At 67.1% G+C, this 60,322-nt stretch overlaps 3 protein-coding genes across 6 annotated transcripts; 2 read left to right on the top strand and 1 right to left on the bottom strand.

The window, feature by feature from the left end:
* Positions 1 to 30,228: 30,228 nt before the first annotated feature.
* SEMA4B (semaphorin 4B) lies at positions 30,229 to 51,394 on the top strand (the record flags this gene model as incomplete). Of its 4 annotated transcripts, none has more annotated exons than XM_084253663.1 (14): positions 30,229 to 30,352; positions 43,439 to 43,602; positions 43,752 to 43,814; positions 44,886 to 44,984; positions 45,441 to 45,552; positions 45,772 to 45,885; positions 45,990 to 46,141; positions 47,336 to 47,517; positions 47,611 to 47,761; positions 48,695 to 48,905; positions 48,987 to 49,102; positions 49,254 to 49,420; positions 50,337 to 50,385; positions 50,606 to 51,394. In XM_084253663.1, 14 exons carry the CDS (start codon positions 30,229 to 30,231, stop codon positions 51,392 to 51,394), a joined length of 2,493 nt encoding a protein of 830 aa, XP_084109789.1. The 4 variants fall into 4 exon arrangements, with proteins under 4 accessions (XP_084109789.1, XP_084109790.1, XP_084109788.1 ...); XM_084253664.1 differs by having other exon boundaries at positions 50,337 to 50,416; positions 50,655 to 51,394; XM_084253662.1 differs by having other exon boundaries at positions 50,337 to 50,445; positions 50,660 to 51,394.
* A 1,289-nt stretch (positions 51,395 to 52,683) lies between these two features.
* CIB1 (calcium and integrin binding 1) lies at positions 52,684 to 54,870 on the bottom strand. Its single transcript, XM_084254185.1, has 7 exons — positions 54,792 to 54,870; positions 54,683 to 54,717; positions 54,119 to 54,227; positions 53,457 to 53,607; positions 53,211 to 53,329; positions 53,058 to 53,146; positions 52,684 to 52,904 (listed from the first exon to the last, which is right to left on the bottom strand). Exons 1-7 carry the CDS (start codon positions 54,840 to 54,842, stop codon positions 52,883 to 52,885), a joined length of 576 nt encoding a protein of 191 aa, XP_084110311.1. The 5' UTR covers positions 54,843 to 54,870; the 3' UTR covers positions 52,684 to 52,882.
* Positions 54,871 to 58,451: 3,581 nt separating this feature from the next.
* GDPGP1 (GDP-D-glucose phosphorylase 1) lies at positions 58,452 to 59,839 on the top strand (the record flags this gene model as incomplete). Its single annotated transcript, XM_084254118.1, has 1 exon — positions 58,452 to 59,839. The coding sequence occupies exon 1, from the start codon at positions 58,700 to 58,702 to the stop codon at positions 59,837 to 59,839; it is 1,140 nt and encodes a 379-aa protein (XP_084110244.1). The 5' UTR covers positions 58,452 to 58,699.
* Positions 59,840 to 60,322: the final 483 nt, after the last annotated feature.

The raw sequence follows: 60,322 nt of genomic DNA, 5'->3' as shown, positions 1-60,322 counted from the left end.
AGGCTGCTGCGCCCCTGTTTGACAGGAGGGGCCAGAGCCAAGGGAGGGCACAGGGGCCTGCCTTGGTGCCCGCTGGACCTGACCCCCACCGACTAGATACCCGGTCAGCTTCTGTGAGAGCCGGGGCAGGGGCGCGGGGCTCGGCCACCCGCTTCCCACACCGAGGTCCCAAGTGCCAAGGGGAGAGGGCTGAGCGGCGAGGGGCCGCTCCCCACAGGTCACGTCAGCGGCCGCTGCTCGCCCTGTCGTCCGTTTTGTCCCTACGTGGGGAAGGTTGTTCACCAACACAGACAGCCCCACGGTGAACGTTCTGGAAGCCTTTTCCCGCAGAGGCCCGAGGTGCAGGGAGGGCCGGCCCTGTGCCCTGCTGTGCTCGGAGGACGGCCAGGGCCCAGCCTGCCTTGTTGCCCCGACCCAGCCCCGACGACGCCAACGACACCAGCGCCTCCTTGGGGCGCGTCATTCCTCTTGCCGGTCGCCTGGGCCCGCGTCACCTCCCCCTGACGGTGACGCCCCCGCCCGTCTGCTCTGCGTGGGTCCTCGGGCTCAGGCCCCGCAGGTTCCTGGGCCCCTCGCAGCCCAGCCACGCTGCCCTTCGACCTTCCCAGCCTCTTCTCTCTCGCTCCGTGGGCGCGGGCAGGGGCCCCGCTGACCTGACGCTTCCAAAATTGCCTCTTTGTGTTTGTAACCGGAGCAGGGGCTTTATTCGTGTGTGTGTGTGTGTGTGTGTGTGTGTGTGTAGAACTGGGGTGTAGTCCAGGCTGTGGGAGTGAGAGGGTTCCCCAGAGACAGCGTGGGGAACAGATCAGGCGGATCTCACGCTGCTGAGGGGAGCAGCGGGAAGACGGGGGTCAGCCCCTGGCTGGGGATGGACTCGGGCCCTGAGGGTGATAGCCTGAGACTGAACCCCTAGGCCACCAGGGGGCCCCCAGCAGGATTTTTTGATTCAAGTGCCTGCATGTGGGCAGGCGCTCAGCTGCTCATGGCTCTGAGTCCAGCAGGAGAGCAGGTGCATGTGGGGCCCGGAGCAGAAGCTGGGGCCCCAGGGGCGACTGGCCCCAGCCAGGGAGAGGGGTGTTCCCAGGGGTGGGGGCGCCGCGGACCTTAGTCCTCCCTGCGGTCGGCTCTCCCCAGCGAGTGTGGCAGCCTCACAGCCGCGTTGCGTGTGGACCCCCGGGGCCCGGGGTCCGGCTCTGCCACCGTCACTGAAAACGCTCCTGTCGGTCTCACTGCACCACAGGGGGGTAAAGCAGCTCTGCACAGCTCGCTGCTCCCTCGAAGCTGCGCCTGGACCGGGCTGAGAAACACGGGTCTGGCGCCGTGACGTGACCGCCGCTGGTGGTCGGGCTCTGGCGAGGCGCGGCCGGAGCCGCCGCCCCCAGGAGCTCACCCATGCGCACCTCTGGGGGGCCTGGTCGCCCTGACTCCCGAAGGGGCTCATCCGGAGACTCAGAGCTGGCTTGGCGGGCCAGACACGCCAGGCCGAACACGCCTCTCCCTCCGAGAGCTTTCTGACCAAGAACCAGCCCTCCCGTCCCCGCCCCCCCGGGCAGGCCGTCGCAGTGGCCGGGAGACCTGGCCTGGGCCTCCCAGCCTCAGCAAGTGCTGGTGGCGGCCGTGGGCACACGTCCGGCTTCTGCCCCGCGGGGCCCTCTGGCCCTGCCCACAGGCAGAGGCACCAACTTCAGCTGGAAAGAAAGTTCCGAGGGGCTGCCTGAACCCCGGTGCGACAGCCTGTCCTGCGGAGCCTGCCGTCCGCTCGCCCTCACCTTCTCTCTGTCCTGACCCCCTGGGTGAAGAGGGTTGGAGCGCCCCGCACAGCCACCAGCCACACTCCCGAAGGCCGTGCGTTCGCGGGCACCCCCCGCTCCCTAGTCCCCCATGGTCTCCTGCGAGCGCCCGTGCCCCAACCTCTTCTCATAAGGACCCCACTTCTCATGAGGCCCATTAGATGCGGGCCACGCCAGAGACCCCGCTATCTCGTAGTCACTTTCCAGACGCTCTCCAAATACGGCACCTTCTGGGCTCTGGGGTCGGGACCTCGACGTGCGGCTTCTGAGGGCCACAGTGCAGCCCATGGCCACGAGGTATGTCTTCGTGGTCACAGAAGCGTCTGTCTGTCCTCACTAGGAAACTGCGAATGTCAGGATTAAAGACCCTGAGGTGAGAATCTCTGCAAGGGTTACACTTTGGGGGTTCTTTTTAAGTGCATGAAGTGAAAGCGAGAGAGCACCCCTTCGCTACTTCCGTACCCTGCCCCCCAAGGCACGCCCCAGGGCTGAAACCTGGGGCACATCCACAGCTGCTGCAGCGGCCTCGGTCAGCCCACGAGATGCAGCACCCAGAGCTCTGACGGCAAAGGACACGCAGGAGAAGGCGTGAGGCCCGTGAGAAGAGCGCCCCGAGGCGCCGATGCCTGAGCTCAGGAAGGAGCCGGGTGAGTTTCCTTCACTTCATCTTCCTACTTAGCTGGATTGTCTACATGTCCTTTCACGAGCTTGCGTGACTTTTCCTAGTCGGGGGATAAGCAGCTGTCGTTGACTACCCCAGGGAGGACACTTCAAAGGAGTTTAGTTTTGCTCCGGGTGAGAAGATGGAATAAGAGAGCTGCTGGCTGCAGGGGGGGTGGGGGGTGCCAGGGGCGGCCCCCCGGAGGGGCCTCCGGGCAAGCGGGAGCCTCCAGGGGGCAGGCGGCTCTTGGAGAGGCCGGTGGGTGACGGGCGAGTGGGTGAGCGCCTGGCGGCTTGAAATGAGGCCCCTTGGCCGGGGCTAATTACCTCCCAGCCTCCGGGAGTGGGTGCTGGGTCACGGCCGTGGGCTCTGAACAGTTACAAGGGAAGATGCCTTGGCCGGGGTCAGAAGGCCATTAAGGAAGAAAGTGGGAACTTCCAACATCAAGCCAGAGGGCAGTGCAAGATGAAAGGGGTGATTGGGGAGCCCTATCAAGGGAGGAGATGAGTCCCGGCAGCCAGAGTGGGCTGGTCCGTGCCAGGCCGACCTTGGCTCGTGGCACAGGCACAGACGTCCCGGGCCGGCCAGGCCTCCACGGCCCGCACCCGTCTTGCAGCGGCCGCCGCGCTCTGCCGCCAGCCGGGGGCAGGTGTTGATGGAGACCCAGGCGAGCGCAGGTCTCCCGGGCCCGGCGGGCCGGCGCTGACCCAGGCGGCTCACAGTCGCTTGCCAGGTATTCAGGGATCGGAGGCGCCCGCCCGAGGCAGGCGCCCCGCGGAGTTCAGAAACTAGCGCGACCTGGTCACCCAGCCGGGGTCGTCTGTCCTGTTTGAGGGAAGGAAGTCCCCGAGCCACGACATCAGTCTTTACGCTGATGAGGGGAAATCCCAGCGGCACTGGAGACGACATGGTCACTCCCGGTTTTCCTGGTTCTGTTGCGGCGTCTCCCCGTCCCCGGGAGCCCACGATGGGCTCCGTCTCACTGTCCCGCTGGGAGCTGAAACAGGCGCCCCGCCTCCCAGGGGGTTGAGGCGCAAACCCCCGCAGGGCAGAGGCGGGTCCCTCATCCCCGCAGGTGAGGCGCACACCCCCCACCGTTTCCCCTCCGCCTGCATCCATGTGCCTCGCCACACCCCGGAAGCCACCCCTCGGCCTGCAGAGGAATAGGAGCCTCCGTGACCGGCCGGGAAGAAACGCGTGACCCCATCTGCCCCAAATCCTTAACGTCGGAGAAGGGCGAAGCGACGTCCCGGACGGGTCTCCCTCCTGAGACAAAGTCGTGGGTGGAATGTTTGGGTCCAAGCGGCAGGAGCTGCACAGACACGGCAGGGAGCCAGGCCAGCTGATCTCTGCACAAAAGCCGGAGGGGCCCTGGCAGCGGCTTGGGGGCTCGGGCAACATGAGGCTCCGCGTCTGGCCAGCACCCCTGCCTGCCCCTTCTCTAGCCAAAGTGCTCCCAGAAAGCCCCTGCCCTCTGCGGGCACCGCGGCGGGCAGGACTGCGTCCACACTGCAGCCGCTGCAGGGCAGGCTGCGAAGGCCGGCCGGGGTCTCTGCAGGAGGCGGGAGAGGGAAGGGGCTGGGAAGGGCAGCGGGTGACTTATAAAGAAGGAGAGACGCTCCCGCCTGGAACTGCCCGGTTGCCTTCTGGGCCGGAAGCAAGGCCTGAAAGGGGGGTCAGAGAGGAGGAAAGAAGCTGCACCCCAAACCAACCGCAGCCCGGCAGGTGAGCAGAGCGCGCAGGCAAGGCTCTCGGGAGAGGCAAACCAGCAGCCCCTCAGCCACAGGAGCACCCAGCTTTCCTCCTGAAAGACCCATCGAGAATTGAGGAGCCCTTGTCTGACAACACGCTTTGGTGAGGGCCCCGCCCCCCCCACAGTCCCCCACACCTGTGCCCCGCCCCCGCTGTCCTCGTGGGGTGCCCCATCAACCGACCTCCCAAGGACCCCAGCTACGCGTGCAGCGAAGGTCCCGCTTGATGAGGGCTTTGAGTAGGTCTTTCCTCGAAGAGCGAGACCCCAGGCGATGCCCCCCCCCCCCGCCCTGCGCCCAGGAGCTGAGCGGTGGCCGGCAGGAGCGGGTCACGGAGTCCCTCTGGGTCCTGATGGTTCAATCCAAGCACGGTGAGCCCCGGCCGCTCCCAGCGTGAGGTCAGTGCCGGGGCCCCGTGGCCATGAGAGGGGCTGCAGACCCTGCGCTTAAAAGTGTGCTGGGCTCCCAGACAGAGAGTCCCAAGGAGGCCAGGCTCGGGTGGCTAGCGCGGGGGTTCTCCACCCGCCGTCCCAGCGCTTTGGTTCACTGAGCAACTTTCTGGTTCCCGCCTCGTTCCAGCCCGTGGCTCCCGGGTGCTGCGCCGTCTGTGCGTGAGTCGGCCTGTCTGGCTTTTGAAAGATCACGAGTGGACAGTGGCCGGGCGCGTGGAGACCCCGGCCCTGCACCCAGCTGCTTCTCCGATGGCCTCGGTCTTGGCAGCTACGGCATCATAACGGCATCCCCTCCCGTGCAGCGTCTCCTCAGCGCAACCTGCGTGGAGGGCAGCCTCAAGCATGCTGTGCCCCGGCACAGAGGCCCCGTCCCGCCCACGGGGCTGCGCCAGCAGAGGGAGGGTGCCTGGCACCTGCCAGTAGAAGCCCCTGGCTCAGGGACCAGGACCTAGTTTGCTGCCTTCTAGATCGAGGCAGGGCTGGCAAAGGCCTAACCCACCGAAACTGGTAGGGGGTACAGCGCCCCAGGCACAGCTTCCGGTGGGGCAGCGAGCCGTCCACCCACGTCCCCGTGGCCGAAGCGGGAAGGTGGGAGCAGAGCCTGGTGTTTGGCAGGTTTGGAGCAGCGAGGAGGGGCTCCGGGGCCTGTGCCTGGGCATGGTGGGTGCGTCTGCAAAGATGTGGGGGTGCTATGGCCTCCCTGCCGCCCGCTGCCCAGGCCCCGGCCTTGGGCAGCTCCTCCCACTGCACCGCCCGCAGGCGTCCGGCCTTGTCACGCGTGCGTTGTACGCGAGGCATGTCCACGCACCTCGTGTCCGTGCCGTCTCGTGTGTGGTGTGTCTTGATGTGCCTTGCGTGTGGCCTATCTGGTGCATCACACAGGTTGTGGTGTGTGTGAAGTGTCCGTGACATGCCGTGTGTGACATGTCACATGTGCTGTATGTTGTGTCCATGCTATGGCACACATGCTTTGGTGCGTGTGGCGTATAACACACGTGTTGTCCCCCATGTGTGGCGTGTGTGCCGTGTCTAGGTGGATGCAGGCCCCGGAGGTCAGGGTCTGTCCTGAAGTTTCGAGGCCCCCCCAAGCACCAGCAGCAGCAGCCGCCGCCTGGACGAGCGCTGGGCGTCTCGTAGCGGACAGAAGTGCCTGCGTGAGTCACGGCTGGGCACCGAGGCTCAGCCGCGGTAAACAGGTGCCGTCCAGGTGAAGCGCCCAGACTGTGAGCACAGGCGCCCGGCGGACCGCTGTCCGCTGACCACCGCGGGAGGAGACCCCGGCAGCCGCCTGCGACCCGCCCAGCCGGGTCAGACCTGCCTCTGCAGGAAAACGTGAGCTGGGGCAGAAGAAGCTGCTCTTGGCAGCAAAGCACCGAAAGCAGCTTCTTCCGGAGGTGTTGCCTGCAGGTTCCCGGCACCCCCACCTCGCTTAAATGACCTGTGCTCGACTTCCCAGAAATGTATTTAAAAAACAAAACCACAAAACGAAAGTGAAGGTGGATGTTCTGGGCAGCCGGGAAGGCCCAGGTGCCGCGCGGCTCCCCGCCTCGAGAGGGCGTGGCTTCCCGCGGGGCTGGGTGCCAGCGGTGGGCCCCCCCCCCCGTCCAGCGGTGTCCAGTGTCCAGCTGGAGCCTCCACAGCAGGACTCGGGGCTCAGGCCCGCTGTCCCGGGGGACGCCGTGGCCGGCTGCGTGAGGGGCGTGGGCGGGAGGTGTGCATAACCACGGGGCGGGCCTGCTGAGCTGGCAGCTGCCGGAGCGGGCGCCGTGTCTGGGGCATGACCTTGGTGGCTGCCCTGCTGGTGAGGGCTCGGGGCGGGGCCTGCCTGGAGAGGCCTGGAGAGCCTGGGTGTGGCAGCCACAACAGAGCGGGGGCCGCCCAGCCTGGGGGGCTGCTCCGCATGGGCGGCTGCCCGGCCCCACCAGACCTGGCTGGTGCCGTGGGGCCCCCACCGGGGCCCACTTTCCAGAGGACCCTCTGCGGTGGGCTCCCATCCCCCTTCCCCCAGGACCCTCCCTGAAAGCAGCTCTTCTCTCGCTGCTCAGTGACCTGCCGGCCCCATTCACCCCGCCCCCGCGGGGTGAGCTCTTGCTGAGTGCCCACGGGTGGGCGGGGGCCCTCAGGGCACAGCCCCGGGCCCTCGCCTCTGTCTGTAGTCACGCTTTCTCCCGCGCCTCTGCCGAGCCGGCTCCCCTCCCGCAGCCAGCCTGGGACGGCCCTCTGTTTCCTCCAGGCGAGGAAGGGCGCCGGCCCTCTCGCCCACGGCGCTGTCCGCAGCGCCCACTGCCGAGCCTGGCACGGCGCTCAGCGAGTCCTGTTGACGTGAGGGACGGAGGTGAGGCCCGTCTCCAGCGTCACTGCCCGGATTGCCTCCCGCTGTCACTTGCCGCACGGTCGGGGCCGGCCGGTGCCATCCTCCCGTGGACGGCTGCGTGTCACCCCGGGCGCCGGGCCGGGCAGGCCGATGGGGCAGGAGGCGGGGGGGGGGTGGCTCCCAGGCTGCACCCCCAGGCCAGGCGGGAAGCCCCAGCCGCGAGCGGACGGCGCTGATAACCCGCATTCTGCCCTGCACCCCACTGCTCTCTGACCGCCTCATCCCCTGCCCCCACAAACAGGCTTTTGCCACCCCAAAAGTGGCTATCGGCCGGCCCAAGGCCCAGCACTGCCCACTGCAGCCCCGGTGTGACACCCTGGTGGAAGCCCCGACCGGCTCGGTTTCCGGGGGGTCTTCCTCCCCTGGGCCCGGGGCCGGGGCCGGGCCGTGGGGTGGGCTGGCTGGCATCCCCTTCCGCAAGGGTAGATTTGGAGGCGCGACCGAGTGGTCGATCCCAAAAGATGGGTGAGAGGAGCAGCCACAGGCGTGGGGACAAGCTGGGCTGCCTGGACCCCCTCAGCGGGCAGGCCGCCCCCGCTGGCGCCCCGAGGCCGGAACAGGGACCGACATGCCGCACTTCCCGATAACAAGACCTGGATCGATCCTGGCTGCTTTACAGGGAAAGCAGGGGGGTGGGGGGTGGGGGGTGGGGGGTGGGGGGTGTAGGTGGGGTGTGTGGCGTGTGTGGTGCGGGTGGGGGAATGTGTGTGGTGTGAGGGGTGTGGGGGATGGGGGTGTGTGTGGGGGATGTGTGTGTGGGGTGTGCGTGTGGGACATGTGTGCGGTGTGTGTGGTGCACGCTGTGTGCTGTGCGTATGGTGGGGCGTGTCTTGGCTGAAGTCCCAGAGGCTCTTCCCCACACCTGGCGGGAGCCCACGGCTGCCATCTCGTCCCTGCCACTGTGGTGGCGTCACCCCCCCGGCCCCGCGTGGGGTGAGGGCCCCTAAGTCAGGCCCTGGCCCGAGCTGCGCTCTGAGCTCCCGTCTGAGAAACTCGCCAGCCCCTGTCTCGAGCGCCACGGCCCTCAGGCTGCTTCTCCTATTTGTGTTTCTCTGCTGTCTTGTGGAAGGTGACAGGACAGCCTCTTGTGATGTGGCCTCTTCCTGGGGGTGTGGGGCGTGTCCGTGTCCCTGGGGAGACGCTCCTCCCAGGAGAGCGCTGGGCTTCGGCTCGGAGGTCGGATTCTCGGCAGGAGGCTCGGCGATGGCCGCCGCCCAAGGCCACGGAGCTGTGGGGGGAGGCGCTGGGGCCGGGGTACCAGAGGCTGTGCCTTCCCGTGCCGGACGCAGGTTCCTCCGAGGTCGGGGCCAGCTGACAGGCTTGGGAGAATGTCCAGCCTCGCCCCAGGTCGTGGAGTCCGGCGGGCCGGGATTCCAGAGCCCACGCTGCTTGCACTTCCTTTCACCGTGCCCTGCGTGGGCCACTCTGCCTCTGGGCCTCACGTCCTGGTCTATAAAATGGGCATGATAACCTCGTGCCCGCCTGGAGGCTCGCGGTGAGGCCTGGGCCGGCGCCTGGCACGCAGCAGGACTCCTGAGTGGCTGCTGCTGCTGCTGTTACGGGCCGGCGAGGCCGCCCCCAGGTCACGAGCCGGCCACTCCCTGTGGCGGGAGAACCGGATCCCGTGGGAGCCCCTTGCCGGGAGCCTCTTCCTGGCCCAGGTGCTCCTGGGGCTGCTGCAGGTGCCTGGGAAAGTTTGCCGCGGGAATAAAGGGAACAAAGGCTCCAGGTGCTCAGGGCCCAGGCTTGGTCTGGCTGGAGGCCCGTTTCCTGCTGGATCAGGTTGCTCTGGGCCTGGGGGGGGTTTCGGAGCTGACCCTCCTCCCCCTCCCTGCCAGCGAGGGCTGCGGGAAGGCCCTGGTGATGCAAGCAGGCCGGCTAGGGCGGCTCTTCCACTGGACGCCAGCTGGGTCCCCTCCAGCTCTGCGGCCCCTCCCCCCTCCCCTGGTGGGGTCGCCGTGGGGGGCAGAGGCTGGCACTGGGGGGGGGCGGGGTCAGAGGCTGGGGCTTGAATGCCAGGCTGGGCTGAAGCCGCAGCGGGAGCCCGGGGTGGCCCTGGCCCCTGCCTGCCTTGCCTGGCTCCCAGAGAGAGGCCCCCCCAGCCCTGCGGGTTCCCTGGGGCCCCCAACACAGCCTGCAGGGGCGGGAGCGTCCCCCCCCCCAGAGGCTCCTCTCTAGTAGACCAACAGATCGTTTGCCTGCCCTGCACCGCAGGAGCCAGCCCCGCCCTGCCCGCTGCCCCCTGCGGCTGGAGCCACCGCTCGGGTCAGTTCCTGGAACAGACGCTGCCGCCGCCTCGCGAGGTGTGTGTGGAGCTCGCTGTGCTGCAGGGCCCCTGGCTGCCGTCCCGGCTGCTCCCCCACCCCGTCCCTCTCACCAGCCTCGTCCTGAAAGGATCTGTGACAAGGCGGCTTCGCAGGTGTGAAAACACTCAAACACTCGGGACTCCCAAACGCTTTCACGCGCGGGGCTCCCGGACCCATCGGACAGGTAGGGCAAGCTCCAGCCACGCGGCCGAGAGGAGGCGCCCAGGGCCGAGGAGCCTGCCCGGGTCACGTGCCCGAGGCGGGACAGCAACCTGACCTGCTGCTGTCCCTGACGCCGGCCCCTCCCGGGAAAGGCCTGCAAAGGGAAACTCCCCCTGGCAACCCCTTCCCCGGGGGGCGGGCGCCGCTCTTGGCCTCGGGCTGGCACCCTCTCCTCTGACTCCGGCCTCTTCTCCCTTTTCCTTTTGGAACAAGAGTCGTTTCTGGCATCGGAGCCCTCCTCGGTGGTGTCCGGTGCCGGCCGCGGCCCCACGCAGCTGCAAGCCCCGGCGCGCCGGCTTCTCGGCCTCCCCCAGCCCCCGTTTCTCCTCGTCCACCTTGAGTGGCTAGTTCGAGGCTCCGGGCAAAGGGCTCCCGCTTGACAAACACCGCGGCTGGACGCAGCGCAAAGGCAGGCCCGGCCTTGTCTGGGGCTGGAGCCCGGGCCATGTCCGTGCGAGGCCGTCTCCTCGCCCCTTGTAAGGCAGCCTCTGCCCACGGGGCAGCCCAGCGGCAAAGCCCTCCTGGGCCCGGCCATGGGTCAGTCCCTGGGGAGTCAAATCTGTGTCCCCTGAGCCTCTGCCCCCGAGCGGGGAAGGGCTCCTTGGCCTCTTGGTGCTCGTGCTGCCTGTAAGTCCCCCCGGGAGACGAAGTCTTTGCCCCCTCCCAGGGCTGAGAAATGGCAGCGTCTCCCCCGCTCGCCTGCCACGGGCCACAGCGGTGCCCACACGACAGGCAGCGCTCGGGAGCAGCCAGCACCCAGGCCCACTGCTCAGAGCTCGGCCGAGGCGAAGGTTACCCCCACTTTCACCCGCAGGTCTTCAGCTGCAGGTGCGGAGAAGGGCGGGGAAGTGGCCAGGGCAGGGCTCGAGTCAGCTGCGGGCCAGCCAGCCCGGCCCAGCGGGCGTGCCCCCTCCACGCTCGTCTGCACGTGGACGCGCTCCAGCCGCGTGGAAGGTGAGCTGCTTCGTGGCGCAAATTGCTAGGAGCACCAGGCCGTCGCCAGATGCCTCTAATAAGCTCATTCAGGCCTTATTAAGTCTCGCCCGGCCTTCTGCGGGATCTCACCGCCAGGGGGGAGGTTCCCAGCTGCGCCCGGTTGGTGGGAAGGTGGTGGGGCAGCCGCTCCCTAAAGGCGGGCGGGTCTGTGCTCACCGGGACCCTCCGAACACGTCGTGGGCAGGGGGTGTGGACGTGCACAGAGAAAGTGGGGGAGCTCCCGTGCCATGGGCAGCGTCTCGCGGGGCGGCCTTGTGGGTGATTTTCACGCTCACGCTTCTTGGTGGTGGTTGAATTCTGTTTCACAAAGAGCCGCAGCACGGAGCCCACCACGCGCAGCGCAAGAGCCCGCCGTCCGGCACGGCCCGCAGTCCGGGGCCCCGCGGCCGTGGGGGCCCTGCGCCTGCTGCTCACGTTTGCGCCGCACTCCCCCGCTCAGCGTGCAGCGCCACCGCAGGTAGCGGGCCACGCGCACCTTCCCCGGCGGGACGCAGACCGGGCGTAGGTGCTGCTGGGACACGGCCTCGCTTGCCCCAGCCCGGTGTCCGCGTCGGGTGCCTGTGAGGGGAGAGGGGCCCCTGCTGTGTGGCCCATGCGCCCGGGGAGACGGCGCCAGGAACGCCAGGCGGCGAGAAGCCAGCCCGGCCACTCGCGGACACTCGGCTTGAGGCGTTCAGAGGTCAGTGTCGCCGGGGCTGGGGCATCTGTCATCGGGCGTCTGTCTGTGACCCAGGCGGCGTGTACGGTCCTCCTGGCACCGTTTCAGCAGCTCTCAGCGTCACCGGAGCCCAGTGATTAATGTCGCGGCCCTCCCCGCGAGGCCGGGCCCTGAGAGGCGACCCACAGCAAGCTGACACGTCCCAGTGATGATCTGTGAGTCAGAGCTCACTCGGAGCCCCGGGCTTTCCAGGCCGTTAGCTCCCAGCCCCGCCGTGAGTCAGGGCCAGCGCGGCCTGCGTCCATGTCCGCGCGTCTGCGCCCCCTCCTCCAGGCAGTCCCCGCTGCACGCCGGCACAGGCATGCTCTGGGGCCTCCTCATCCGTACATCCTGGGAAAGGCCTGGGCGTGCTCGGCCGGTTCACCCAGCCGCAGGGGGGGCAAATGGCCCGCCAGAGCACCAGGCCCAGGCTGTGAACTCCCAGGTAAGAAACCAAAAAGGAAAATAAGCATTATGTTCCTATCCTGTGAATGTTGCAACAGCACAGCCATGTGTGGCTGAGAACATGTCTTTTGTGAATAGCTGGAAATAACCTTCATGTCTGCCAAGGAGGCCCATTAGAACACAATCATGCATGACTTACAGACACGGGGTGGGGGCAGAGTCTAAGAAATCCGGCATTAGGCAATTTCCTCTGACATGAGAACGTCAGGGTGGCACTGGACACACCTGGAAGGCACCTATGCTGCACAGCTGTGCTGGTGGTATAACCTTGAGGGGCCACCGTCACATAGATGGCCCATCATTCGGAGAAAACTGGTTTGGTGGGGCATGACAGACATGATGGTTTAGCCAGGGGATGGAATATTATGCAGCTGTGAACAAGAATGAGGTCGATCTATGAAAGGTGACTTCAAAAATGGTCAGTCTTAAGAGTAAGACAGGGGCCTCCCCGGTGGCACAGGGGGTTGAGCGCAGCACTGTGGGGCTGTCCGCAGCCTCTGCAGCACCAGTTTGATTCCTGGCTGGCTAGGGAGAGTCCCACATGGCGCGCAGACCTCTCCTGCCTCATCCGCTGCTCTGCTCAGCAGTGTCTTCAGTCCTTCTGCCTGCTCTGCTCCCCGCTCTGTCTCTGGTGAATCCTCTCACCCTCCTGCACCTCTGGCCTGTGCCCCAGTGCTTGTATAAATAAATAAAATCTTAAAAAAAAAAAAAAAGTAAGAGGGAAGTTGCATGCTGTATGGATAGTATGCTCCACTTTGAGTGAGTGTTAGGGCTCTTATTTTTAATGTTTTCTCTATTGTGGCCCCTCTCCTCACATTTCTCTGCCGAAGCAAGTCTCATGGCTGCTCCTCACTTCAGGAGGGTGTGGAGGCAGAGTCCTCCCAGGTCTCCAGGGAGAGACAGGAGCAGGAAGGATGGCTGAGCCCTGCAGGGTGACGTCTGCCGCCCATCCCAAGCCAGCTGTGCCTTTCCAGGCCTTCTTGCGTCCATTAATATGCATGGCAGCTCGACAGCAACTACAAAGCGGAGTGCAGGAGGTGGGCAAACGAGGACAAAGGAGACAAGGGCTTGGGGAGGACAGAACTGACCCTTGGTGTTGGGCTTACCGCAGTGCACACACGTGGGGATTCTCAATGACACACCCCTGACACTTACATAACGCTGTAATGCGATGTCGCCCCGATTTTTACAAAAAGCTGTCTTGGCCTAATCCAGCTCACACCACCTTTGGCAGCGTAATCGAATTAGGTGAAATAGAAGAATAATAATAAAAAAAAAAGTAAAACTGAAAAATTCGCATACAAACATAACAGGCTCTGTGACAGGAAGACCTAGTTTGAATCCCAGATGGCTGTGCCCCGTCGATGAGACCTTACCCTGTCCGAGACTCAGTGCCCAGCTCTGCCTGCTTCCCGAGGACCGTGGCCATCAAAGGCACTCACGGCAGGGAAACCCGTAGAAGGGGTAGCGCTCAAAGCTAGTGACGTCTGGCTAGGAAGAGGGTTTTTTGTTTTTTTTTGTTTTTTTTTTTTTACCAGGAGGAAAAAAATCTAATTTTTTAATATGGTTATACTTGGGACTTTGCAAATGTTCCTTTACAACAATCTTAAAATATTTTAAATTAACTATCTTATTTTAGGGTTTTATAGATTGTCGGTGGAAAGCCCTTGTGGAGAAAATGGGGAGGACAACTTCCTCTGATTTTAAGTTGTAAGATTAATTCACATTAATTCATACTGATGCTTCATCCCATTAACATTTTTTTTTTTTTTTAGGAAGAGGGTTTGAGGCTGGTTGTTCAGAGAGCTGGAGGGGGCGTGTACAAAAAAATACAGAGCAAGCCCTTGGCATCTACTAGCGTTTTCTAGAGCGATACCTGGGCCGTTCCTCCTGTGTCCCCTGGGCCCAGCTGTGCGGTGGCTTCAGCCTGGCAGTGGCTCCTGCTGAGCAGCAGTGGCCACCCAGCTGCCTGCTCCGCTGTGCCCCCCCCAAAGCCCGGTGCCCTGCTTTCTAGTTAAAGAAGGACTGGTCCTCTGGCAAAAACACACTCGTTAGAAATAACAACGGCGCCAGTCTTTGCCGAGGGAAGCCTGGCCGCAGGTATCGGAAACCTTAATAATATACGGTCCCTTGGATGGAGCAGGCCACGGAGGGGAGCTTGTCCTACGAAAATAATAGAGCTGGCGAATAAAGATGGATTTGGACCGATCAGGAGAAGGAAACGTTGAAAGCAGCCTTAACGTCTGGCCGTGGGGATTAGCCAAGCTGTCGGCGCTTTCATGTCTGACTTTATCTGGACATGAAAGCGCGTCGCTGCCTGTCAAAATGTTACATAGAAGAGCGCGGCATGTGTATAAAGTAGAGAGAGAATGTGTGCACACACCCCCTGTGGCCTCATTGTTGAAAAAAGTGTATAAATACAGCCTTATAGGGACTTGAAAATATGAAGGGATAAGTGTGAGAATTTTGGCAGGTCCTTCCTCCAGGACAGGAAAATAGGAATTTTTTCCCTCTGTGTTTATGAGAATTTTCTCATTTTTCTCCAGAGACCATGATTAAGTGCTAAGGCACGGTTCATTTAGGTGTGTCTTGGGCACCTATTGTCACACTCAAGGTGACCTGCTCTGAGCCAGCCAGGGCTCCAGCTGGAAGTCAGGAAACGGGCCAGGCTGCGCGGGGACCTGGACCGGCCCTGGGTGAGGTGTTCGGACCCACTCTTCGCAGGTGGACACAGGCAGTCGGGACCCAGCTGTGCCCAGGATCCCTCAGCTCAGGGCACCAGGGGTGGATTTTTGAAGCCAGGTTGCCTGAATCTGGGTCCAGGATCTCTACACCACCTCACAGACACCCCTCTCACACCTCCCCTCCAGGGTGGGCATCAGTCCCTGCCAGCTGAAAACGCCCCGTGGCCACAGGGCGCCTCCTCTCCCCGCTGCATCGCAGCTGGTGCTCAGAGGCTTCAGGGGCTGGTGCCTGCACCGGTTGTAGATGCCAGCCTTCTCCGGCCGGTGGGGCTGCAGGCTGGGCCTGGAGACCCGGGCCTGCCCCTCGGGGTGCTCTTGGGCGAGGCACTGGCTATGCGCCTGCAGAACCAGGCAAGGACTGCCCCCAGGGCTGGCAGGGGGCCGGGAATGGGCTGGCTTTCCCTTTAGACAGACACAGGCTGTGTGTTGAGATGCTGGAAACATCTGACCTTTTGCAGAACATGTCAAGTGCTTGTCAAGGAGGCCGGGGAGGCTCCTCGCTCTATAAACGCTTCTCACATCTAGTCTGCGGGAACTGGGTTTGCTGGGCCTGTTTTCCTGAGGGTTGTCGGGGAAGCGGGTCACGCCTGGGGGAAAGGGACTTTTAGCCCAGAGGCCTCCCCATGGAGGGCGGGAGGAGGGGCGGCCCGGGTGGGCACCCCCACAGCCCCGAGCACAGGCGCTGGCGGCAGGCCAGAGCAGGAGTGGCTTCTCAGTCCGACCGGCCACCTGCTCCCCGCCCCTCCACCACGTTCACAGAGCGCCTACTGTGCGCAGGCACTGCCAACTCCATGGCAGGCCACCGGAGGGGCGCGCGTCCTCGGGGAAGGCCCACTTGGGGAAGTGGACCGCGGGCCTCACTGCAGGAGCACGTCCGGGAGCTCCGGCGACAGCAGGGACGGGGCCGCCGCGGGGCTGAGCGCGTGATGCGGTGCGGCTCAGCTCGGAGGCCCCCGACAGACACCTGGAGACGGAGCCGGACTTCGGGGTCAGGAGCGGCCGCCCCAGCGGGCTCTCCCCGACCTGACCCCCGTGGCCAAAGCTTGGGGAGCTGGGCTAAGGGTCCAGCCGGGGGTGCCAGCCTGGGTGCAGCTGCCCCTGAGGGGCCCGTCCACGCAGAGCCGGGGGGTGGGGAAGGAGCGCCCAGGTGTGAGTGTGGAGGCGCTGCGCAGTGCGTAGCATTTTAAGTGGGGAGATGCGCGTGTTTAAAAGCTTTCAGTGGGGCCTCCCCGGTGGCGCCGCGGTTGAGCGCTGGGTTGCGAAGATGCCCACGGCCTCTGCGGCGCCGGTTCGATCCCCGGCTGCTCCCCAGCCACCGGAGGAGGGTCCCACATGGCGCGCAGACCTCTCCTGCCGCCCGCTGCTCCCCTCAGCAGTGTCCTTCGGTCCTTCTGCCTGCTCTGCTCCCCGCTCTGGCTCCGGTGAATCCTCTCACCCTCCCGCGCCTCTGACTGTACCCAGTGCTTGTATAAACAAAACAAGCAAGCAAACAAATAAATAAAACATACCTCTATTAAATAAATAAATAAATAAATTACTTATTTTTTTAAAAAAATAAATAAATAAAAGCTTTCAGTGGCGAGGGAGGGAGTGGGGGGCGGGCCCGGGGGCGGGGGAGACGGAAGGGTCAGGCCGGCTGATCGGGCAGGCTGCCCAGCTGCTGGGGGCTGGGAGCTCCTGAGAGCAAAAAGAAAAATGGATGTTGGGGACCCCCCCGAGTCTGTGGGTGCTGCCTGCTCCCCTGAGTGGTTTCAGTGTGCAGCCAGGGCGGAGACCCACTGCCCATGGGAAGAGCTGGGCTGGGGTGGGGAGGTAGTGGGTTGGGGTATCACTGGCTGCGGGGTCTCACCTCCAGGGGCCTCAGGTTTAACCTCCGGGAGCTGTTGCCTGCGTCTGTACCTATGGCCACTGCATGTCCCGTGGAAGGGTGCAGAGGCCGGACAGGGCGGCCGGTGAGGGGCCGGCTGGGGCTGGACGTGCCGCGGAGCCGTGGCTCCCTCCCGGCTCAGGACGAGACCCGGAGGCCGACAGAGCTCGAGTTCGGCTCTCCTGACACTGAACACGCCTCAGCAGGCGTGGAGGGAAGGCGCAGGAGGGCAAAGCGGGCCTGGGGTCGGGTGAGGAAGGCAGGCGTGGAGACCCTGACCGGCGAGGAGGCCGGGGAAGGTGGCAGTGCTGGGAGGGCCACGTGGATGGGGGAGGCGGGGTGGGGGGTGCGCCGCATCGGACTGGAGGGAACAGCAGCGAGCCAGGACTTGGGGTCGTGCTGACGCGGCGTGACTGCTGGTGAGGGGCGGTGGCGGCCCGGCCGGAGAGCACTGAAGGCCTCAGACGCCGGGGCAGGGCGTGGGAGCAGCAGGCCGGGAGGTAGAGCCTGTCTAGCACACGCCAGTTGGTAGAGGGCAAAGGCTCTGGCATGATCTGATCAAGTGTACCTTGCCCCGCAGGGCGCCCCGTGTTCCAGGAGCGGCCTGCCTGTGCACCCCTGCAGGCCTGTGGGCGGGGCCGGCAGCGGCCAGAACAAGCCAGCGCTGTCCACACGCGCGCTTGCGACCCGCAGGAATGCGGTTCTGGGGAAAGTGGCTCAGTTTGTGGGAAAAACAAAGCTGAATTCCTACCTCGTCATCACACGGACGCGTGGATGGGAGGCCCCGCTGAGCCGAGGATGTGGTGAAGTCAATAAAGTAAACCGTCGAAGAAAATCTCTCTGAGCTTGGGGCAGGGACGGACTTTCTGGAGAGTTCAGCAGCACAAACCGTACGGCAAAATCCAATCGGTTTGATCAGAATTAAAACTGCCCGAGGAGGGAGACAGCAAGGAGGTTAACAGAGGACGAGGCTGGGAGGATGTGCGGGGAACATCTGGAGCTGCCAAGAGACCGATTTCTGGATTCTGAGTGTACTGGGAGCCTCCCTGCAAGTGACTGAGAAAAAGTGGGGCTCAAGTAGGGGGAGTGGAGAAGGAGGCTTCCAGGGCCTCCCCGGTGGCGCCGCGGTTGAGCGCTGGGCTGCGAAGCTGCCCGCAGCCTCTGTGGCGCCGGTTCGATCCCCGGCCACAGGTGAGGGTCCCACATGGCGCGCAGACCTCTCCTGCCGCCCGCTGCTCCCCTCAGCAGTGTCCTTCGGTCCTTCTGCCTGCTCTGCTCCCCGCTCTGGCTCTGGTGAATCCTCTCACCCTCGCACGCTTCTGACTGTACCCAGTGCTCGTATAAATAAATAAATAAACAAACAAACAAATAAATAAATATCTTAAAAAAAAAAAAAAGAAAGGAGGCTTCCAGAAAGAAAAAACGAAAAGCAAATGGACAGGGGGGAGATGTTAAGGGGATCAGAGATCAGTGAAACAACCGCTGTGGGCCGTTCTCAGCACTGCGGCCCCAAACCTCGCGCTGGAGGCAACCCAGATGCCCGTCAAGGGGACAAGTAGCGCTGCCCTCCTCCACGCGGAGGGAACTGTGGCCGCAGCTCCATGGAGCGAGCAGACTCGCGGGGCACAGGCGCGCCAGCCGCTGCCCCACAGCCCGGCTCCACCTCCCTGGGGTTCCAGAAGAGGCAGGAGCAGTGATGGCCTAGAAATCAGATCAGAGACCACGGGGGCAGGGAGGGGAGACTGACCGCAGCGGACACAGGGAACACGCTGGGGCGATGGAAACGTTTGCTCTCCGGACTGGGATTGTGTTTACAGGTGTGGACACGGCCGAGCTCACTGAATGCGCGCGTGGAATGCGTTAGTATTATTTTATGTTAATTCCACCTTCGTAAGGGTGACTATAGATAGCGTTATAGTGTCTGTCCTTTAGACTGGAAAAATTAGACAGCTGGATAAAGCGGGAGTGGGCAGAGCGCAGGGCGTGCAGGGGAGGGTGTGTGGACAGGGTGCCCCGCCAGTCCCCTCAAGGAAATTGTCAGGGGCCTACAGGGGCAAGAAGACATTCGCTGCAGTTATTTATAGGGGTGGGGGGCTGGCACCCATTCCTGGGGGGCGGCGGGTGAAATGTTGTAGGTACGGGCCCTGGGCGGCTCTGCACGGCACGAGCAGTGGACAGCTGGCCCAGGACAGCAGGGCTGGGTCCGTGGAAGGTAAGAATAGGCAGGATGCGGTGTGTGATGGAAGCCACGTGTGTGCACTAAAAACAAAACAATCTGACCAGAAAATGGGCCAAAGACACCAACAGACATTTCAGCAAGGAGGGGCTAGGGGTGGGCAAATAAGCACGTGGAAGGGTCCCAACTTGGGGCATCACGGGGGAGCCGGAGCCGGAATCACCAGGTGCCGGGCTGGACGCCCGTTAGAGCAGCTGGGATAGAAACGGGAGACACAAGGGCCCGCGAGGACGGAGAGACCCGCGCGTGGCTCTGCCGGGACCTGGGCGCGGGCGGCTGCCCGGGACGCTGTGGCTGCTCCGGACAAAGCTAAGCGCACGCTCCCCGCAGCGCACGCTGGGCCTGGAGCCCGGGGAAGTGGAAACAGGTTCACACAAAACCTGCCGTGAATGTTCGGATCAGCTTTGCTGCAAAGTCCCGACCTGGGCGCCACCCAGGTACCTTTCGGCGGTGACTGCCCAAGCCGGGTCCCTCCAGACCAAGGACAGCCGCCCGGCGATAGGAAGAAGGGGCTGGGGCGCAGGCGGGGCTGGGCAGGACGCGGGGCGCACCGGGCCTGGGAGCCGCCGTCAGGAGAGGCTGCGCTCGGCTGACCTTGCTGGGACGATGCGGGAGGCAGGGACGAGAGGGCCCGGCTCCGGCCCCGGGAGGTGCACGGGGTGGGGCAGCTGCTCTGTGTCTCAGTGTGCGGGTGGCCGTCCCCCAAGTCTGTCGTGGGCGTGGGGGGACAGTGACCTCTGCGCGCAACCAGGTAAGTGTCAGCCGGCGAGCGCGGCGCTGATGACCGGGCCGGGGCCGTGGCAGGCCGATGCCCGAGTCCGCTCGCCTCAGCTTCTCCCACGTCTTGTCAGCTGCTGCCCGGCCGGGGCTGCGGTGCCTGCGCGTCACCGGGGGGCCGGGTGGTGTCCGTGAGGGCGCCCGCGCTGTTTCTGTGGCTCTTTATGACTCTATAATTACTTCAAAATAAAAAAAAGTAGAAGCCAGTACTTTGGAGACGCCGCAGTGCGTTTTGCAAGGCACCCAGGAAAAGCACGCCCAGGAAACCCCCCCTGACCTGGCAGCCCCTGGCGGGGGCAGGGGCGGGGGGTACGGTGTGTGTGTGTGTGGATGCGGCCGCTCCCCAGAGGCGCCCTGCGGACCATGGCAGGGACCTGCGAGCTGAGGTGATTAGCTCCGGCCTCGTGCGCCTGGGTCCGGCCAGGGAAGAGTGGGTGAGGAGGGGCGGCGCCCACACAGGGCCCAGCGCCCCCTTTCCCGTCCTGGCTGGAGGAGCGGGGCCGAGGGGAGGCCGGGCCGCGGGGAAGGAGGGGGCGCAGCCCCGCGGGACGGGCCGTGGGATGCTCTTGCGGAGCAGTCAGGGCTGCGGGAACCCCAGCTCCGAGGCGGGGGGCGGGGCTGCAGGTGCCCCTCCGAGCTGGACAAGGTGCCCTGCGCCCCGAATTCGGAGACGCTGATTTTTAGCAAGTCCTGCCCCCGGGGCGCCAAGGCGGCCGCTCGGCTCGCGGGCGCGGGGGGCACGACCCGGGCTTCCCACGCGTGTGCGCAGGCCAGGCCGGGGCTGGAGCGGGGGGCCGAGGGCCGAGGGCCGAGGGGTCCCGGGAGGGGAGCCCAGGCTTCGGCGAGGCGCGCGACGCTCGCGGGGGACCCGGGGCGGGCAGGCGGGAGGCTCGGGGTCCCGGGGCGGGGACGGGGACACGCTCCCGGGGGCTGGAGGCGCCGCCGCCCCCCGCTCTGGGGGATGTTCTGGAAAAGCGGCCCCGGGGCCCCGGGCCGCGGGAGGTCTCGGGGTGCCCCGCGCTCCTTCTGCTCCCACGTGGACGGCCGGAGAGGCCCGAGGGGCCCGGAGTCCGCGCCCGGCCCAGCGCGCCCCGAGCGGCCTGTCGGGGAGCCCGGCCCTGACCAGCCGGCCCCGGGCGGCGGGCGCGGGGTCTCGGGGCGCGGAGGACGGGCCGGGGGCGCTGGGCAGCGGCGGGCGTGTCGGGCTCCCCGGCCGCGGACCCCCCGGACCCCGCGGCCAGGCCGGCCCGGCCCGCTGCAGGTGAAGGGCCGGGCGCGGGGGGCGGGGCGCGGGGGGCGGGGCGCGGGGGGCGGGGGGCGGGGGCTGGGGCGGGGGCGGGGCGCGGGGAGCGGGGGCGGGGCGCGGGGCGCGGGGGCGGGGCGCGGGGGGCCGGGCCGGGCCGCATTTCCGGGGACAGGCCGGGACCCCGGAGCGCGCCCGCGGACCCGCCGTTGGACACGCGACAGGCGCTCGCCGAGGGGCGCCCGGGGCCGCCGCAGCCTCAGGTAGGCGCGCCCGGCGGGGGGGGCGCCCCCAGACCCCGCACCCCGCGCCGGTCTCCCCGGGGGCGCGGCCTCGCGGGCGTTGCTGCGGCGGCCGTTGCTGCGGGAGGCGGGTCCCGGCCCCCGCCCCCCACCCCCGCCCCCCACCCCCGCCCGCTGGACCCGGGGCGCGCGGCCCCCGGGCCGGCCTGGCCCCCGCGCGGCGCCGCTGACCGCGAGCTCGGCCGGGCCGGGCCTCGCGGCGGGGGACGGCGGCGGCCCCGCGCGGCTTCTCCGCCCCCCGGCCCGGCGCCGACTCCGGGGGGCCCCGGCCCGGACGGTCGCCCCCGCCCGCCCCCCGCGAGGACCCCGCCGGAGCCGGCGCGGGGCGGGGGCGCTTCCCGCCGCGGGGCCCGGCCCGGCCTCCCCGGCAGGTTCCCCCCCGGGCGGCCCGCGGGCGGGCGGGCGGGAGGCCGGCGCCGACCCGCTCCCCGCAGCCAGGCCCGCGGCGTGGTTCCGACCCGGCCCGGCGGGCGCGCGTGTCCCGCCACCGCAGCGCGAGCCGGCGACGGCCGAGGGTGGGGCCGGGGCGGCGGGTGGGTCCCGGGAGGGCCGAGGCCGCGGCTCGGGGGGCGCCCCGGCTCCTGCTGTGGCGCCGCATCCGGCAGGGGCGCCCCAAACAGCCCCCGGAGCCCCCTCCCCGGTGCCGGATCTGTGGAGACTGAGAAGCGCTTGGCTGCGCGAACGCAGGGGAGGCTCCGAGGAGGCCGGGACGGAGCCCAGAGGGCGCTCTGGGAGGAGCCGCTTGGAGGTGATGGGGGCCGGGGTGATGGAGGCCGGGGGTGATGGGGGCCGGGGGTGATGGGGGCCGGGGTGATGGGGGCCGGGGGTGATGGGGGCCGGGGGTGATGGGGGCCGGGGGTGATGGGGGCCGGGGTGATGGGGGCCGGGGGTGATGGGGGCCGGGGGTGATGGGGGCCGGGGGTGATGGGGGCCGGGGGTGATGGGGGCCGGGGGTGATGGGGGCCGGGGGTGATGGGGGCCGGGGTGATGGGGGCCGGGGTGATGGGGGCCGGGGGTGATGGGGGCCGGGGGTGATGGGGGCCGGGGTGATGGGGGCCGGGGGTGATGGGGGCCGGGGGTGATGGGGGCCGGGGGTGATGGGGGCCGGGGGTGATGGGGGCCGGGGTGATGGGGGCCGGGGGTGATGGGGGCCGGGGGTGATGGGGGCCGGGGGTGATGGGGGCCGGGGGTGATGGGGGCCGGGGGTGATGGGGGCCGGGGGTGAAGGGGGCCGGGGTGATGGGGGCCGGGGGTGATGGGGGCCGGGGGTGATGGGGGCCGGGGTGATGGGGGCCGGGGGTGATGGGGGCCGGGGTGATGGGGGCCGGGGTGATGGGGGCCGGGGGTGATGGGGGCCGGGGTGATGGGGGCCGGGGTGATGGGGGCCGGGGGTGATGGGGGCCGGGGTGATGGGGGCCGGGGGTGATGGGGGCCGGGGGTGATGGGGGCCGGGGGTGATGGGGGCCGGGGGTGATGGGGGCCGGGGTGATGGGGGCCGGGGGTGATGGGGGCCGGGGTGATGGGGGCCGGGGGTGATGGGGGCCGGGGTGATGGGGGCCGGGGGTGATGGGGGCCGGGGTGAAGGGGGCCGGGGTGAAGGGGGCCGGGGTGATGGGGGCCGGGGGTGATGGGGGCCGGGGGTGATGGGGGCCGGGGGTGATGGGGGCCGGGGGTGATGGGGGCCGGGGGTGATGGGGGCCGGGGGTGATGGGGGCCGGGGTGATGGGGGCCGGGGGTGATGGGGGCCGGGGTGAAGGGGGCCGGGGTGAAGGGGGCCGGGGTGAAGGGGGCCGGGGTGATGGGGGCCGGGGTGATGGGGGCCGGGGGTGATGGGGCGATGGGGGCGATGGGGCGATGGGGGCCGGGGGCGATGGGGGCCGGGGGCGATGGGGGCCGGGGGCGATGGGGGCCGGGGGCGATGGGGGCCGGGGGCGATGGGGGCCGGGGGCGATGGGGGCCGGGGGCGATGGGGGCCGGGGCGATGGGGGCCGGGGGCGATGGGGGCCGGGGGCGATGGAGCCGTCAGCTGCAGCAGAGGCTCATGTATTCGCTCAGCGACCCCAGCCGGGCACCCACTGTCCCAGCCCTGCCCGGGCGACGGTGGATCCCGAGTGGGGCAGCCTGACCCCCCCACCCAGCAAGCCTGAGAAGGGGGGGAGATGGCTTCCCGCGGTTTCCCTCCAGCACCGCAGTGGGGACCCCAGCAGTTCAAAGCGGGAGCCCCGAGGGGCCGCTCTGGGAATCAGCTGGAAACAGCTGGGGTAGCCTGTGCCGCCCTCGAGCCCCGCCGGCTGCCCCTCGCTGCCCGCGCCGGGGGCAAAGGAGAGCGTGCGTGCAGGGTCCAGAGGGCCCGGGCCAGCACGGGTGGCCGCGCAGAAAGGGGGCCCTGGAGCTGTGCGCTCTGGAGGCGGCGACCTTGCCAGTGTCCTTCAGCCTGGGCAGCGCTTCGCAGGCAGCCGCGCACGGGAAGAGTTTGCTGAGCGCGTGAGAGGAAGGGAAGGAGAGGGGAGCCGGGGGCGGCAAAGGAAGGGCCGAGCGGGGCGGGGCAGGAAGACGGAGGCGTGTGGCCGACACCCCCGTGCGGCCTCCGCTGCGGGCCCCTCACGGCGTCCAGCGGTTCCTGGAACCTGGGCACGACGCAGCCAGATGTGAGCGGAAGGCAGGGCCCTGGAGCCGGCTCTGCTCCGTGTTCTCACACACCACGTCCCGGGAGGCCGCGGCTCCTGGAGCCTGTCCTCGCCCGACTTGCCCTTGCGCGCACTCAGCCAGCCCTGCACCCCGTGCACCCCACTTTCCCACTCTGAAGTGGGACTCTAAGAACGCCTGTCTCATCTGCGAGAGTTCCATGAACCAGGGCACTTGCCCATCCCGGGTGCTCCCTGAGCACCAGCCGGTGCCGCCTGTGAGCCCTTGCGGCGCGGGACCAGGCTCCGTAGCTCACGGGGGAGCTGCAGACCCTCTTCAGAGTGAGGGGGGATGTCGCTCTGTCTGGGGGAGGCTCATTTTGAAGGCCTCCCCAGTGAGCACACCGCCAAGAAATGGCTCTTGCCTTTTTGGAAGGAGAGGGGGGGCAGGGATCTTTCCGAAATCAGGTGCAAACTCGGTCTCTCACTCCAGAAACTGCACGTCATTCTTGGGGTTCACAGCTCCCTGCAGCCCACCATTGGGATGAAGGGGCTCCTCACTCCACTCCGCTGCTTTCAGGCTGTAATGCGAATAGAAGAGCCTGGAGGAACAGGGTGGGACTCCCCATTTCAGGGGGTCAGTGGGGTCCCTGTGGAGAAGCTGGAGATAAGGTGGGTCAGATAATGGGGCGCCTCCCTCCCCCATCCTGTGAAGCAGGCACTTCACAGGCTGCAGGACATCAGTGGAACCCCCTTCCACTCCCCAGTTCCCCGCTGGGCTCCCCAGTGCCCTCCGCTCTCCGGGCAGCGCTGGAACTGGGCTGGCTCTGTTGGGGCCCAGCACTGGGTTTAAGGAGGCAGAAAACAAGGAGCGAGCCCTGCATTCTCGGGAGCTTGGGTGTGAGGCCCTTGGGAAGCTGAAACTCTCTTAGACCGTTATGCGTCTTGCTGCCACCCTCACCCGGCGGGGAACGCCCACCTCCCACTGCTGAGCAGCTTCAGAGTCCCGAGGGTCACTGCGCCCCTCCCGGGCAACAGGTGGCGGCATCCACCGGGCCAGCGCGGCCGGCCGAACCCTCGCTGCGCGGCCTCAGGGCCCGGCGGACGGCCCGGCCCGCTGCTGACGCGGGCAGGGGAGTGGCAGAGGCAGCTTGGGGTTTGAGCCGGGACAGGCCAAACCCTGCTGGTTGCACCACCGCCCGTGGGGCCGGGGCACCCCCTCCCAGGGAGCGGCCAGTTCAGGCCCCAACAGGCCCCAGCGGGGGTGGCGGCACACCCGAGCAGGGGCCAGGCGGGCCGGTTCCTTCTCCCGGGGAGACTTGCAGCCTCAGCACCGGGTTGGCAGAGGGCGGCTGGAGCTGAGCAGAGGGTCCAGAAGGGGGTCCTGGGGTGGGCGCGGAAGAGGGTCCCTTCGAGAGGCCCTGGCCACCGCCGGGGGAGGAGCACTGAGGCCGCTGGCTGCAGAGGCGCCGTCTCACTCCCGACGGCTGCGCGAGCGTCTGTTCCTGCTCCCGTCCCGCAGGTGAGGAAGCTGAGGCTCTGGCAGGCTGTGGTTTGCTCACAGCCCACAAAGATGGTGCTGAGACTCCCCTTCCGGCCGGCGTGTCTCACCGCTGCCGGGCGCCGGGCGCACCGGATGCCGGGAGCGGAGCGGGACGTTCGGTCTGGGGACCACGGCCGGCCCTGCTCGGAGCTGCCCGTGCGCGCGGTGGGCAGGATGGGGGCGGCCCGCGTGCCCTCGCCGCCAAGGCCGCTGCCCCGGGGAAGCTCCCGGGCCCCGGGTCTGGAAGTCATTGGCTGGTTTGAAAGCACCACGGGGCGGGCCAGCGGGTGTCGCTTCCTCCTCAAAATGTATTGATGCTGCAGCTGAGCTGCTGCCTGGCCCCTGGGGAGGAGATGACAGCAGCGTGCCCGGCCGGCAGGCGGGGAGCTGCAGCTGCAGGTTGGCAGGAGAGGAGGGCTCGGGGCTACGAGGGGATGGTGGCGGGGCGCCAAGGCCCCGGGAGCTGGGCTGCAGCCAGTGCGTGTCTGTGGGGCGCTGGGCAGCCTGCCCGGCAGACCGGGGGTGGGGGGGAGCTGCTGTTCCAGGAGGGCAAGGGACCCGGGGTCAGGCTCCCCAGGGCTTGGCAGGAGGCCCCTCCCCCAGGGCCAGAAACAAAGGGACGGCTCCCAGCGTGGGATTGTGGGAGCCAGACCCAGACAACGGTCCCCCGGCCGGGCTGGGGCCGTCCGCGCTTGGGCCAGGGGCCCCGACACCTGGGAGAGGCTGCACCCAGGTGACGCGTGTCGCGGGCTGGGAGGCTGGCTGGCCCGTGCCCGCCTCTCCTCCGCGGAGCCGGCCACAGGGGCCGCGGGGTCCGCAGTGCGTCCTCGTCCCTGGATCTTCTGGGTGGCCTCTGCTTTCTCCTCGCTCTCCCCCGCCATGGTTGCCGCTTTCCCTCCTTCCGCCGGAGCCTTCGCGGGATTATTTCTCCTTTGACCTTGTCCCCGGCGCCCTGACAGCAGGCCCGTGCCCCCCCCCCCCCCCGCCGCAGGGCAGCTCCCCCCACCCAGAAGCCCGGGCCTCTGCACTCCCGGGCCGGCGTCCCCGCGCGTTCTTGCGGGCTTTGTCCCGATGCTGCGTCCGCCCGTCCGCCTGCAGGAGAGCAAGCAGCTCGAGGCGGGGAGGCGGGTGAGGAGGCGGCAGGGCCGGGCTCGGGCGGGTGAGGGGAGACTTCGCCAGGCGCCTGCCCCCCCAGCTCTGTTGCTGCTCGTTCCCGGCGCCCCCTGCGCTCTTCATGAACACGCGAGCGGCTGAGAAGCCCACGGCCTCCGCGGGTGGCAGAGGGGGTGGGAGCCCGGCTCGGCTCCCCACAGGAAGTCAGCGCAGGAGCTTCTCCCTGCGGGCTGGTTCCGAGGGGACGTGAGCAGGCCGGCCGCTGCCCTGGAGCCACGGCGAGGCCGCCCACGGTCTCCCGGGGCCCCTCACTTTGCCAGCCCTGAGGCGGCTGCCGCAGCAGAGACAACCTGTCTGCGTCTGTCCTCAGGGCCCTGCATCTGACAGGGAGCATGTAATTAAGCTGGCGGCGGCAGCACCCTCCTCCTGGCCGGGGGGCGCGGTGAGACACAGGGCGAAGGCAGGGCCGCCCCATCCCGATGGCCCCCCACACACGCCCGCCGAGCCCGGCCTCCACGGCACCTGCTAGAACCAGGAGACGCTGCCTGAGGACCTCGGCTGCGAGGCGCTTTCTTGCCACTTAGTCCAGAATCTTCTCATGGGCCATGTGGGGAAACATACGGTTCAGGCCGTCCCCTCGGCCCTCAAGAGACAGGGGTGCTTTCACCCCGATGGAAGTTTCTGGAGGCCTTGGGCTCTGTTTTGCACTGTTTCACCCTGTTCCTCCCTCTCACTTACAAAACACCGGTGTGGAAATACCCTAATTTTTGTGTATTAAACAACTATGAGCACTTTGCCATGGTCACCCTCACCTTTCCTTACACACACACACACACACACACACACACACACACTCAGGTTTGCTGAACCATTTGAAAGTCGCAGATACGCGACACTTCCTTTTAAAAGCCGCAGCAGGCATCCCCAAATGCCAAGCACATCCCCTGCCCCTTCACTGTCACACCCACGACGTGACCTGCCGGGCGCCCGCCCTCAGCCCCCAGGCAGATTGAGGCCTCCCCCTTGCTCCGCAGCTTCTGATTTTGATTTTCCAGGATTCAAGGGTCCACGTGTTGCTTCGGGCACCGCGTCTTTGGGTCTCTTAGCCTACAACAGGCCCGTGTCCTCTGTGCCTTTCATCAGGCCAGTTCTTGGGTCGCGCCTCCCGCGGAGGACATGACAGTGTCCCGTCCAGCCTGGGTGGAGGCTCTTGGCCGGGACGCTTGAGGACGATGCACTCGCGCTGGGCCTGCTGCATCGCCTCAGGCCGCGAGTGACGCCAGGCGCCGCCCCTGCTGTCCACCACCGGGGAAGGCCGTCTGCAGGTGGCCCCGTAGGGAGTCGCTTTCCCTTTGCTGGTTACTGCGTCGCCTGGGGGCAGGGTGTGCGTCCCCCAAGGCCTCCCGCCCCATGTCCATCGATGACCCTTGCTTGGATCCAGGTTTCCTAAGTCTCGTTGCTCCTGCCTTGCTGGCCGGCATTTTTCTCTAAGGAAGTGTTTCCTTTCCACTCTTCTCTCTCGGTGTTTCTCCGAGTTTCACGACGTCCGCGTTGGCCTCGTGGATTGCTCGTTCGCTGGGCGCACTGGCCTCCATGACTTCGTATGTTCTTGGATGCTCAGATTGTCCCAGGGTTGGCCTCAAGCTGTCCCTGCGTCCTTTGACATGACCCCATTAGTCTTTAATCACTAGCTTGCTGGCTTGCCCAGCAGAGAGTTCCTCGCTCGGCTTCTGCTTTCCCTTTCGTTTCCCTGGAAGTCTCGGTCCCTCTGCTGGGGACGGGGTATTTAGAAACCAAGAACTGGGTGCCGGCCGCTCACCCAATGATTTTATCAATGACTTGATTAAAGGCCTAGGAGTGCTTATCAGCCTCCGCATTACACAAATCCGGGAGGGGAAGTCAGATATACGAGACTCATTTTTCAGAATGCCCTGAATAGGGTGAAATCTGGAACAGAACCAACAGATTTAAGGAGATCAATACAAAGTTCTGCGCTCAGGTTGCAGAGTTAATTGTGTAGTTTCAGATTTGGGGGCTTCTTTAGTGGACAAAGTTGATATTAAAAAGTAGCTCTGGTTGTTAGTTGACAGGAGCCAGCAGTGCCCCGGGACTCGGGCTGTATTCACTCATTCATTCACTCACTCATTCACTCATTCATTCATCTGCTCGGGCGCACAGCCAGCACTTCCCGAGGGCCTGCCTGTGCCAAGCCCTGCTGCAGAGACTTAGGGTATAAACAAACCAAACAAGTGAAAATCCCAGCCCTTCTTCGTGGACACTTGGGGGTGGGAGCTCAGACAACAAATAAAGAAAAATGCAGCAAGGAAGCAAATCATTAGAAGGCGAAGAGCGGTTTGAAAAGGGTATCTCGGGGGACGTTCAGATTCCTCGGGAAGGGGATGTTTGAGCAAAGGTCGGCAAGCAGCAGGGGCCTCCAGCCTGTGGTCCTCTGGGGCGCGAGGGAGGGGGTGCGCAGGCAGGACACAGGCCTCGCAGGTTGGCCGGGGCCGGGGGGGGGGGGCAGTGGAGAGGTGACGGGATGGGGTGACCAGCGGAGGGTCCAGCGTTCACTCTGAGCAACAGCGGGCCCATTGCGGGGCTCGGGCCAGAGAAGCACCACGACCTGACTCAGGGTCTGAAAGACGTACCCTGTTTGCTGCGTCAGGAACAGGGGGCAGGAAGCAAGGACGGACGCAAAGGTCCGGTTCGGAGGCCCTGGCGGTATCCAGGACAGGGGGGAGGGCTGACCGGCACCCCAGGAGGGCCAGGTGGTCAGATTACGGATTTGCCAGTGGACTGGATGTGGGGCTGAAAGGGGCCGCGGTCTCTCTCCCGAGCCACTTAGCCGGGCTTGCCGCTGGCGGGGCTGGGCAGCCGCACAGGTGGGGCTCGCCTCGGAGGACGGGGGTCAGGAGCTCAGTTTGGGCCGTGCTGGAGTTGAGATGCCCGTCACGCGGACAACCTGGCAGAAATGCCGAGGCCGCGGGGATGAGGACAGAGGCGCTCTGCGGGCGGCAGCCGGGGCACCGCTGGCCAGAGGCGGAGGGCCCCGGGCCGGAGGGCGTGTCCGAGGCCTGGCAGTGCCCGCACCTTGGCGCTGCCCACTTGCCCTGTGGGATTCTGTGTCTTCAAAGGGGCACTGCGCGCCCGGCCCCGCTAGGGAGCCGGTGGAGAGGCGGGACGGCCCTGCCCGTGCCCGGGGCGCCAGCCCGTGGGGGAGGACGGCGGGCCGGCCGGGAGGAGGCCCAGGCGTGTCTCTGAGGAAAGGAGTTTTGGCTGCGGCTGGAGGAGCTTCCCGGGTTGCAGCCGGTGCCCGGAGAAGCTGCCCTCGGCCGCGCAGACACTAGCAGGGATTTTCAGCTCCCGGGACCGCGGCCGGCTGGGAGCTGACCCGGCCGAGCGCCGCAGCCTGGGCCGCTGCCCGGGGGTCTCCCCCGCCGCCGGCCGCGTCCTGGCGCTGACCAGGCTGCTGGGCCGACCTCACGCGCGCCCGCGGGGTCGGGGGGCCAGGGTGGGCGGGCGCCCCGGGTCTCGCCTCCTCCGAGGTCCATTCAAGCCGATGACCCACTTCCCCGCGCGAGGGGCTTCGTGGGCCGGAGCTTCAGGCCGGACCCCCCAGGGGCCCCCGATGCGCGCCGAGCGCGCCGCCCGGCCCGGCCGGCCCGGCCCCGGCCCCGCGCCCTCCTGCACCCCTCGGCCGGGTCCCCGGGCGGGGACGCGCGGGGGCAGCGCGGCTGGCGAGGGCGGCCGGGGCGGAGGGGCCGGGCGGAGGGCTCGGGGCGGGCCGGGTCCCCCTCCTCCGCGGCCTCTGCGGCGGCGCCCGCTCCCCAGCTCGGCTTGGGCCCGCGGCGCCGGGGCGCGGGGCGGGGCGGGGCGCGGGGCGGGGTGGGGGCGGGGCGCGGGGGGCGGGGGGCGGGGCGCAGGGGCGGGCGCACCCCCGACCTCCTCGCGGCCCGCGCGCGTCTCCGTCCCGGCCGGGGTGCCGGGCGCCCCTGACCCCCGCTCTCCGCCAGGTCCCGCCCGCGCCGCCCGCCGAGGAGCCGCCGGAGCCGCCGAGCCGCCGCCATGGGCCGGGGGGGCCGCGCGCGCGCGGGGCCGCTGCTGGGGCCGCTGCTGGCGCTGCTGCTGCTGCTGCTGCCGCCGCCGCGCCCCGCCCGCGCGCCCGCGCCCCGGATCAGCCTGCCGCTGGGTGAGTGCGGGCCGGGGGGCTGCGGGGGCCCGGGGGGCGGGGGAGGGGCCGGGGGGGCTGCGGGGGCCCGGGGGGGCGCGGCGACAAAGGGGGGGCGCGGGGCGCGAGGACCCCTCCTCCTTCCGAGCGCCGCCGGCGCGGGGCGCGGGAGAAGGGCGGGGACCCCGACTTCCACGCTCCTCGGGGTGCGGAGAGGGGGTGCCCTCTCTTGCCCCTTTCTTCGGTCCTGGCCATGGCGGGCGCCTCGCGGCGTGCGCGCCCCCACCCGCTGCCCCGGCGCCCCCGGCCATCGCGGCCTCGGTGCCCGGCAGGGCCCCCCGCGGGCTGCGCGGAAGCGCCGGGGCGCTGGTTTTCGGGGCGTCGCGACAGGACTCGCCGGCCCCCAGCCTCCCTCCCCACCCCTGCACCCTGCTTTCGCGCAGACCCCGGCCCGGACATAATGGGGCACCCCCAGGCCTGGGGGACCCTCGTAGGGACGGGGGCAGCCCTGGGAGCCGCTCCCGGGGGATGGACTCGGGGGAGGCGCCCCAGGTCTCTGCCTGCGCCCCGGGCCCCCCAGCCCTCCTCCCTCCCGATGCCCCCCCCAGACGCTCCCGGGGAGCAGCAGCTTCTGCCCGGCGCCTGCCCTTGGGAGACGCGGCCGTCCCGGCGCCAGGTGCCTTGGCGGGAGCGCGGGTGCGGGGCCGCCCCCTGGCCGGGGCTTGGTCAGCGCCCTGCGTGGACCGCGGTCCAGGCGCCTGAATCAGAGGTCACGGCCGACACCCTGCGCCAGGCTGCCTCGCCCCCACATGCCCGCCCGCGAGCACCTGGTCACGAAGGCGGGGTGGGGTCCCCGCTGGCTTCAGTCTCCAGGCCCCGCAGATCCAGCGCGAGGCCTGGCTCAGGGCGCCTCTGCCCTCGGGCCCTGTGACCTGGAGCCAGCCGCTGACCTCGGGCCTGCGCTTCCTCAGCAGCGAAGCGGGGCGGGGCCGCACCCACCTCAGGCTGGGGAGTCCATCAGGGCAGTCCTGCAGCGCCCCTCAGACTTGGGCTTGTAGGAACCGCTGCAGCCGTCATTACGGTCACGAGCAGGCACATGGGAGCTGTGCCTGGGCGGCGCGGGGCCGGGGCAGTGCTGGGGTGGGGGCAGTGCTGGGGCGGGGGCACTGCTGGGGTGGGGGCAGTGCTGGGGTGGGGGCAGTGCTGGGGCGGGGGCAGTGCTGGGGTGGGGGCAGTGCTGGGGCGGGGGCAGTGCTGGGGTGGGGGCAGTGCTGGGGCGGGGGCACTGCTGGGGCGGGGGCAGTGCTGGGGCGGGGGCACTGCTGGGGCGGGGGCAGTGCTGGGGCGGGGGCAGTGCTGGGGCGGGGGCAGTGCTGGGGTGGGGGCAGTGCTGGGGCGGGGGCACTGCTGGGGCGGGGGCACTGCTGGGGCGGGGGCACTGCTGGGGCGGGGGCACTGCTGGGGCGGGGGCAGTGCTGGGGCGGGGGCACTGCTGGGGCGGGGGCACTGCTGGGGCGGGGGCACTGCTGGGGCGGGGGCAGTGCTGGGGTGGGGGCAGTGCTGGGGCGGGGGCACTGCTGGGGCGGGGGCAGTGCTGGGGTGGGGGCAGTGCTGGGGCGGGGGCACTGCTGGGGCGGGGGCACTGCTGGGGCGGGGGCAGTGCTGGGGTGGGGGCAGTGCTGGGGCGGGGGCACTGCTGGGGCGGGGGCACTGCTGGGGCGGGGGCAGTGCTGGGGCGGGGGCACTGCTGGGGCGGGGGCACTGCTGGGGCGGGGGCAGTGCTGGGGCGGGGGCAGTGCTGGGGCGGGGGCACTGCTGGGGCGGGGGCACTGCTGGGGCGGGGGCAGTGCTGGGGCGGGGGCAGTGCTGGGGCGGGGGCAGTGCTGGGGCGGGGGCAGTGCTGGGGCGGGGGCAGTGCTGGGGCGGGGGCACTGCTGGGGCGGGGGCAGTGCTGGGGTGGGGGCAGTGCTGGGGCGGGGGCACTGCTGGGGCGGGGGCACTGCTGGGGCGGGGGCACTGCTGGGGCGGGGGCACTGCTGGGGCGGGGGCAGTGCTGGGGCGGGGGCAGTGCTGGGGCGGGGGCAGTGCTGGGGCGGGGGCAGTGCTGGGGCGGGGGCACTGCTGGGGCGGGGGCAGTGCTGGGGCGGGGGCAGTGCTGGGGCGGGGGCACTGCTGGGGCGGGGGCACTGCTGGGGCGGGGGCAGTGCTGGGGCGGGGGCACTGCTGGGGCGGGGGCAGTGCTGGGGCGGGGGCAGTGCTGGGGCGGGGGCACTGCTGGGGCGGGGGCAGTGCTGGGGCGGGGGCAGTGCTGGGGCGGGGGCACTGCTGGGGCGGGGGCACTGCTGGGGCGGGGGCAGTGCTGGGGCGGGGGCAGTGCTGGGGCGGGGGCACTGCTGGGGCGGGGCCACTGCTGGGGCGGGGGCAGTGCTGGGGCGGGGGCAGTGCTGGGGCGGGGGCACTGCTGGGGCGGGGGCAGTGCTGGGGCGGGGGCAGTGCTGGGGCGGGGGCAGTGCTGGGGCGGGGGCAGTGCTGGGGCGGGGGCACTGCTGGGGCGGGGGCAGTGCTGGGGCGGGGGCACTGCTGGGGCGGGGGCACTGCTGGGGCGGGGGCACTGCTGGGGCGGGGGCAGTGCTGGGGCGGGGGCACTGCTGGGGCGGGGGCACTGCTGGGGCGGGGGCAGTGCTGGGGCGGGGGCACTGCTGGGGCGGGGGCACTGCTGGGGCGGGGGCAGTGCTGGGGCGGGGGCAGTGCTGGGGCGGGGGCAGTGCTGGGGCGGGGGCAGTGCTGGGGCGGGGGCACTGCTGGGGCGGGGGCACTGCTGGGGCGGGGGCACTGCTGGGGCGGGGGCAGTGCTGGGGCGGGGGCACTGCTGGGGCGGGGGCACTGCTGGGGCGGGGGCAGTGCTGGGGCGGGGGCACTGCTGGGGCGGGGGCACTGCTGGGGCGGGGGCAGTGCTGGGGCGGGGGCAGTGCTGGGGCGGGGGCAGTGCTGGGGCTGGGGCAGTGCTGGGGCGGGGGCAGTGCTGGGGCGGGGGCAGTGCTGGGGCGGGGGCAGTGCTGGGGCGGGGGCACTGCTGGGGCGGGGGCACTGCTGGGGTGGCAGTTTGGCCACAGCCCCAGGTGCTCCAGACAGTTCAGGGAGGACAAGCAGGTGCCTCCGGGCCAGGCCCTCCGCCTTGCTGCTGCTTCTGTGTGGCCACAGCGCCCTCTGCCCTTAGACCCTTGCCCTTTGCCCTCAGACCCTCCTGGATCTGGAGGAGGTGGCCGAGTGGCGATGAAGGAGGGGACTCCGCGTAGGGCCCTGGGGAGGCCAGGCTAGGCCCCAGCCGGGTCAGAGCAGCACGTCTTGCGTCCAGCCCTAAAACTGAAGGGGGCCGCTCAGGGTGGCTGACGGCGGGGTCGGGAGCCGAGAGGGGGAGCCTGAGGCCTGGCATCCTGCTGGTCGTCGCCCGCCCAGCTCCGAGGCCGCGTCCACGCCCCCGTCTCCCTTCCGTGGAGACCGTGCAGTAGGCCGGTCTCTCACCAGCACCCCCGCCCCCATCACTGAAGCCACTGCCCTGGATACTTGTGGTCCCCCCCAGTTTATATGTTAAACTCGCCCCCAAAAGATTAAGCCACTGGGTCACCCTTGGGGACCGCCAGGGTACCTGCGCCGCCCAGGGCTCGAGGGCCGCGGAGCTGCTGCGGGAAAGGCCCTTCCGCCATGTTCTTGGGGCTCAGCCCAGCGGGGACCTCTTTTCCGAGGCCCCGCACTTTAGCGCACCCCAACACCCAAACCAGTGAGCACCCGTCCACGCTTCACTGAGCAGGGGCCTCCGCCGCCTGCCCTGGGCTCTCTGCCGGGCCCTGTCCGGGCGCCCCAGAGGCAAACGCCCTGGTGACCGCTCGGGCTCCCCCGCCAAGCAGCCCCAGACGCTTCCTGCCTCCTCCCCGGGGGCTCGTTAGACGTTCTTGGCAGCGCGCCTGTCCTGGGCAGGCCCCGGGGACGTGGGGCGCCGGGCACGAGAGTGCGGCGTGAGCGGGCGGCCACGTTCCCCTGCCCTGACCCTCCCAGCCCCACGGGCCGGCACCTGGGCAGAGGCCACGTCTGTGGGTTCAAGCCGTGTCCCTGGGCGGGGGGCATGCGTGTGCGTCGGGGTCCTGCCCCCGCACCCTCGTGGTTGCCGGTCAGCAGCAGATTCCTGGGGCCCCCAGAAGGACCCCACTGCGGCCTCAGCCAGCGGACAGGCGGGAGGGGAGGACTGGACAAGCAGAGGCCCGCCCCTGCAGGCCAGAGGGCAGGTGACCCTTGCGCTGGGGACGTGCGGTCTGGGCCCGGCCCAGGGCCTGCGCCAGTCAGGGGCAGGGATGCCCAGGGGGATAGTGGTCCTCACGGTGCCCGGGCCTGGGGCCTGCTGCTCCCAGCCCAGCCATGCGGGAGAGCGGGAACAGACCTGCTCCTGTGGCGCCCGAAACTCTTACTGGGCCCCCTTATTTGGGCAATGAGAAGGAGTCATTCATCGCCCCCTGCCCCCGGTGCCTGCTGGAGGGCTCTGGACACAGTGTTTCCCAACCAGATCGGAAGAAAGTGGCCTGCAAAGCCCGGCCAACAACACCCCATTGAGCCGGGAGAACAATCGAGTGTCCTCTGACCCCGCAGTGGGCACCCGGGTCCCGGCCGGCCTGAGAAGCCCCAACCCTCCTGGCATGGCCCTGGCGCTGGGCCTCCCCAGCCCGGAGGAGCGCGCAGTCCTGTGGGGGATGAGGCTGCCTGGCTGACCGCCCCTCGGCAAGGTCCTGCCCCTGCGCCGGGCTCACGCCGGCTGATAGGCCAGGCTGGCGGGCCCAGCTCCTGGCCTGGGGGGTACGCGAGCTCCCGGGCGTGGAGCGTTGGCGCTGCGCCTGGCCCGCGCCCCGGCCTCAGTAGCAGTCGCGCCTCCTGTTGGCTGGTGGGAATGGCCTGCCCCCCGACGGGGGAGGTTGTTGCATCTCTTCGGTGGGCTCGGCCTGAGCCGGCATGGCAGGTACCCCGAGCAGGGGGTGGGGCGCTGCGTCCCCCTCGAGCCCTGCCCTGGGCAGAAGGCAAAGCAAGGGCGGAGGGCTCGTCCCTGAGTCGGGCCGCCTCTCGCGGGCTCCCGGGGCAGTCCTTTCAGAGTCCACCTTTGGCCTCGGACCTGTCTGCCTGGAGCTGGACCCCACCTCTCTCTCCCCCTGCCTCTCGCTGCTCCCACCCTGCCCTCTGCATAACCCGCATTCGGGGTGCTGAAAGGCAAGTGCCAGCCCGAAGCTTCAGGTGTGCACAGTGGGGCACACACTGGCTGCAGCTGCACATCTACCCTGAAGACAAGGGCGCTGGAGCGGCCGGCCGGGCCAGTGGTCACTCCTTCCTGTGTCCCCTTATTAGGACGATGACACCCTATGTCCCCGGGGCGCCCTGGGGGTGAGGGCAAGAGGAGTGACAAAACTTGAGACCACCCCTAGCAGCCGGCCCTCCCTGCTGCCCCCTGCGCTGGCCCCCTGGGCAGGCGGTGCTCCATGCCGGGAGCAGTGACAGGTACCCAGGGTCCCTTAAGGCCCCGCTGCAGCTCCTGCCGCCCCAAGGCCACGGTCTCCCCTCTGCTCCTAGTCCTGGGATCCCTGTGTCACCCCAGAGCTGCCAGCCCTGTGTGGTCAGGAGCTTTTGGGTGGCACGGCCGTGTCCCCGTGCACCCCAACGGGTGAGGGATAGCTCTGGGGCCACTTGGGCCAGGCTTTTAGTTTCTTGTCTCCACTAATCCAAGAGGACGAATCACCCCATTTTACAGATAAGGCAGCTGAGGTCCAGAGGGGCTGCCCAAGTCCGCTCGGGGCTGGCCTGGCTCCCTGCCCGCCCTCTGCTCCTGGCTCCAGCTGAGAAGCTGGTCTTGACAGCTGGGGGGGGGGGGCTGGGGGGGGGCTGCGACCAGGGGTTCCAGCAGGGACAGTAGATGGAAACCTTCCGCTTAGTCCCGACCCCTGAGTGCGCTGCCTCGTGGCCTCTGTTTTGCCCTCCCCTTGCCATCTTCAGAGAGGTGGCACAGGAAGAGGGAAGGCGGCCGCCAGGAGGCTTCCCCGCCAGACAGGTGTGTGCTGGACGTGGAGGGTCCCGGTGCCCCGAGAGGGTCCTGGAGAGGGTTTGCATCCTGCTTCGCCTGTGAAATTTGCAGAGGCAACTAAACACCCGGCTCTGCGCGCGAATGACCAGGCTGCGCACCTCCGCTAGCAGAGAAATCTCCGGGGCCATCCCCGGTCGGACTCAGAGCCAGCTGGGCCCCCGAGGGGTGGCCTCGGTGCAGGTCGGGTGGCCCCTACGGGCTCGGCCCGGGTCCCCGGGAGACGGGGGTAGCGTCGCAGCCGGAGCTTTGCCGAGGGGGCGCAGCAGGCAGAGGCCGCCCGCAGACAGATCCCGCTTGACCTCTGAGCGCTGTGGAGAATAGGTCACTCATCGCTGATGTTTAGAACTCGGGAATTTCGTATGAAACCCGGAGCTCCGGCTGTTCTGCAGACAGGGCAAGGCTGGCTGCGTCCGGGGCATCGGGGCAGAGCAGAGGCCCCCCTGCAAGGGGTGCGGGCGGCACTTGCTGGCAGGGGGAGTGGGCCCTGGGCAGGGCTCATGCTGACCGCCGGCCACCCGTGCGCTGCACGCGTTTGGCCTCCCCCCGGGCAGCAGGCTGAGCAGTGTGGGGAGGCAGGACTCTTGAGTGGCCCGTCCAGCTCTTTGACACCTCTCATCCCTGCTGCCCTTTCAACCTTCACGCAGGGTCTGGACCCTGGAAGTCCAGGGCCAGGCTCAGGCTTGAGCGGATGGAGTGGGGGAGATGCGTCGCCGAATCTGATGACATGAGCTTTCAAGGCCTCCAGGCTGCCCTCTTGAGGTGGGGCCCCCTCCCTGAAGCAGAGCGCCCCAAATAAGGATTTCATTCTGTTATTCTTTCAATGAACAGATGTCTTTTTGAACAACTTGGGGTACTAGTGTGATTAGCAGTTTTGATCCCGAGCAAGGCACTCCCAGCTAGGTGGGCGAGCAAGACCCAGAAACTCAGGGTCTCCAGTGTGCTAGTCCCTGTGAGGGGGGACCAGGAAGCAATGGGACAGAGAAGGGCCCTCCCCAGCCGGGGGTCCTGGAAGGCTTCCTGGAGGAGGTGGACCAAGCTGAGTCTCAGAGGATGAGAGGAGTTAGTCAAAAGAAAGGGCATTCTAGGGCCTCCCCTGGGGGCGCAGGCAGTTGAGCGCCGCTCTGTGAGGCTGTCTACAGCCTCTGCAGCGCTGTTTTGATCCCGGCCGGCTGGCGGGCGAGGGTCCCACTTGGCGCGCAGACCTCTCCTGTCGTGTCCGCTGCTCCCCTCAGGAGTGTATTTTGCCAGTCTGCCTGTTCTGCTCCCCGCTCTGTCTCTGGTGAGTCCTCTCACCCTCCCGTGCCTCTGGCCTGTACCCCGGTTCTTGTGTAAATGAATAAATAAGCCTTTAAAAAAAAAAAAGAAAGGAAGGGCATTCTAGACAGGGGCCCTCTGAGCGGGGGCTGGAGATGGGGAGGGCCTGGGCAGCAGGTGCGGTCACTCTGTTGACGCTGGGGAGGAGGCTGCGGTGAGGGCCGGTGAGTTAGGGGCTCAGTGAGACACAGTCAAGGGTTTGGCTCAGGTGTCAGCTCCCAGAGAGCCCTGTGACTGGAGGCAGGGCCTGGAGGTCGGGGTGCTGAGGACCCGGGGCAGGCTGGGGAGCTGTCAGGACAGGAGGCGCAGGTGAGGGGACTGGATTTGGAAAATACCGAGAAGCAGAGTGGGTGGGCTTGGATTGGACGTCTGGGAAAGGAAGGGGGGTGAGGCCTGCGGGGTGAGAGGCATGTGCAGAGACACATGGTCCCCAGCTGGGGGGGTGCTGAGGGGTGCCGGGCAGGTCGCCCACCCTGCACTGGGGTCTGCATGTTACGGGACCAGCCACCCTGGATGAAGAGGGTCAAGGGTCTCCAGCACCCAGGTCTTGGAAGTGGTTGGCCTGAAGCAGACCCCAGGGAACGAGAACATTCTGGAGGAAGCGCCGTAGGCTGAGGGTGGTCAGCGACATGGAGTCTGGCGCCTGCAGCCCGGGTCAGCCCCTCCGTCCGCTTGGCTCAGCTGGGGCCTGCAGGTCACTTTCCTGGCGCCCACCTGAGAGAAGCAGGGGACTGTCCCTCTCCCGTGTTCATGGTGAAGGTGCTCAGCAAGAGATCGCTGTGACTTAGCCCCTTGAGGGGCGGGGCCTGGAGAGCAGGTGGCCCTCGAGTCTGTGGCAGCCTCAGAGGACAGGTGTGGGGGGGGGTCACGGAGGACCCCCTGGGGCACAGCCAGAGGTGCTGACTGCGGTCAGGGCGGGCAGCTGGGGGTCAGACTCCCCAGTGTGAGCTGTTGTGACAGCGCCCCAGCCGGGCCCTGCTGGCTGACGGGCACGAGGTGGGCAGAGGCCACCGAGCCCTGTGGCTGGGCTCTGGCTGCTGACACGGCCTTGGCATGGCAGCAAAAGCGGGCGGTCTGGGGTGCCTGCCCCAGCACTCAGGGCACTTCCAGCCTCGTCCTTCACCCTCTCCTCTCTTCCCTGTTGCCTCAGCCCAGTTTGGCACCCAGGGCCTCTCCGCCCGCCTGGAGTGACCCTTCCCTGGAGGGGGGACTCTGCCCTGCCTGGCGCAGGGCCGAGGAGGGGAGGGCGTGTGCCAGGTCACTGCTGAGTCAGCGTCCCGCCCCGAAGGTGGGGTCTGAGAGTCCAGGGACCCGGGGGAGAGGCTCTCAGGGGTTTGTCCTGGCCTGGACCTCCTCGGGGCACTTTGTGGGGGGCCACCTCTTTGTCCCTTCACCGGGTGCCTTCCCAGCCCCATCTCCAGGGTAGCCGGTGTGTCTGCGCCTGCCGAGGGGGCTGTGGAGGCCGCTGGGGGGCCGTCGGCGTCGCTGAGGTGCTGGCCCACGTCGACTGCGGGGTGGGGCTCTGACTCACGACCAGGCCCTGCCTCAGCCCGCTGACTGGCTGGCGGCCTGGGTGGGGGGTGCTGAGCCCGTTCCCGGCTCTCCTGAGAGCTGAGGCTTCCGGCTGAGTCACCCGGAAGGGAGGGGCTCCAGGTGAGGCCGGGGCTGAGCTGTTCCCGCCTGACTTCCTGCCCAGAGCCCCACCAGGTGGGGGGTGGGGCTCCAAGGTGACTCCGACAGGTCCGACCAACCCGACAGGCCAAGCCCAGGCTGGCCCCTGTCCCAGAGCTGCCAGCCAGGCCGCCCAGGGCGCACGGAGGGGCTCTTTCCACCAGGAAAACCCACCTCAGGCGGCCCGGCTCTCTCCGCACCGGCGGGCAGAGGATATGGAGGGCACGTGGGCCCCACAAGGAGGCTCAGGGCTCCCCTGAGGTGTGCGCACCCAGGGGCCAGGGCCAGACACCCGCCCGGCTCCTCTGCACAGACAGCACCTGAGCAAACACACAAGCAGGGACAAGCCTTGTGGCAGGGCCCAGACACACACACGCACACGCACACACGCAGGCCCAGGCTGGCCCAGCTGTCTGCTGTGACCGGCAGGACCCAGTGCTGGGTCCGCGGTGGGCGGCTGCCCCCACAGCACGGCCCGCACCCCACACAGCGCCTGGGATGGGAGCAGGCCCGGGTCGGAGTCGCCGGGCCGCGCCTCGCCAGGCTGGATTTTCCTGCAGGCCTCTGGGTTTTGTTTTGATCCACTGGAGCTGGCCGTGCGCCAGACACCCTGCCAACACGGGCCGCGTGTGCGGGGTTGTTTTGAGCAAGCGCTGGGTAAGTGTGGGTTATTATGTACATTATTATTTACATACATAATCTCACTTCTTCTCATAACAACCCGATGAGACAAAGCGCTATTATCCCCTTTCACAGATAAGGAAAGTGAGGCCGAGGTGCCGCGTCCCGGTGGCACACGCACGGGAGGTGCCCGCGGTGTCTGACCCCAGGCTGCCCTCTCCTCTGTCTTGTCCAGACTCCGCCCCACTGGCCCTGCTGCTGGGTCAAGGCCACAAGGGCCGGAGGGACTGCAGGTGGCCTCAGACACGGGGCCTTGGGTCTGAGGGCTGAGAGGCTCAGGGCAGGGCACAAGAAGAGCACCCCCAGACAGGAGGGCCGGTGTCAGGCCCCTGCACCCACTGCGCCAGGGCATTTCCCCTATTCCGGCTGGACTGGGGCGCCCTTGAGCTCTTGTGGAGGGCTGGGCCCAACCGAGCCTGGGCTTCTGGGGCCCGCTGCCCCTCCATGCCGTGCGCCGACCGTTGGCTTCCAATCCTGCTCGCCTTCAGCTTATCTCTGGCCCGGGCAGTTCTGTGTCTGCATGGACTCTGGGAGCTAGCCGCTGTTGTCCTCGGGACTCACAGCAACAGTGTGAGGCAGATAAGCATTGGTGAGTGGGAGCCAGTCTTGCTTCCAGAAAATTCTCTGGGTGGGTGCAAAAGCTGAGAGACACAGTAGCTGTGTGCCCTGCTCCCGACTCCTGAGGCTGCCCTGGGGTGGTGTTCCTCCGAGACTGCGGCTTGCCGAGGCCCGTCTGGACTGTCTGACAAAGGGCCCCGTGTGGCCCAGACCTGCGCTGCAGAATCACCCAGGAACTTGTAAACCTCCAGGTTCTCCGCCCAGCCCAGCCCGGCCGGCAGCCTCAGCCCCATGCAGGGCCTGGCGCTGGTGTTGGGCCTTCCTGCTGGTTCTCCTGCCCTTGCAGTTTGCAGGCATCGTTTGAGGAGACTTCTTGAGTCCGCCTCCCACTCTAGCGCCTTTTTTGCTGGGGGGCTCGTGTAGGTGGTTTCATCTCAGAGTTCTGCAAGTTGGGGGGGCATCCGCCCCTGCCTCATCCTGTCCCGCCTGGTGGACCAAGCAGTGGCCCTGAGCTGCCTGCTGGGAGTCTCCTAGGGGCGTGTCTTCTCCCCAGGAGCAGGGCACACAGGTCGGCTGCCCTGCCCGTTCCAGTGGCCCGTTGGCTCAGAGCACGAAGTACAAGCCACATAACTGGGTCCCAGCGTGGGGGGAAATTTTCAGGTTGGGGTAGGTGGGGGGTGGGTGCGGGAACATTCCTTGGGCCTCCCAGCGTGTGCGGTGCAAATGGGAAGTGGTGACCAGTCCCGTGTGATTCTGGACTTGGCAGTCCAGAAGGGCCGTCCCCTCTGCAGACCGCAGCCGCCCGGGCGGCCGGCGTGGGGCTCTGGACGGCAGGTGGGGCTCTCCCGGGAGTCCCGGTGCTTCTCCAGTGACAAGCCTGCCAGCTGCGCGTCCCCGGGGCTCCAGCGCTGCTCACTTGGCAACTGCGCTGTCCCCGCTCGCTGGCGGCTGTCCATCCCGGGTCCCCGGGTCCCTGCAGGGAGGCCTCCCCGAGTCCCACGGGGCGCTGGTGACTGAGCTTTTGTGTGTTCCCCGTCCTGGGCAGGGACGACAGTGACTTCGCGTCCCCTTTCTCTGTGGCCACCGGGCCGGACAGGGCCTCTGGCCTGCGTGCGCACGTCTGTCCCCCTTCCTGGCTTAGGTCTTCCCTCTGCTCGTGACTTTGCGTCTCACCGCCGTCTTTCCTTTGTGCCTCTCGCCTTTTGTGGAGCCAGCCTGGGGGTAGGTAGCGCCGGGCTCCGCGGGCGCGGTCTGCACAGCTGCTGGGTGGCACCTTGCACTTCTGCTTCGTCAGCTCTGCGTGCGCCGTCGTGACCCTGGTCGGGACGTGCCTGGGGCTGGGCAGGGTGGCCGCTGCCTGTTTTCCTTTTCTTATCAGCTTTTTATCAGCTGTTTCAAATTTTTAAGATAATTTCTCTCCAAGCCCATTAGTAACTGAAAGCACAAACCCTCGTGGACAGATGTGTGTTGATCTCTCCCTCCCTCCCTTGTGTCTCAGTTTCTCTCACGTTACGCAAGGCTCACCGGCGTCTTGCAGAAGCCGGAGTGACAAGTGAGCGGAGGGGAGATGGCCGGACACCCGCCAGGGGTTCCACTTTTCAGCATTTTGTGATTTAGCCTTTTGCATTTTTTCCTAAGTTTGTATTTTTCCAGGAAAAAAAAAACAGAACCTGCTAACTCCCCAAGCAGAACATGCTAACCCTGGAAGCCACACCCGCCGTTTTACAGCCTCCTTTTGCATTTAGTGGCAGGTGACGAGTAGCTCTTTTTATCAGCACTGACGCCACAGCATTAAAGATACTTAAACTTTATATCCAGGGTCAGGCCATGGTTTGCATTTTTAAATCTAGAGGAGACTCAGGGGAAGCAGCCCCCGCCTCAGGGGTCCAGCCCCTTCCTGGCCCCAGGGACAGCCAGAGCTGCCGAGCCGCCCTTGCTGTTGGCTGCGCTGAGGGCAGCTTTGTTCCCGGGCACCCTGGCTTGCCAACCTGCTGCCGAGAAAAGGCTTTGCACCCCGCCTCCACCCCAACTTCACCCCACCTCCACCCCGTCCTCATGCCCGCCTCCACCACACACTTGCTGCCGCGCATTAGCGCGATCCCTTTGTGACTGAAAATAACATACGTCAGCGTCACCCCGGTGTCACTCACCTCTGCGTGCTGCTGAGTCACTCGCCCGAGTGCCCTCTGCTCTGAGGGGAACACCGCCCGCCCCCAGCCCCCCAGCATCGCAGTGGCCCCGGCCATGTACGCACACGTCCCGGGTCCAGGCTGATAACCGACCCGGGAGACAAGCGTCAATCTCCCTAGTGACTAAGTGGTGCCGGGGGAAGACCAGCACCCACTGTTGGCCCTTGCTGCCATGCGCACGGTCCCGGCCGGGTGGGGCGCGCTCCCCAGTGCCTGCTGCGGCGCTCACGTCCCTCACGTCCCCAGCATGTGCTCCAGGCCCGTCACCTCTCTGGGCGCCTGCTTTGTGCTTGGACCCTGCCTTCTGACCTCACTCTGCTTGTTTTATTCTGGAGCTTTTAATACAATGTCGCTTTCTCCGCCCGCAGCATCCCAGCACGTGGGGCATGTGGCTTCCCGCGCTGGGTCCCGGGGTGGGACACTCGGGCGCCTGCAGCCCCGCAGGAGGAGTGGCCCTCACTGCTGGCCGCCCGCCCCGCCCCCTCCTTGCCCGCCCGCCTTCCACCGGCGCCGGCTCTTCTCGAAATCATGTCGGGGCTTCCCGGGGCAGGGGGCCCCGCTGAAGTCGTCTTCTTGTCCCAGGCTCTGAAAAGCGGCCGTTCCTCAGATTTGAAGCTGAAAACTTCTCCAACTACACGGCCCTCCTGCTGAGCGGGGACGGCGCCACCCTGTACGTGGGCCTGCGAGAGGCCCTCTTCGCGCTCAGCAGCAGCCTCAGCTTCCAGCCGGGGGGAGGCTACCAGCAGGTGAGGGAGGGGCCCGGCTGGGGTGGCCGGGCGGCCCGGGGGTCTGAGGAAGATGCTGACAGGAGAGGAGGGGCTTGGGGGCGTCGGGGTGGGGGGGGCTCCATGCCCTCCCCGCCCCCGTGCACACCACCCCGCCCGCCCGTCCCCAGCTGCTGTGGAGCGCCGACGCGGAGCGGAAACAGCAGTGCAGCTTCAAGGGCAAGGACCCACAGGTGAGCTGGCCGTGGAGGCCGCCTGGGCCTGGGGACGGGCCCAGGACAGGCGGCAGGCGGGGGCAGCGGCGTCAGCAGCCGTGCTGGAGCAGCGAGCCGAGCCTCAGCGCCAGCCCCGTGCGCATCCCCCGCGACCGTGCCCGGAAGCCTGGCTGCTGCCCGAGCCCTCGTCCCCCCCGTAGGAGGGGGACACCGGCGCCTGGCAGGGCCTCGCTGTGTGACACCGCGCGCCACCAGGGACGCTGAATGGGGCTCCCGCGTGACCAGGGCCGGGCGGGCCTGGTGGATTCCGCCTTGGCGGTGGCTGGTCCAGCCTGGGGGGCGCCCCAACATTCCCAGAGGCCTCCTCAGCCCGAATGTAGCTGGTGGCAGCGAAGGTGAAGGCAAAGGGCCCTGGAATGAGGGCCCAGACTCTGCTCCAGGCCCCTGCTGTGGCCTCCTTTCGGGAACGTCACTGAGCCGGGCGCTGGCAGCGCTGGAGACAGCCGTGCCGAAAGCCCGCCCGGTGGAGCGCAGGCCCCCAGGCGTGGACAGGGCGGGCCGGAGGCCGTGGCACTCGGGCTGGGTGCATCAGGGAGCGGCAGGGGCAGGAACGCGATGTGTCCTGTGGATGGAGGCACCAGGACTTCCCAATGGAAAAATTTCCTGATGGAAAATTTTTCTCCTGACTGTGAGGCTGGAAGCCTCAGCCGTCGGGCAGCCGGGCAGCCGGAGGCCCCATCACGAAAGGGAGAGCGCTCTGAGGACACGCCCATCAGACACCCTCCAGGGAGCCCAAGTCTGGGCCCCTGCTCTGGGCACTGGCTTCCTCCCAGTGGGGGGGGGCCCGGCAGTCTTCACTGAGGCTCTGGACAGACAGCCCAGGAGGGCGGGATTCTGGGTTCTCGCCCAGCTCGGAACTAGCTGAGCCCCCATCCCCCAGCCCACACCCCTTGGGCTCCGGAAGGCTCCTGGGTGTTCCTGGGTGGGTGAGGGAGTCCCCAGGGCCAGGCCAGGGCCCTCGGTCTGGGGAGGGCTCGGCGCCGCCCCCTGCTGGCTGGCTTGGGCCTGACCGGCTCCCTCCTCCGGCAGCGGGACTGTCAGAACTACATCAAGATCCTCCTGCCACTCAACAGCAGCCACCTGTTCACCTGTGGCACCGCAGCCTTCAGCCCCCAGTGCACCTACATCGTGAGTGCCCTCTCGACCCCACCCTGGCGGGGCGGGAGGCCCGGGGGTCAGGCTTCATGGTCACAGGAGGCCCAGACCCAGACCTGGGGGGGTGGGGGGGCATCACCCAGCGTTCACCTCACCTGTACTCAACACCCCTCCCTTGCCTTTCTGCCCTGCACCCGCCCAAGCAGCAGGTGGTGTCTGGGGCTGTGGGCTGGCGCCCCGCTGCCGAGCCCCCGCTGGGATTGGCTCATGTGCCGCCCTCCCCGCCCCAGCAGTTCTTCCTGAGCCTCGTCTCCTGGAGGCCCTGGGCCAGCAGTGGTGACCACTCTGGGAACTGCCAGATGCAGTGCCCAGGTGCTGGGGCGGCCTGGCATGTCACACCCAGACACATCCCCCCAGAGCTGCCCCTCAGCCCCTTCACCCCTCCCTGGGCCCCCTTCTCTGTGCTCACCCCACCCTGCTCCCCCGCAGAACCTGGCGAACTTCACTCTGGCTCGGGACAAGGCAGGGAACATCCTCCTGGAGGACGGCAAGGGCCGTTGTCCCTTTGACCCCAACTTCAAGTCCACGGCCCTGGTGGTTGGTGAGTGCCGGGCAGGGCGGCGGGGGCTCCCTGAGGCTGCGCTGATTCCCAGGGGCCAGGCCGTGACCTGGGCTGCCCTGAGCTGGGCCTTTTCCCAGTTCCCACTCCCTCCTCTGCCCACCTCGAGGGAGATGGGCGGCCCTAGGGTCACCCTGGGCCCTGAGCTGGAAGAAGGGGCCGGGCCAAGCAGCCGTTCCCATGGGAATGTCCTCCTGGCAGAGGGCGAGCTGTACACTGGAACAGTCAGCAGCTTCCAGGGGAACGACCCGGCCATCTCCCGGAGCCAGAGCGTCAGGCCCACCAAGACCGAGAGCTCCCTCAACTGGCTGCAAGGTGAGGCCCCACCCCAGGGGCCATCCAGGAGCCGGGGAGGCGGCCGGGAACGTCCCTCCTGCCTGGGGTCCCTGGGCTGACTGAGCACCCGCACCGGCCCCCAGACCCAGCCTTCGTGGCCTCAGCCTACATTCCCGAGAGCCTGGGCAGCCCGCAGGGGGACGACGACAAGATCTACTTCTTCTTCAGCGAGACGGGCCAGGAGTTTGAGTTCTTCGAGAACACCATCGTGTCCCGCATTGCCCGCATCTGCAAGGTGAGCAGCTGGCCGCCGGCCCACGGCTCCCGGCCCGGGCGCGGCTGCTGCTGGCTGTGCCCTCTCCTTCCAGTGTCTCAGTGTTTGTCTTTTTTTTCTTTTTAAAGATTTATTTATTTATGCATACAAGAACTAGGGTGCAGGCCAGAGGTGCGGGGTGGTGAGAGGATTCCCCAGAGACGGAGTGGGGAGCAGAACAGGCAGACTGACGGAATACTGCTGAGGGGAGCAGCGGGCGAGTCAGGAGAGGTCTGCTGCGCCCTGTGGGCAACTTCCTAGCCAGCCTGGGATGGAACTTGTGCTGCAGAGGCTGTGGACCTCTCCATAAGGGATGTGCTAAGTGATGTGCTTAACCCCTTGCGCCACCAGGGAGGCCCTCATTGTTAGTCTTACGTGAAAATTCAGAAAAATAGCCTCAAAAATCACAAGCGGGCCTCCCTGGTGGCACAAGGGGTCGATAAGCACAGCACTGTGGGGCAATCCACAGCCTCTGCAGCATGAGTTCAATCCCCGGCCAGGGAGCTACCCACATGACGAGGCAGACCTCTCCTGCTCACCCGCTGCTCCCCTCAGCAGTGGATTTCGGTGAGTCTGCCTGTTCCGTTCCCCGCTCTTTCTCTGGTGAATCCTCTCTCCCCCTACCCTGCGTCTCTGGCCTGTACCCCAGCTCTTGTGTGCATAAATAAATAAATCTTCAAAAAAAAATATATCACAAGTAAAGAGGTGCGGAGCACAGTGATGAAGGGCCGAGCCGGGACCGGGCTGTGGGCGCTGGCCCTGCGTGCTGTGCCCTGGGATTGGCACCAGACCCACCCCTGCTGGTCGTGTAGGTCAGATTCGCCCTTTGTTTTACGTGCCCAAGCCCACTGACACCTTGAGAAAGGCGTCACCTCGCCACAGTGGCTCACCGCGCTGTCCACTTGGAGCGTGCCTTGCCAGCCCGTGTTTTGCGGAAGCGTAACATACCTGTGTTATTTGAAAACTATTCTGAAATACAAATGACGCGGGAGGCGGCTGTTCATGCTGCGTCCACCTGGAGATGAGGTGGACGCCAAGAGATACATGCTGTGCTTCTCCCTGTATTTCCATCAGGAGTGCCTGCGCCTCCCCTCCGGGGAGGCCAGCCAGGGCCCACCTCCCGGGTCTTGACCTCCCCTCCTGGCTGGCCCTGAGCCCAGCGCTCTCTCTCTCCAGGGCGACGAGGGCGGCGAGCGGGTCCTGCAGCAGCGCTGGACGTCCTTCCTGAAGGCGCAGCTGCTGTGCTCGCGGCCGGAGGACGGCTTCCCGTTCAATGTGCTGCAGGACGTGTTCACGCTGAGCCCCAGCCCCCAGGACTGGCGCAACACCCTCTTCTACGGGGTCTTCACCTCCCAGTGGTAGGGCCCCGGGCCCCGGCGGGCAGGAGAGGGCAGGGTGGCCAGGCCCAGGTGCGCCAGCCATGTCCTGAGCGCAGTGTCCCCTCTTTGCAGGCACAGGGGCACCACCGAGGGCTCTGCCGTGTGCGTCTTCACCATGGAGGACGTACAGAGGGCCTTCAACGGCCTGTACAAGGAGGTGAACCGCGAGACGCAGCAGTGGTACACCGTGACGAACCCTGTGCCCTCACCCCGGCCCGGCGCGGTGGGTACAGCTCCCCGCATCCTGGGCACCGGGAAGATGGGGTCCCCTGGGCTGGCACCCCTTAGCTTCTTTGAGTCTGTGCTCTCATCCTCCTGGCCAGACGTGCCTTGGAGGTCAGAGGCCTTCAAGCCTGCCCCCAAAGGGCAGTGTCCCACCGGGCACTTGCCTCAGGTGGTGTCTCTGCCTCCCCCACCAGCTGCAAGCGCCTTAGTTACTGGGGGACTGAACGGCCTGGCCGCGGTGCATGGTCTGTCGTCTCTCCTGCCAGCCGAGTGGTTGCCCCCCAGAGTCAGCCTTGAGACGAGGCTGAGAGCCAGCAGGTTTTGTGGGGGCGGCCCAGGAAGCAGTGGGCAGGCACAGGAAGGAGCAGAGCGGGGACAGAAGCAGGAGAGGGTCTGAGCAACCAGCCGTGCCCTGGTGCCCCCACGCGCCATGGCTTGAGGAGCACAGAATCACCCCACAGGATGTTCTCACTGAGCCCTCTGCCTGCTGGGCCCCGTCAGCTGTCAGGGCTCATATACAGCTCCCTGCTCCAGCAGAGAATCTGGAAGCCCCAGGAGCTGACGACTATCCGAGGCCCCTCCCGCCCCCTGCACTAGCCCAGCCTTCCTGTGCACCCAGGGGCAGGAGGCTACTGGAGCAGGGAGTGTGGTCCTGGTTTTTGAGGCTCATGGAGGTTGGGGGTGAGGGGTGGCAGGCAGGGAGGAGGCACACAAAGAAATCCTGCCTGCCAGGGTGCCCCCCACCCCGGGCTTGGCATCTGGGACCCCAGATCGGCCCCTCGGCTCTCCGCCGACCTGCAAGTGAGGCTCAGACAGAGGCCCCTGCCCTGACCGTCCACAGGGGAAGCAGGGCCAGTGTGGCCGGCCATTCCCCAGAATCCCTGCCCTGGCCTGTGTGCCTCTGGCCTCACGCATGTCTCCCCACCACCAGTGCATCACCAACAGTGCCCGCGAGAGGAAGATCAGCTCATCCTTGCAGCTCCCCGACCGGGTGCTCAACTTCCTCAAGGACCACTTCCTGATGGACGGGCAGGTGCGCAGCCAGATGCTGCTGCTGCAGCCGCAGGCCCGCTACCAGCGCGTGGCCGTCCACCGCGTCCCCGGCCTGCACCGCACCTATGACGTCCTCTTCCTGGGCACCAGTAAGTGCCCCGGCAGGCAGGCCCCCAGCAGGGCATGGCCGGGCCCCGTGGCCAGCAGGGCCTGAGCGCTGTCCCCCACAGGTGACGGCTGGTTGCACAAGGCGGTGGTGGTGGACTCCCGCGTGCACATCATCGAGGAGCTGCAGGTCTTCCCCGCAGGACAGCCGGTGCACAACCTGCTGCTGGACACACACAGGGTGAGCGGCCACCCCTCTGCTCTGGCGGGGTGGAAAGGTCATGGCAGGAACTCTGGGAAGGTTGGGCACCAGGAGCATGAGCAGGAGTCCCGGGCGGCTCTGGGGTGGCCCCGGCTGCCCGTGCGGGCTCTCACCCATGTCTGGCCGGCAGGGGCTGCTGTACGCCGCTTCCCATTCGGGCGTCGTCCAGGTGCCCGTGGCCAACTGCAGCCTGTACCGGAGCTGCGGGGACTGCCTGCTGGCCCGGGACCCCTACTGCGCGTGGAACGGCTCCAGCTGCAATCCCACTAGCCTCCACAAGCCCGAGACGGCCTCCAGGTAAGAGTCCTGCCCCCCCCCCGCCCCCGCACCGCCCGGCTCCTCGGGCGCCTTCCCGGGGTCTCGCGGCCTCCCTCGCAGCTTCGCCGCGCCGTGGTCAGTGGTCAGCGTGATATTAACAAGCCCCCTCTGGCTCAGACGTGTCACGGCCCAGACAGTAGGTCGGGGCCCGCTCTCCTCTGCGTGGCCGGGACATGGGAGGCGCTGGGCTGGCGTGTGACCGCGGTCAAGGAACCAGAGGCGAGGGCCCCACAGTTTGGTTTCCCGGTAGCTGGCTTGGATGCTTCCGTGCTCATTTAGAAAACAGGTAAACACCAAATCAGAACCCCGAGTCCTACCACCCGGAGCGTCGCCGTGATCTCCGGGGTGTAACGCAGACGTGGAGAATAAGCAGACACTTTGACTGCAGGTGGACCTATCCCATCTGTGCTTCCTCGCTTCACCCAGGGGTCCCCGGTGCTCAGTCCCATACGCCCCTCCCCCCCGGGGGGCCTGTGCCCCCTACAACCTGGCAGCTCATGATTCTGGGGTCTCTAGCCCTCGCGTCTGCTCGAGGTGTTCAGGTTTCCTCGGCACGTCTGGAATGACCTTCCTTTGTTGCTGTATCTTACTTGACAAGAGCCTTAAGATGCACATTGTTTTAAGAGACAATACAGAGATCGGGCAGGACTTCCGGGCTTTTCCTAAGGCTCACACTGGCTGTGTTATTCGGGAAAGTATTGTAGTGGCTTTTATTTGAAAATCAATACCGCATGGACAGGAGGTGCTGGTTCAGACCCCGCAGGCCTGGGGGTGGGCACTGGCAGGCCACCTGTCTTTCACCTCCGTGTGGGGCCGGGCCGGTCCTGTCTGCACCGAGGGGGGAGATGTGGGTACACAGGGGTGCCAGGCCCATCACAGACTCTCTGGTCCTCAGGCCATGGGTCCAGGACATCGAGGGGGCTAACACCAGGGGCCTCTGCAACGTGACCAGGCCCTCGTCTCGTAAGGCAAAGGGTGAGCGCCCCGCTGGGGACAGAGGCGAGGTGGGGGCCAGGTGGGCGCTGGGGTGGGGCGATGCCTTCCCTCACACCCCCATCCCCCCAGCAGCACAGGCAGGGCCCTGGAAGTAAACTCGCAGCCCCCGAGGTCCCCTGGCAGCATTGCCCCATCCCAGCGCCGGGACCAGTCCGGGAGGTGGGTGAGCCGGGGCCACCACGATCCCCGCCCCTTACCCTGTCTCTTCCGCGCGCAGGTGAGAAGCCTTGCGAAAGAGTCCGCTTCCAGCCCCACACGATGAACACCTTGGCCTGCCCCCTCCTTTCCAGCCTGGCCAGCCGGTTCTGGCTGCACAACGGGGCCCGGCTCAATGCCTCGGCCGCCTGCCACGTGCTGCCCACCGGGGACCTGCTGCTGGTGGGCGGCCAGCGGGAGCTGGGGGAGTTCCAGTGCTGGTCGCTGGAGGAGGGCTTCCAGCAGCTGGTGGCCAGCTACTGCCCAGTGGTGGTGGACGAGGCAGCCGACCACGACGACCGGAAAGGCAGCGTGCCCGACTTCATCAACACGTCGCGGGTGAGCGCCCCGGCCGCCGGCCCCGCCAGCTGGGGAGCGGGCAAGTCCTACTGGACCGAGTTCCTGGTGATGTGCACGCTCTTCGCCTTCGCCGTGGCGCTGCTCGTCTTGTTCCTGCTCTACCGGCACCGGGGCAACATGAAAGTCTTCCTCAAGCAGGGTGAGTGCGCCAGTGTGCACCCCAAGCCCCGCCCCATGGCGCTGCCACCTGAGACCCGGCCGCTCAACGGCGTGGGCCCCCCGAGCATCCCGCTTGACCACCGAGGTTACCAGGCCCTGTCGGATAGCTCCCCGGGGCCCCGGCTGGCCACCGAGTCCGAGAAGAGGCCGCTCAGCCTGCAGGACAGCTTCGTGGAGGTGTCCCCGATGTGCCCCCGGCCGCGGGTGCGGCTCGGCTCCGAGATCCGGGACTCCGTGGTGTGAGAGCAGGCGAGGCGGCCCCCCGGCCTCCGGAGCCCGAGCACGACAGCTCAGCTGAGCCTCTGCCCCGGCGGACGCCCGGTGGCGCCTCGTCCTGGGGTGGCGGAGCCGCTGCCCCACAGCTGGGTAGCGCGGCTCCCGCTGTCCAGACTGGCCGGGGGCCCTGGTGGAGATGGGCGCCTGCCCAGGCTCAGCAGCGCTCCATGAAAACCGAGCCCTTCGTTGAAAATGTGAAGGCAGAGGACGGCGCGAGCAAAGCAGCGGGGCCGGCCGTGGCAGAGCCCTCCCAGTCGCCGCCCGGCCCGGGCCTTGGGGCCCATCCACAGGCGAGCTCGAGATACTTGTGAACCCCCAACAGATGGCCTCTGCCCCGCCTGAGCCTGCGCCAGCCGACCTCACAGGGGCCGGGGCCCACGGAGCCCCAGGGTCCTCCTTGCCACCTGGTGGTGGCCGTCACCCCATCACCTCAGGGACCAGAGGACTAGGTTGGCAGGCAGCCCTCACCAGGCCCTGGGCTCCCACCTACCTCCTGGACATCTCTGACCCGCGTTGGCTGTGGACACTGCGGGGCCACTCGGGGCCCAGGATGACCGTTGGCCGAGTTCTCGTGGTTCAGGGAAGACACACTCCCGCCCTCCTGCGCTCCAGCCCAGGGCGCCCCGTCTCTCCCCACACCCTCCCTCATCTTGAGCCCAGTCACCACACCTTGTCTGCTCCCCCAAAAGATACACTGCCCAGGACTTAGCACTGACTTTATGTGGGTTTTATATTGTTTTTTAATAAAATGCACTTTACTTTTTTTTTTAAATAAAATCTAAATAAATGAATCATGGCCCTTCCTCAGAGGAGTGTTGCTTTCTGAGGCTGGTCTAGTTCTGAGTTTTAGGGGGTCCAAGCCCCGCTTTCCAAAGGCTGATGGGCCACCTCTGCCTCCGAGAGCAGCGCCTCCCCCAGGCGGAGCCGGCACAGACTGGTGGACAGCAGCAGCCCCCTCTACTCCGTGCCCGTCAGCCCGGGGTGGACAGGGCCCCCTCTCCTCTGTGCCCGCTCAGCCCGGGGAGGAGCACCAGGGACAGAGCCTTTTATTTTTTCCAACTTACAAGTTAAATGTTTTCAAAATATAATAAAATTGATTTTTCTCTCCCGGCGTCGGCTGTGTGCGTGCTGACCACCAGGGTCAGGTGGCCCGTGGTGCACACCCGGGGGGCCGGGGGCAGCTGGATTTCCTGTACACAGACGCCTTTAGCTCCTACTTATTCCCAGAGTGACGCCAGTGTCTGGAGTGCCACACGCAGAGTGCAAGCCCTTTATTACTGATTAGCAGACAGCGATGATCACAGTAGTGAGGAGGGGAGAGGCCCGGTGTGGCAGCCCCTGCCCCAGTGAGGCGCAGCGCCAGCTCCGGGCTGGGCCGGCAGCACAGGCTGAGCCTTGGCCACAGCTCCACAGTGGGAAGGCTCTTCGCAGGCGCTGGGACGGCTGTGGCTCTGGTCACAGGACGATCTTGAAGGAGCTGCCGGAGAGCAGGGCGGGCGGGGACTGAGCCACCACATGCGCCCACCGCTCCCGAGGGAAGGAAGAGCCGCCCGGGGAGCCCTCCCGGCGTGAAGTCCTGGGCCCAGACATGGCAGCGGGGACCGGGCAAGGCGCAGGGGCCGCCTCACACCTGGCAAAGTCCGGTGACCGGGAGATGACGTGCTGGAACTCGGAGAGGTTGATGGTCCCGTCCCTGTCGATATCCGACTCCTCCAGGATCTGGAAAGGGAGGGCTTCAGGCGGGAGTCCCCACACCACCTGCACCCGCCGGCCCGCGGCTCACATTGTCCACGAGCTGCTTCATCTCGGGGGCACTGAGCTGTGTGTCCTCGCCCTCTCCCGTGAGGCAGTTCACCAGCTGGCTCAGGTCTTCTCTGTTCAAGGTGCCGTCATCATCAAAGTCTGGAGCAGACACGGGAAGCCAGAGTGACGGAGGCTGGGGATGTGCCAAGCCGCCACCAAAGCGGCACCCCCAGAGGTCGGTGGGCTGGGTGGCCCCCCCGCACCCCAGGGTCCCCCCGGTCCTCACCAAAAATGCGGAAGGCATAGTGGGACTTGATGTCTGGGGTCGCGTTGTCGCTGAACACACTGAGGAGGTCCAGGAAGTCCTCGAAGCTCAGGCTGTCCCTGGCTGGGGATGTGGAGAAGACCCTGCCGATGCGCTCCTTGAAGGGGTTGGCCTGGGGGAGAGCGGCCTCTGTGACGCACAGGTCGCGCCCTCATGCCCACCCGCCGGGTCGGGGGAGCGGGTCAGTACCCACCCCGGGAGCTCGGGCTCCTGGGTCCACAGCTGCGGCGTGGGGCCCGGGGGCGGAAGGGGCAGGGAGGCCGCCCCGGGGGAGAGGACGGGACAGCGGGTTCTCGGAAAACACACTTGGCTGACCACTGGCTGCGCTCTAGGTCCCGGTCCGGGCCCTTCGCTCAGGTTTTCAGAGGCGCCGGGGAGCAGCCTCCGAGGTGAGGCGCCTGAGCTCTGACAGGTGGCCCCTTACAGGGCAACGCGGCTCTGGCCACCGAGAGGGCACCCCGGACCCCGGGGACAGCAGACCCGGACCCCGGGGACAGCAGACCCGGACCCCGGGGACAGCAGACCCGGACCCCGGGGACAGCAGACCCGGACCCCGGGGACAGCAGACCCGGCGGTCGGGCAGCTGGAGAAGGCCGGGACGCCCAGGCCGAGGCGGGGCGCACCTTGAGCTCGGGCAGGCCCAGGACCTGCTCCAGGGGCAGCCGCGCCCGCAGCGACGCCTCCACACCGCGCAGCTCCGGCGGCAGCAGCTCGCAGAACCTCCGGTGCGCCCTGCGGGGGGGGCGGTGGGCGAGGGCGCGCCATGCCCCCCGCCCCCCGCCCGAGGCCGAGCCCAGCCCCCCGGGACCCGCCGCCGGGGACACTCGGGAGCGTTAACGGCTCCGGCTCTGCCCGCTCGGCCGCGGGGGCGCGCCGGGGCCCGGGGGCGCGGAGGCCGGTCCTGCGGCGGGGCGGCCGGGCCCGGGGCCGCCGAGCGGCGGGGCCGGGGCGGGGGGCGGGCGGGGGGCGGGGGCGGGGGGCTCGGGGGCCGCGGCGGGCGGGGGGCGGGGGACGGGGGGCGGGGGCGGGGGCGGGGGGCTCGGGGGCCGCGGGGGGCGGGGGCGGGGGGCTCGGGGGCCGCGGCGGGCGGGGGCGGGGGCGGGGGGCTCGGGGCCGCGGCGGGCGGGGGGCTCGGGGCCGCGGCGGGCGGGGGGGCTCGGGGCCGCGGCGGGCGGGGCCGCACTCACAGGAGGATCTCCTGCTTGGTCAGGAACGTCAGGTCCTGGGGGGCAGAGGGCCGGGTCAGCGCGGGCCCCCCGCCCCCCGGCGCCCCCCGGCGCCCCGCGCCGCGCGCACCTGGTACTCGGCCAGCAGCTCCTTGGACAGGCGGCTGCCCGCGCCCCCCATCGCGCGCCGCGCGCCCCGCCGACCAGGCCCGACGCCGCCCGGGCCACTTCCGCCTCGGCGCGGCCCCGCCCGCCCCGCCCCGCCCGCCCCGCCCCCGGCCCCGCCCCCGGCCCGGCGGCCCCGCCCCTCCCGCCCGCGCCGGGCCTCCCGGGCCGCTTCCGCGCGCGGGCTCCGGGCAGGCGCCGCGGCTGGGGCGGGCGTGGGGGCGGGGCCGGCCGCTCGGGGGCGGGGCCCAGGCCCACGGCCCCGCCTCCGAGGCGGGCGGGGCCGACGCGCCGGCGTGCGCCGCGACTGCGCCTGCGTGGGCGGGGGGGGGGGGAGCCGGCGCGGAGCTGAGGGCGCAGGCGCGGCGCGCGGGACCCGGGAGCCCGGCCGGGGCCGCCTTCCCCGACGCGAGAGCCCGCGGCCCGCCGGCCCCGGCGCCCCGGCCCCCCCCGCGGTGAGGCCCCCTCGCGGGCGGGCGGGGCGGGGCGGGGCGGGCGGGGCGGGGCGGGGCGGGGCGGGCGGGCCCACCCCTCCCCCCAGGCGCGCCCCCGGTGCGCTGGCGCGGTGGCCGCACGCGGGGAGGCGGCGGGCCCGGCCGTCTCGCCCGCCGGGGGCGCGGGGCGCGGGGCGCGGGGGCGCGGGGCGCGGCTGATCTTCCGCCGCTCGGCCCCGCCCGCGGCCTGCGCTGCCCGCGCGTCTCGCCTCACGGGCGGTGAGGACGCTGCCCGGGGCCTGCGGTCGGCCCGCCGGGACCCGCCGCCCGCGCCCCCGGGGATGCCCTGGCCGGCTTAGCGCTGCTCCGGCGTTGTGTCTGCGCAGGCCTGACTCTCTGTGTTCAAAGATTGCTTGGTTGGTTGGTTGGTTTCCACGCGCAGGCACTGGGCGCGGTCAGCAGCGCGGGGGGGGGGCGCGAGGATCCCCCAGCGCCAGAGCGGGGAGCAGAGCAGGCAGAGGGACCGCAGCGCACTGCCGCGGGGAGCCGCGGGGAGCCAGGAGGGGTCTGCGCGCCCTGGGGGCAGCTCCCTGGCCGGGGACCAAACTCGTGCTGCAGAGGCCGCGGACAGCTTCACAGTGCTGAGACTAACCCTGCGCCACCAGGGAGGCTGTCAAATTTTTCATTTTTCTATTTTTTTTATTTTTTTTATTTATTTTTTTTATAGAGGCATGTTTTATTTATTTATTTGTTTGTTTTGTTTACACATGCACTGGGCACAGTCAGGAGCGCGGGAGGGTGAGAGGATTCACCAGAGCCAGAGCGGGGAGCAGAGCAGGCAGAAGGACCGAGGGACACTGCTGAGGGGAGCAGCGGGCGGCAGGAGAGGTCTGCGCGCCATGTGGGACCCTCCTCCGGTGGCCGGGGAGCAGCCGGGGGTCGAACCGCAGCGGGCAGCCTGGCAGCCCAGCGCTCACCCGCCGCGCCCCCGGGGAGGCCCCAGACCTGACTCTGGACCTCCAGGTTGGAGCCTGCAGAGCCCGCACCACTTCTCTCCTCAGGTGCCCAGGCGGCGTCAACCTCAGTCATCACCGGCCAGGCCTGCCCCTCCCTCCCGCCAGCTGTCCGCGGCCCAACCCCAGCTGCTTCACCTCTGTCACTGCTGGTCCTGAGGTGAGCCTCTCCCGATCTCTCGCGCTCCTGCTGTCGTGGGTGTGGCGCAGTAATAGCAAGTCTGCTTCAGTGGGGGCCCCACCCCACTCGTGCGCGCCGCGGCTCACCCTGCAGCCTTCCCGGGGGCTGCTGGCTCTGTGCCTCTGCTCTCTGCTCACTGCGGCCATCCAGCTGCCTCGTCCCTAATCTGGCCCCCAAAGGGGCGCCTAAACGATCTCTCCTTTGCTTCCACACAGCAGGTACAGAGGTTTATAAAATATTACAGAGGACCTCCCCGGTGGCGCAGGGGGTGGAGTCTCAGCGCTGTGAAGCTATTCGCAGCCTCTGCGACCTGAGGTAGATCCTAGCCAGGGAACCGACTAGGTCACCTGTTTTCCACCTTACAGCCGACCCACAGGCTGTACCCACAGGGCGCAGCAGACCTCTCCTGTCTCCCCGCTGCGCCCCTCAGCAGTGTGTTTCCGTAGATCTGCCTGTTCTGCTCCCCGCTCTGTCTCTGGTGAACCCTCTCACCCTCCCCCGTACCTCTGGCCTGTACCCCAGCTCTTGTATGCATAAATAAATAAATCTTTACCAAAAAATAAAAAATATATATTAGATGATTCTTCCACTTAGAACCTGCCAGGGACTTGTTACAAATGAGCAGACACATGACCTGCTCGTTTCAATAATCTGACTGCGCCGTGGGGTGGAGGTCCCCTAAGGATGAGGACTTCGTTGCTACTCCGATCTCACCATCTCATACCCAGCGGTTCCTTCATAAACGCCTGGGTTCCGTGGCTCGGCTGAACATGCCGCAAGGGCACAGAAAGGGGCCCCCAAACTCGGGGAGTGGGCACAAGGTGGGCGGGGCCCCTGCATGAATTAGAGCAAATGCAAGTATGTCTTAAATGTAGCACAGTACACAGCAAACCATCGCACTATTTAAAAATCTGTTTTGAGACACTGAAAATGTTTTAAATTGTGGTAAAATATATGGCATAACTGACCATCTCAGACTTTTTTTATTGTGAAAAACAGACCACATAAATCTACCCTTTTCACCATTTCTAGCTGCACTTTCGGTGTTAAGCATGGTCATGTGCAGCCTCTCGTGCTCGTTAGTCTTACAAATCTGAAACTGTACTCATTAAACGTAGCCTGATTTTTGATATGTCACTTTCTATGTCTTTTTATGTTTCCTTCTGTTTATTAATGTGAAGCTTCTGGACCAGCAGGGCTGAGGAAAGCCAGACTCAATCAAGGCCACTCTGCTTCGGTAAGCCTCCTCCTTTCGACTCCTGGCCAGCAGCAGCCCCCCATGCACACGACCCCTGGCCCCAAGGGCCTCCGGGAACCCGGTGAAGGTAACAGCAGGTACTGATTTCCTGCCAAGGACTGGCCCTGGCCACTCCACACACTCTGGAAGGAGCTGTCACCCCTGAAACCTGCCATTCTGTGCCCCAGAACCCCGGAGTTTCCTGGAGGGCAGGTCTACAGGTGCGCCTAGCCCAGTGGCCGCTGCAGTTTATTTTAAAGGAAAATACAGATGTGTCTGCAAAGCCCAATCCCCAGCATGTTCACAGGAGGGCAGTGAGAGGCCAGCGGCACCCAGTCTTGCAGGCTTTAAAGATTGTTTAAAAAAAAAAAAAAAAAAAGCAAGATCCATTTATTAATGGAAAGGAAGCTAAATATGAATTGTGATTCTCCCCTCCACACCTTGGAATAATGGTTGTATTTTATTTAATTTTTAAAGATTTATTTATTTATGCACACAAGAGCTGGGGTACAGGCCAGAGATACGAGGGGGTGAGAGGACTCACCAGAGACAGAGCGGGGAACAGAACAGGCAGACTGAGGAAATACACTGCTGAGGGGAGCAGCGGGCAAGAAAGGAGAGGTCACTTTGCCATGTGGGTTTCTCCCTGGCCGGCTGGGGATGGAACTCATGCTACAGAGGCTGTGGATTGCTTCATAGGGCGGTGTTTAACCCCTTGTGCCACCGGGGAGGCCCTAATGGTTGTATTTTAATCTTGATTTTTCACTCCTAAGAAAATTACAAATACAATTTTTAGAAACAAAAATATATTTTTTAGATCAGCAGGAATATACATTACAGTGGAATTATGGGTCATGCCTGTGTTTCCAAACTATTCTACCAAAGGCACAGTTTACTTTTGCCATCAGAACAGCAAGTAAAGGTCATTGGGAAATACGGAACCAAGCTGTGCATGGAAGTGTGGCGGCGTCACCTGTTTTCCACCTTACAGGTGTTTCAGGTCAGCCCATGGCCATTCCACAGGATTCCAGCGAAGCTCCCTACCTGCTACCTCCAGACGCCAAGGATTGGGAGGGGCGGGGCATTCCGGATTTTGTCTATGAGCAGAAGGAACTCGCGCCCACGGGGGTACAGTGGCCCCAGCTGGCCCCCGGCACCCCGCCCTTGTCTCGCTTTGACTCTGCACTGTGCTCGGCCTGGAGGCAGCGGATGGAGCTGGGCTTGTTTCGCTACCGCCTGGGGGACCTGCAGACCCGAACCCTCCCCGGTGTGGTAGGGCTCGTGGCTCAGCTGAATGTGGAGCGGGGTGTGCAGAGGAGGTGCCCCCAGAACATCCAGAGTGTGAGGCAGGCCTTTGACCCCGAACAGTTTAACTTCAACAAGATCCGGCCGGGAGAAGTCCTCTTCCGTTTGTGCCGGCAGCCCAATCGCCCCCAGCAGGAGGATGTCCTTGTGGTGATCAACGTCAGCCCCTTGGAGCGGGGCCACGTGCTGCTGGTGCCCGAGCCCGCCCAGGGGCTCCCCCAGCGCCTGCGGCCAGGTGCGCTGCGGGCCGGACTTGAGGCTGTGTTGCTGAGCTCGCACCCTGGCTTCCGAGTCGGGTTCAACAGCCTGGGGGGCCTGGCCTCAGTGAACCACCTCCACCTGCATGGCTACTACCTGGCCCACAGACTGCCCGTGGAGGGGGCGCCGAGCGAACCCTTGGACCCTGGGGGCCGTTTGCATCTGCTCCAGGGCCTCCCCGCCCCCGGCTTCCTCTTCTACATTGGTGGGGTGGGCTCGGACTTGGAAGCCTTGGTAAGCAGAGTGTGTCGGGCCACTGACTACCTGACCGACCACGAGATTGCACATAATTTGTTTATCACGCGGGGCGCCCCACCCGGAAAGACGTTCCCTTCCTCCGAGCTCACGGGGGTCCGGGTGATCCTCTGGGCACGGAAGTCCAGCTTCGGCATAAAGGAGGGTGAGGCTTTCAACGTTGCCCTCTGCGAGCTGGCTGGGCACCTCCCTGTCAAAACCCCCAAGCATTTCAGCAGCCTGACAGAGGCAGCTGCCCTGGCCCTCATCCGGGGCTGTCTGCTGCCGCCAGCCCAGGCAGAAGAGGTGCGCACAGCCCTGGTGGCCTTGGCAGCCCAGGAGGAGCCGTAGCCCTTGGGGAAGGGTGAACCCCTGCCTGGAGCTCTGTCACAATGGCCACGTTGGCCACCTTCCCCCCTGGCCCGGCCTATGGGACAGGTAAGGATGGATGAAGAGGAGAAACCGGGCAATAAATCCGATGAACAAGCCCTCGTGGACATGTCTTCCCCCTCTCTGCAGACAAGCTCAGGGATGACAAACCCACCACTGTGGCGGCGTGGCGTGCAAGTTACACGCTGGCTTGTGCGGATGTCCCTTGGCGTCGGGTCTTAGTGAGGTGACATTGACGGGCCTCTGGCCTTCAGCTGCCAGGACTGGGCTCCGACTGCGTGCAGGTGGCAGCTCCCTGGACCCTGCTCTCCTGGGGGCCACTCGGTGCCCCGCAGAGCTGACCCAGGCCTGTACAAAGCTTTATGAAGAAGTTCAGCCAAGTTTTATGTCCCGGGGGTGTCAAGTCTCACTGGGATGAGGCACAACCCGTTGCATGAGAAACAC

The sequence above is a fragment of the Talpa europaea genome (genome assembly GCF_964194135.1).
Source record: "Talpa europaea genome assembly, chromosome: 14".
Lineage (NCBI taxonomy): Eukaryota > Metazoa > Chordata > Mammalia > Eulipotyphla > Talpidae > Talpa > Talpa europaea.
Note: the sequence above shows the minus strand (reverse complement) of the source record. Positions and strands in the feature narration are given on the sequence as shown.

Bases quoted from the DNA above. Each gene is read 5' to 3' on its own strand.
- CIB1 (XM_084254185.1), bottom strand. From the start codon at position 54,842: ATGGGGGGCGCGGGCAGCCGCCTGTCCAAGGAGCTGCTGGCCGAGTAC. The intron at 54,718-54,791 runs GTGCGCGCGGCG...TCTGCCCCCCAG, and splicing joins AGCTGCTGGCCGAGTACCAG to GACCTGACGTTCCTGACCAA. The intron at 52,905-53,057 runs GTGTGAGGCGGC...GCTCTCCGGCAG, and splicing joins CGGTCACCGGACTTTGCCAG to CTCCTTCAAGATCGTCCTGT.